The 72,089-nt window shown below is 42.1% G+C and overlaps 1 protein-coding gene across 1 annotated transcript; it reads left to right on the plus strand.

The window, feature by feature from the left end:
• Positions 1–19,741: 19,741 nt before the first annotated feature.
• On the plus strand, positions 19,742–35,813 carry E2F7 (E2F transcription factor 7). Its single transcript, XM_041411312.1, has 12 exons — positions 19,742–19,822; positions 22,331–22,606; positions 24,541–24,709; positions 27,091–27,372; positions 28,010–28,168; positions 29,214–29,351; positions 30,186–30,380; positions 31,029–31,113; positions 31,734–32,253; positions 33,134–33,404; positions 34,661–35,085; positions 35,637–35,813. Exons 1-12 carry the CDS (start codon positions 19,742–19,744, stop codon positions 35,811–35,813), a joined length of 2,778 nt encoding a protein of 925 aa, XP_041267246.1.
• The last annotated feature ends 36,276 nt before the right edge of the window (positions 35,814–72,089 follow it).

Genomic DNA, 72,089 nt, shown 5'->3' on the forward strand with positions numbered 1-72,089 from the left:
CTGTTTTCCAACACCTTCCTCCCAAGGACAGTGTCTTTCTGGGCTTAACACATGCCTATCTGGCTTCAGCTGTGTACAGTCTCTCCTGAGCTGCAGGTGACTGCTCCAGCATGTCAAGCAGGACCTTGAACCACCCTCAGCTCCTCCTGCCTCCACAGACTGTTTAAGGCACCCAGCTGGAACAGTCCTTGGGAATCCTTGTCTATATTGCAGTGCCCTGACAGAGTCCCTGCTTAAACTTAGGAAGGAGATATTAATATTCTGTCCTTTATTTTTCAGAGCTGTAACTTCTACTATGGTGCCTGCAGGGGCTACTTCTCAGCATAAAATAGCAGGAGGCTGCACAGTACCCTTGAAATTTCCTGGTAGTGGCAGAAGGATCCCTGCTGGGACCCAAACAGCTGCCAGGACTAGCAGGCTGCCAGCTCCACAGCTCTTCGAGATCCTGCAAGAGAAAAGCTTCCTATCCATGCAAGTCCAACATCTCATTTGCCAAACATCAACTAATCAGCCCAACCAGATCTGTAAAGAGGTATTTTGAGCTCACTCTCACCCTCCTCAGGTCCTTTCCATCAACAGGGTCCTTGCAGCAACAGCCAGGAGCTCCCAGGCAGTGAGTGTCCTCTTCCCTCTTCCCTCTGTCATCGGATGGTGCCCTCCCCATGCTGCCTGTGGCTCTGAGCCCATCTCTCTGAGCCCATCTCTCTTCAGGTTAAATGGCTCCTGCTATGCAGCATCCTCATGGTGAACCCCACCTGGTGTCTAGAAAGGGCAATACAGTAGTATGGCATATATATATATATATATATATATATATGAATAAGAATGAAAAGGTGGGCTGGTAGACATATATGCTAGCACTGTCCCTCCAGAGGATGAGATCCATATGTAAGCAAAAACAACAACAACAACAACATCAACAAAAATTCTGTACCTCATAATTTATGCATCCTAATGATTATTATAACCTCCTCTGATTTACTGTCTCACTTCAACCTGCTGCCTTTGTCTCACATCCACTGCTTCCCCTTGCATGTCCAATGGGTGGCTACTGTGCCATGTGTGCTCACAGGCACATCCAGGGACTTAAAGATGTTATGATTCCTACAAACAAAACCAAATATACGTTTGCTTGCTGGCTGGACAGTCAGGATCTTTCCTCATTTCCAGACACCCACCTTCCTCTACTACAACCCTTTTCATGCAGTTAGTAGCTTTTATAATACTATAGTACAGCAAAGATCTGTGTGTGGAAGAGCAAATGAAACCTACAATCTTTTGTTGGAACACAAATTTCTGTGTTTTTTAAGGAATGACAACTAACTGCAAATATGTTTAGTTTAGGTTGCCTTTTGCAAAATGTCTCAAAACAGTAAACTGGAAAAAAGATTATTTCTCTTTACAAAGATGAAGGCACTTTCAGGAGTGTGGGTTATATTTCTTAGAATGGCTATGACTAAATGGACATGAGGCAGTTTTTAAAAGCTCAGGAGAGAAGTTACATTCATTACTGCCTGCTCTTTCCTAAAGCGGTAATCTGATGGATTTCACCTTACCTCTAGCCAGAGTTTTGACAGCCAGAAACTCACACAATATTTACACATGGTATAAATCAGAAGCCAGCTAAATCATGTCGTTGGGAGCTAAGCTGAAACCTAAGTCTATTTGATGAGCTTGAAGAATGGCCCATACTTGTTCAGAGAAACCTGCTCATCTATTTCCTTAAAGGGTGCTCAGTTGCCTTGGCACTGATCCCTATCCCTGCTCCAGGGACTACTCTGGGCCACATTTCTCCCCCATGTACACCACTGAGTAGCAGATCAGAGATGGTGGGACTTCCTGAGCACAGGGACCTGCAGCTGCCCTGGCAACTGCAATGGCACTGCTGTTTCACTAGCTGTGTGATGTCTACAGTGATTCGGCTAGAAGCAGGCCAGCACTTTTGGGGGGATCTTCCTTGGGGATAGACCTCATTGCCTAAATCCAACTGCCACTATTCCACAAGAACAAAAAGAACAAGGCCTTGTGAACAGGCATGCTTTGCCTTTTTAAGTGCATAACAGCAATCACTATCTTCCCTCCACTAATCTTACTCTTTTCTTCATCTGTTTCTTTTTTATGGAACGCCTTGTTCTCTTCTCCCTCCTGCTTAATTTTTGTCTGCCTTTAGCCTTTTGCCTTGTTAATTGATTATTCCTTCTTTGTCTCTCTTTCCTTCCCTCCCTGCCTCCTCTTTGACAGAAGGTGACACACTGCTCATGCTGAGAGCATCTAGCAGATGACTGTGAAAACAAGCTCTGGCTTGTAGACTGCTGCAGGAAACGACAGATGCCCCTTCCAAAGTGACTGCCACACAAGTGCCAAAAAATTGAGAGATGAAAATCAAATTATTTTCAGGCAGAAAGGTATCATCCTACCAGGACCTGAACACCTAACAGAAACCTGTATGCAGTACATGTATGAGGCTTTCTGCTCAGGCTGTTGTTCTGGTCTGGCAGCTCTTCTGCAGCAGCTTTTGCAATACATTTCCCCTTGACAGATTGAAGATTTTGTTCCAAGACGTCCAAATTTGACCTGAAGCAGATTGCATAACTAGGACACTGCATAAATAAGTATTAATATCTTCCTATTTTCATAAATAGCTTTACCAAGATCAGCATCCTCCTCCCTGCTTTGGAGACAGAGAGACTGACAAATAGCACAGCGCAGTGATCAGCTCCATGTCACACAACAAAACAGTGACAGAGTCCATAGCTCATCTGTCCCCACACACAGCTCCTCAATAATTATTAGGATGATAGTTGGGGTTTAAATTCCCTTCTACAGAGACACCCTTCAAATACTATGTGATCTGATTAGACATCACTTAATAGCCTTAATAGTCACCCTTCCATAGACTCACGTGGCAGCTAATGGCACTCTCTTTCTGAAAGGGCCAAACCAAAAGATTTTACTGCAAACTGTTATTCTTGAGTCGTTTGAAAACTTCAGGACTTTAGAAATATGAAGGGTCAAAGTCAGGACCTGAAATCCATCTACTGGATATGAATTTCCATGCACCTTCCATTGGTAAGGATTGTTTTGACACATCTGACTAGAACGATGACCTGATCAGTTTGGTTTCAAATGGCTGCCTTTGGAGTCTGAAGAACTTAAGACTGTCTGGAATTTAAGCAAATTTTAATATTCAAAGCCACTAAATCTTCCAACACCTGAGAGATGCTTTTGGCTTTAAAGTTTACATGTATTTTTTATCTGGTACATGGTATAATATTATCTGCTTTGTCCAAAATGTATTTACGTTAATATTGAAAGGTTTTAATGCTGCATTTTATTTACAACTGAAAGTTGTAGAACAGATAGCTAACAGGAAAGCAAGACCTGTTCTGAGAGCGCTTCCTCTTTTAATAAGGTTTGCTGTGGTAGCTAGTTTATGCCTTGTAACTATAAAGGAGAACATGAATAAGAATAAATGAATCTTTCATATACTCCAGCCTCAGAAAGCACCATTTTGTTCATTTAGTTTGACCTCCTTTGCTTGTAAACAACAACAACAAAAAAAATAGCAACAAAACCCCCAGGCCATAAAATTTCAAGGTGTTGCTGAATCAAATCCATAAATTCGACATACTAGAGCCAAGATAAAAAATTCTGCCAAGTCTGCATTTTACAATAGCTAAGATGTGGAGAAGCATTTTTTTCTTGATAGAAATTTTCTATAAAAGGCTTGTAATACCAACACTGCTGCTTCTTCCTACACATTCAGTCGTGTCTTCAGCCCATCATGCAGGAAAAAGTGCTCTGTTACAGCTCTCACTGCCTCAGGACTCCTCTCTAACACAACAACATCTACAGATCCTTTCAGACAGCTTGTCTGAGCAGTACAAGAAGCTGCATGAAAAGGCCAAATCTCCTTCACATTTAAAGAGTTTTACATATACCAATATCAGCTGTATCAGACTAGTGAAGACACACTAGAGATGTAGTTTGCTATGGAGAAATGTTGGGTTTGTTGTGGTGGCTGTGTCTTTGGAGTGGTTGGGTGAGTCACGTCTTCCAGACTCAGCTGGTCCCTTGTCCCATGCCCCACAGAAGTCTGCAGCTCACTCAGAAGAGCCAATTGAAGAGAAAAGCCCCTCTAAGGCAGTTCTTGTAGAAACAAAATGCTACTGCTTTTTCTGTAGGAGATAGTTGGAATGCTATAGTTTTTTCCCTTCTGTTGCAAAGCCAATTTAGAAGAATTTTCCTGTCCTCACCCCTCTTTTCTGGACTCCAGGAATTATTTCCTTCAATCTTTCCAGTGTAACTCCTCAGCATATCATGCTCTAAATCATATCCGTAGAATGATCCAGACTAAAAATGGATCCAAATAAAAATCATACCACAATTAGGCATTAATTGAGATGGGAAGGAGAGAGAGGACTACGGAAAGATCATCAGCTCTTTGGCAGGTGAAAAACACCCCTATGGGACGTTAGGCCTATCCTTGGGCTGCCTGTGCCCTTCTCTAAGAGGCAATCCTGTCCCAGGAAGGTCCTGCTTCTCTCTTCTGATCTTCAGATACTTTGTCCTTCACCACAGTGCCAAGCACTTCTGGGGCTGTGCTGGGAACTAGGCCAGGCAATTCCTCGGGGTCAGAAGGAATCCTTTGGTATCCAGGCACAGGAACTCCTAAACCAGCATGTCTGTTAAAGAGAGTATGAGATTACAATAACCTGGATTTGAGTGTGTGTGTGTGTGTGTGTGTGTTTCAATTCATTAAGTCAAATCATTCCAGATATTTAAAGAGCAGTCAAGCACCTCAGCTGGCAGTGACCTCCAGAAAGGCAAGGGGCAGACAGACCAGAATGAGCAGCAAGAAGGATCACTATACCTCAAGCACAGTCACATTAAATATTTAATAAATAATCTAACTTCCTTTCCAGTTCCATTTCATTTTCCTGTCATGTCCTTGTCAATCTGTCAAGAAACAGCAAGAATATTTCAAGACTAACGTTCGGGCTGAGTCAAGTTGCTCATATCCCTTTACTTAATTATGCTACTGTCATCCAGTTGATCAAAATCAGGCCATAGATTCTGGACCCAAGGCTAGATGTATTGAATGACATATTTAACAGAGAAATCCAGTTGCTCACAGAAGGTGGTTTCCTGGAAAACACAGTAACACACTCTTTCCTGAGAACATCTCTTTGAATACTCTGTGTTCAAAACAGAGAAACACAGATAGGAGTTTCACAAGAAAAGGAAATGTCTTTACTTAAAAGTGTTGTGTCAATATTATCCTTCTCAATAATAATACATAGGTTGAAAATACAGGAATGACATGAAAAGTTCTCAAACACTTTTCTTGTGCTTTGTATCCAATCCCTTGTGTCTTTCAGAGTCTCACAGAACAAAAACCAAGAGGGTCTACTCTGAAATGACAGAATATCTCATTGACTCAATGAAAGGTAAATGTTTCAATCATTAAATATCTTGAATGGTGTGTCATGGCATGCTATGAGTACAAAATATTGGAATCCACAAGAGGGAGAGAAATTATCTAGCAGGAAATGTCTAGAACAATCATTGGGAGAACAAGACCCCATTCTGCAGTAGGGGACAAAAAACCCAACATCCTCTCTAAACTCAAATCTGATGACAGTATAAACCAAGTGCATGAGAAAGATGCAGATGTGAGTGTACACTGAAATCCTTACAGCTCTTGCTGACAGCACACTGAATTTATCCTCTGCCTACATGACACATGGTACAAATCATGGCTCTTTCAGTAGGAATAGGATATTCACAGTTTGGTTTAAAACAGCAGGTGAAGCATTTCTTTCTGTCCTTGCCCCCAGTTTAATAGGGTTTTTCACACTCCAGTTTGAGTTACCTTGTTCAGTGAACAGATGGTATGTCAGCGTACTTTCATTGAAATTACTTGGAAAACAGAAGGCTGCCCTATGCATTTTTTTTTTACCACATCCTCTACATACTGTTGTTTTCACCTCTGAACTATTAACATGCTTTTTTTTTCATTTTAGATGACAGTGTCCCACCTATAAAAATGGTTGGGAAGGACAAATGTATAGCGACAGGTGTACACTTAGAACTTTTATTCTGTCAAATTCATTCCAGCAACAGTAGATTTCCAGAATCAATACTCTGACAGCCAGTCCTTCTAAATATCAGCATCCTCATGAATCAAATCTACTCTATATCACACTGCACCTGCACAGACAACGTAAGAAAAGCAAAACCCTGAGACCTTCAGTTAGGCATATCTATCATTGATGTGCCTAGGTTCACTGTATACACAAATGCTGAATAATTTGTACTTAACATAATTCCCAGTTTTGTGGGGAATGCAGCAACTTTAACAAATACATTGACATGTTTGTGAGACTGATCATGTATTTATCACAAGATAAATGCCTCTTCACAAGAAAAGAGGCATTTCTCCATTCTCAGCTAGACAAGTTATCAAGTCTCAATCAGAGCAAGGACATTTCATTCCTGTTAATACTTCCTGCTTATCTCTGGCAACGATAACAAGATTCTGACCTTGAATCAATGTCACCAGTCACCAGCCAGTGGCAGCACACCCATTTGTTCTGTGATTTTGTACAAAAAACCACATTACTGTATGACCTGAATGCTTGAGAAAGCCTGCTGTTCTTGGACTAAATGCAAGCAAGAATCCTCACTGGAGATGGCAGTGGGATGCAACTTTATCTATCAAATCACTCAGCATTTCCCTCCAGTGTCCAGCATTTCCCTCCAGTGCCCTAGGTACATCAATTTTCTACACACCTTTCTGTGTGATTCCTCTAAAACATGTAGGAATGTCCAGATCCATCATAACTGGGAACATTCAGCATCTATGCATGAACACCACGTGGATCTCAATTTCACATTTAATTAGGGTATCGCCAAGCTCTATGTGGAGTTCCTAAAGCCAAGGTCTTCTTGCAGAAAGTACAAAATTCTTCTTGCAGAAAGTACAAATGTGCAGAGACTGGGTCAAGCCTAATCCAGCTGACTGCAGGATGATCTGAAATCCTGCCTCTCCTCTGGGCCTGAAACCAGTACTCCAAGCACCTTCCATGTCTGTATCCTGGTTAGAAATGCAAGACTAAAAACACCTCCTGGATTTTTGATACCAAACTGTCCTAGTGGCTGTTGATCACATTTTCATGGAAGTCAAGAAGTTCAGGTTTCAGGGTCAGATTTGTCTTGTTTTTATCCAAGACAACCCACTCTCCCAGGCAAGAGCGTGAGCTTCTAACTGTGGACTCCAGAGTCCATTCAGGTGAGTGCACCAAGTGGCTCTTTACTGGCTCTAGTAATTTTTTTTTTTTTTTTGTTAATGTAGCAACAAAAGAACGATCAAGCCTAATCCAAAACAAAGCTCATTGTAAACTTCAAACCTTGTAAATCTCAAAACCAGAATATACATGCTAACATTTTTTCATTATTTTCTTATATATTTGTTGAGTATGGACAGGTGGTTCTTTAACAGCCCTCCTCCTTCCTGAGCATCTTTAAGTTTCCCATTTGTACTGATCATTTGAAAAAGGAAAGAAAAAAAAAATAAAAGGACCAACTGAAACTCAGAGTAAAATCAGTTCCTGACTTTTCTGGAAATTATATTGCTTCCTTAATGAGTGAGAAGGTTTAAGCACTAGATTATTAACAATCTTTACCAAGCAATGAAAGTAAGCCCTGAGCTTTTATTTAGCCATCCTTGGTATTCAGACAAAATTAAAAATAGTATGAGTGGCTTCCATTCAATGTTTGGTGCTAATTGTCTAGGTCGGATACAGCATTCTTCCTTCGTAGTGTAGGCAGCACCAGTGAAATCAGTTCTTGGTATTTCATCTAAAGAGACAAACCACTACACTGAGCCCAATTATTGGCATTCCCAGCTATGTGTCAAGAGGACACTACATATGTTGAATAAGCAATTCCCTCAATGCTTGCACTGAAAAGGAGTAGTTTAAAGGCATGTGATAGACTACCCAGGTTTTGCACCTTTCCAGACATTTAAGAGGAAAGCAGTGCTGTTCTTTATTTTGAGCACTGTCTCATTTCAGACAATTGCAAACTATGTCAACAAACTGCAGTGCAGGCATATTCAGAGGTTTCACTCAATTACTAGGGGCAACAGAGCCTTGATAATTGTTTTCACTTTTCACCTGCTGAACCAGAGTAGCTGAAAGAGATCAATTTCATGCTGCAACTGAATTCGAAAAGAGCCAGAAGCCTCTGGTTGTACACACTCAAACACGCAGCTCAAACACAGCATCTCATTCATATGCTCTAGAAGGCTTTTGGGAATAAGAACAGCACTGTCACTTAAACGTGTGATTTACACCTGCAAGTCAACTAGCAGAGTTAACACACTTGGAGATCAATCCTATAGTAGTATATCATAGCAGACCTTTCATTTGCTCATTTTTACTGTTTTAACATCCAGCTTATTGTAAAGAAAACCTTTGCATTCAGTCCGACAACATATTTCAAAGCAAAGTACTTTCCATACTCTGTAATTCCACCGTGTAATTGCAGTGTGTAACTTGTCATTTCAGAGCACTGAGGTGGCCCACAGTGCAGCTGAGTTCAAAAGCAACTTTGTGCATGCGAAGTTCAGAGGTGGTGCTCAACGTGACTGCCTCGATGCAAGCACTTTCTCAGGAAGTTCCTTGAAGGACTGGACCTGGGAAGAATGATCAGGGAAAAGATCACTTTCTGTGTATTCTGATTTGATGTACTTCCCTCAAATGTTTGCTCCTGCTGGTTGTGAGTCACAGGGCTGCTCAGGGCACACTTCTGGCTTGGTCTGACACGCTCCTCCCTGTGTTTTCCCAGACTCACCAGCACTAACTGTAATTACGAGCAACATGGGTGTTGTACTGTTTTGCCCAAGGTAGCCTCCCTGAACCTGCTATTCTTCCTGTGACTGACAGATTGTATGTGCATGGGAGTCCTTAATAAAATGGATATTAAGTGTGTTTACACAGGCTAATTGCAGCCCATAGGCCTGGCCAGACCCAATCTAAGTGATTTCCTTCTCTGCCCTTCCTCTGATTTCTTACTATCATCTCCCCTACAGGGCATATGGCAGAGTTATCTTTGAGGGAAGGTAATGTTACCTCTGATTCAAAAAGAAATATTGTTTGTATTTTTCTAAAAGAATATAAATAACTGAGTTTGACAATCCTTCTAGTAAACCACTGCTCAAAACGCACTTCAAGGGCTCCAGCAGAATATCTTATTTCCCATTTGTTTTGTATGAACTATATCAGGCTTAAGCACATGATGGTTAAATTTAAAAAAAATAGAGAGCAGTCCACTTGGAAATTTTACCAGTCAATGAGAGAGGGAATTTTCCTGTGACTTTCTCCATAGTGTACTGAAGCAAGAAATGTAAAAAGGGAAACAAAAAGAGCAATTGCCTAGAGGGTAGATGGGCTTTCTGGGCTTGTAAACTATTTTCATATCTAATCCCTTGCACTGCAACTGATAAGCTGTTGTAGTAAGTCAGGTCCTAAAATGCACCAAATTCCTAGCAGCTCCCAGCTGATTTGTGGGGCTTATAAGGCAAGTCTTGAGCATCAAATAGCACTTGTTTTTTAGCAGAGACACATAGCTCCGTTTTCTATTGGCATTTTAAACCTCATTAGGCTGGGATTCTATTGTTGATTTTATGGCACTGGTTGACCTCTACCAAAATAGCCATATTCATACATAAAAGAAAGGGGAAAATATTACTCTGGGCTTACAAACATTGGAGAAATTAAAATGTATTTAGAGAAATCTCTAGGACACCTTTTGTAATATATCCCACAAAACAGATAAGATGGCAAAAACATATAAGATGGCAATGCTATCCTCTCCTCCAGCCCTGACAAGATCATTACAAATAGGTATTTTGATTTATTTCACCTCCAAGAGCTTCCTTTCATATTGGGGAAGAAATTTTGATAAATCACAGCTTTCATGTGCCAGCTGTAAGACTTCTATTTTCCTTAAAGTGCATTGTAAGTATAATACTAAATCCTTACAAATACCAAGAGATTTAGAGTCTGCTTCTGGAAGGTGCTAAATATCTTCATTCCTTTGCAGTTCAAATAAGCCCCTACCATCTATCAAATGTAATACTGGACCATTGCTTTTTTTAAGTCTCATTATTTTTAAAAACACAGTTGTACAAGACTTCAGATATATAGTCAGCTCTGCTCCGTTTCTTATTGGCAATTTATCTGCCTTCCAGACTGACCTCACCACAGCTGGAGACACATCATATTGGCTCTGTGCAGAAGCAGCTTAGTGCTAGTTTATTACCCCAGGGACAGCCCTACATGAGTGCATCTGTATTGCTCCACGCTGGAAACAATAGCCTGGAAACAATACTTCTGTGTGGACGTAGTCCAGCTAGTAAACACGGCTGCTCTGCCAGATTGCAATTAGTCCCCTGAAGAACCATGGAGCTCTCTTTGCTCAGAACTCTAAGAAATAAAATATTGAAAAACAGTAGAGATATCACTGCCTATAAAACAACAGACCTGGGGCAGCTCCAAGCAAACTGGTTAATGACCTTGGGGTAAAAGGGAAGGGTAGCAAAGAAAAAAGTAAAGTGATATAAGCAACAGCAGTTCTAAATACTACTTTGCCCATGATGGAAGTGGGGAGGGCTTGCTATCCTGAGGGCTTATTAGCATGAGTGCAGGGTCAGTGGGCACCAGCTCAGGTTCAACATACAGAACAATACACTTCTGAAACCAGAATTTCCAGGTAATGTGACATGCAGTCACCAGAGCATCTGTGCAATGTACACTTTGAGTACAAGGCTTCACCCCAAAGTTTGGCTGCTCTGAAGACTGCTGCACCAGGGTCTGTCACACAGGACAAAGGCTTGCACAAAGCTGTGTTTCAGGGCTCAGTCTCATCCTTATTATCTCCTGCTGTCTGGGTGAAAAGAGCTTCCCACTGGCATGTGGGTTTACATTTCAGTGTGCCATCTCTGCAAATGCTGAATGTGACCAGCACTGAGTTTCAGATTCCACTCTGAGAGTGAGGGACCTGTAAGCTGTCACTGACAGCCCCCAGTGCCTAAACGGTGTATAATCACTCCCAACCCACTGAGAAAATGCAAATATGTTTGTACCAAGTTTAGAGCTATTGACAGTAACTACTGATGGTGATGGGGTTAGTAGCCCAGTTTCAGCTCTGGCTGCAGCCTAATATCTTCCCAGGCAGCAGGAACTGCTCAGCTGAAAGCCCCATATCTCCTGCAGGAGAGCTGACTTCTGAGGTTTGGTGGCTGCAATGGATGTTTGGTGACCACAAGATGCTGTTGTGGTAACAACTTTCTACTTCAGATGCTGAAATCTGCCTAACGTGCTCCTTAGATTCAAGTCTGGATTTTATCAATGTCTAAGCTTCTTCAGTCTTACCCGCAGCAGAGACTTTCCCCTTTTGCTGTTGTTGTTGTTGCTAAGTGGTTTTCTTCATCTGTTTTGGTAGCCCTGCTTTACAGAAGCTGGCATCAGCCAGGCAGTTTTGTTTGAGCATGGCACAACTATGACACGAGAGACCAGTGGGAACTGCTCTCCTTTGCAGAGCAGGTTGATAGGCAGTGAGTCCAGTGACAGCTTTGCTGAATCTTGCTGAAGCAGCAAGCCTTTAAAACATACTGGGAAAGGACAGCTGTGGTGGTATCTTCTCAGCATGTGCAAACTTCAAACAAGGACAAAAAACTAAAGACTGATAAAATTCACAGGTGAGGAGGGCTGTCACATTGGAGATAAAGACTGCTTTATAAGAAGAATGATAAAGATCTCCCCTGAGCCTCCTTTCTCCAGGAAAAACAACCCCAGCTCCCTCAGCCACTCCCCACAGGACTTGTGCTCCAGACCCTTCCCCAGCTTCATCGCTGCTCTCTGGACACACTCCAGCACCTCAATGTCTTTCTTGGAGTGGTGGGCCCAGAACCAGACAGAGGACTTGAGGTGGGTCCTCACCCGTGCCAAGGGCAGGGCCTGGTCCTGTGTAGGAATGTGCCCCCTGTTGATAGAGTGACAAAACTGTCCTTTGTCCCCCTAAAAAGGAAAGAAGCCCAGACGTTTCTCTCAGCAATTAGGTGAAAAGCCACCTCACAGGACCCTGGAAACTTCACCAAGACTTAAGGGTAGCTAATTGGATAGAAGCCAAAAAGTCCTGCATGAACAATTAGGTAGAAAAAGAAGGGAACAAAGAAACTAATTGCTTTTGTGTGGTGTTTTACCAGGAGCAAAATCTCTTGCACCTAGCTCAGTTTTTTTCTGTTTGTTATTTTGCCTTTTATTAAACCTTTTTGTTTCCAGCACTGCAGCAGAAGCCATCGTGCTTATTTTTATGCCTCAAAGGTAGCTGAAATATCTTGGGTGTGTTACAGGCCTCTGAAAGCTTATTAGACCTCGAGAAAGATACTATAATAGTCCTGCTGACCACGCTATTGCTGATCCAGGCCAGGATGCCATTGGCCTTCTCAGCCACCTGGGCACATGCTGGCCCATGTTCAGCCACTGTCAATCAGCACTCCCATGGTCTTTTCCACCAGGAAAAGACCAGGCCACTTTCCAGCCACTCTTCCCCAAGCCTGTAGCACTGCATTGTGATCCAAAGGCAGGAGCTGGCATTTGGCCTTATTGAACTTCATACAATTTGCCTTGGCCCATGAATACTGCCTGTCCAGGTTCCTCTGCAGAGCCTTCCTGCCCTCCAGCAGATCAACACTCCCACTCAGCTAAGTGCTCTCTGCCAGCTTACTGAGAGTGCACTTGATCCCCTCATCCAGATCATCAATAAAAATATTAAACAGAAACGATCCCAACACTGAGCCCTGGGGAATGCCACCAGTGACTGGTTACCAGCTGGATGTCTCTCCATTCACCACCACTCCCTGAGCTTGGCCATCCAGCCAGTTTTTTACCCAGCAAACAGTGCTTGTCCAAGCCATAGGAAGTCCTACTCTCCAGGAGAATGCTGTAGGAAATGGTGTTAGATGCTTTACTAAAGTCCAGGTAGACAGCATAACAACCTTCCCCTCATCCAGTAAGAGGGTTAACTTGTCATAGAATGAGATCAGGTTGTTTAACCAGGACCTGCCTTTCATACTCTCATTCTGGCTGAGCCTGACCCCCTGACTGTCCTCTATGTGCTGTATGATGGCACTCAAGAGGATCTGCTTCATAAAGACAAAAAATAGCTTTTAGTGAGAAGTGAAGTCTGTTAAAATGAGCAAGAGGTGACCTGCTTATTTTTATTGCCATGGGAAAAAGCAATACTTGAAAGGCCTTGCAGTTTAAGGTAGGAAAGCATAACAGGAACTAATGGCTTGAAACTTAAGTCAGAAAAAAACCAATTAGAAATAAGGAAAAAAAATTAATAGGGACAATGGGATAATATTTAAACTAATAATAGTGGAAATGATGGATTCACAGTCTTTTGTTGTCTTCAGATCAATACCACATCCTTCTCTGGAACACAAGCTTTAGCCAAGCAGAAGTCCTTAGAATCAATACAAGGGTAATGAATACAATTTTAATGGCCTGCAACACACATGAGGTCAAACCAGATGATCTAATGGTCCCTCTGGCTTTATAATCTAGGAACAATCATATCAGATGAACGAGTACAGGGCAGAGAAATTAAATGAGTTAGGAGAGTTTATGGCAGCCTTTGCCAGGACTACTGTGCTAAGAAATGAACAAATATGAGACTTTCTTTTTTCTGTTATGCCTGTCCATCTGTTGATTTTCTTTCTCCATTGGAGGATATTTCATTAGTAGATTTTATCACAAACTGCAAACAGTCTTACAGAATTCCCTGGGTAGCGCATCACTAGGGTCATATTGAGACTTCTGTTACAACATTTGTGATAGTAATTTCCAGGTAAGAGCCTATTTTTCAAATTGTTGTTTTCCATGTTTGGTCTCAAGAGAAATTTTTAAATTATTAAGGAAAGCAGATGTCCTGTTTCTAGACAGGAAATCAGGAAGGAACACCTGAAGAAGATACCTGGCATTCTATTTCACTGCCAGTTCAATAGTTAAATGTTCAGGTGGCAGGTCCATGGAGGAATCTAGCACTGCTGAACCATTCTGCACAACGAAATAACAGCAAATAATCACTAGAGAGCAGTTCTGAATATTTACAACACAGAATGCATCCCCTTTTGTGTTAAACTACTGGCAGTTTTATGGAACAATAAATCTTTTCCTGTGAATTTTAAGCAGGAATAGTTTCTATTGGGGTTTTCTTGATATTCCACAAAAGAAACAAAGAACTCTAATTTCAATCGATGGAGATTGCAGCTGCATAGATGTGTGATCTCATGTCTGAATAGCATCCTATGCTGTGAGGTCCTGATTCATCTCAGGATGAGTCAAAACAAGCCATGCAGAGGTACTTAAACACTTTTCACCAAAGGTAACTTGACAAGACACAGTTTGCACACAGCTTCTCTCTGCTACAGCAACCAGATGACAGATGTCCATAGACCCTTTTCTCTTAGATCAAGAGCTTTCCAGGATGAAGACATTATACAGTGTGCAGGAAGACAGGGCTTCAACCATCAAGGTGGCTTTCCAGAGTCACCATGTATTATTTCAGTAATCATTTTAATAATTTTTAAATGGTTTTGCAGTTAAGTTTTGCTCTTTAATGCAAAGTTATCTACCTGAGCCCTAGCCAAGAACATTTGGGGTAGGGGATGTTAAGCAAACTGTATCCCACTTAGAGAAGAATAATGAAATTGGAACTTTACATAGGGCTGACCATTAATTTCAGTATGCAAACAGCAATTTAATTCTGAAGAAAATAATGGGAGTGCAATGCTACCAGTGCAATCCTTTGTGAAGGATTCAGGTTTTTTAACAGCAGCAGCTGGAAGTGATTTTCAGGTGAAAAGCTGATTCAAGGGCCATGTGATTTAGCAAGCTACCTGCTTCCTTATGTGACATTTGGCAGGTTACTTGAGATCAGACCCATAAAAGGACTGAGGCATTGCCATGCCAGGTCCTCAGCTCCTAGAAGGGATTTTCCAGACAAGCTGGAACAGCTGCCTACACTACCCACTAGGCAAAAAGTCAGCAGCCTTGTGTGAATCAGGAGGAGGGCTGCACCTGAATTAAGCAGTGGGAAATACCAAAGACCTGAGGCCCTTCAATGAACCTGTAGCCTCAGGTTAAACATCATTGGTGCCTTCCTTGATTTGAGTTCAGGGAAATCACCTACTGTTTTCATAGATAAGACAGAGCTAAGAGACAAAGCAATGATACGGATAGAACATTAAGCAACTACAGCAGGCAGAAAACGGGAAACTCATCCAATGCCCTCCTCTAGTGGAATGGTTTCCAATGTGCATATCTTCCCTGTCCACTCACCTATGGTCTATTTGTGACCCCTCTCTGCCCCTCCTGCCCCAGCTCTGTATTACAGTGCTGCAATCTTCAAAAGGAAGTGACCCTACAGCACGGAAGGAGAAGGGTTTTGCTGGGTCCAGGTCCCACTCCCAGCCCTGCTACTGATGCCACATGTCCATAGAAACACTCCTAATGCAATCTCCTCCAGCTGTTTTTGAATGTCCTGTGGTCATGGCTACTGTCCCTGCTGGTGCAGAGCATACCTAGAGCAAGGCAGCCTGAGGTCCTTGAAGGGTGGGAAGTTCCAGGCTGCGCCAGGGAAGAGATGATAGCTAAGTCAGCAGCATTTTGGGAAATCATCACCAACAGACACTGGGCACTCCCTCCTTCACTGGTGAGAATGCTGGTGTACACAGATTCCCTGACTTGGGTGACTCAGTCTGGCTTTTAATGGAAATAAAAGCTCGTAATTGGATCTGTCTCTTCCTCTCCTAGCTTTTGACCTGAAATTTCAAATATCAGCCAAAACAGATGGAGAAATATAATTTTCCATCACAACTGAGCTCATAGGAAAAGGCAGCCAAGAAAATGAGAAAGAATAGAGGAACTACTGGGTCTTTGGTCCATCATATTTCTTGTATTGCAAGAAGTCATACAGGTTTAAAGGTCTTAAAAACTATTTCCTATTCTGAGATGAAAAGTGCTGTTGAACACACTGATATTTGTTTTTATCCATCTCCTCTGTCAAAGGTATTGGCTTTCTAGCACAAAGAATTGGCACTTTCAACTCTACCTTGCATGAAATACTGTATTTACAAGTGTAGAAACAAATGGATGTAAATTAATAGAAATGCTTAATTATTAATAATATTAATTTTAAATAGATTATATATCTTTATATATATATATATATATATTTGTCCATGCATGATTCATTAAAAATCATAAATAATCAGATAATGGGTTTTGGTTCTGTAAAAAAAAGTTAAATAACAAAATCATTCAAGAGAAGGCACTTGTATTTAAATTTAGTTGTCAGTTTGTTAACTTACTCCTGCCAGTTGTAGTAGATTACCTGTGCATATCAAAATAGATACAAAAATAGATATTGAAATTGGAAAATGTTATGAAATATGATGGCTGCAACAATTAATCTTATCTGATAATCAGTCACCTTCTCTCAGCTGCTGTAGCCAAGCAAGGAAATGCAGTGTCATAGTCTTGTTCTGATTAACTCGTAACTTGTTTACCAGTTAAAATCCACATTTCACTATTAGAGATTTGGTTCTTTGTTTATATCACTGAACAAAGAAATTGCTTATTAAATGCACTACAACACTCTGTATTCATCTCATGGAAAGATTAGCATTGCTTAACAAATATGTTTCTATATAAAAATATATAGCAAACAGCAAAGCATATTTTTATGTTCTGTATAGTCATCACATTGTACAACAGTTTAATATGTTAATCCTGAACATACTTTTTTCCATGTTACATAAGAATCATTGTACAGAGGAATCCAAATCACTGTCAATATCAATACCTCCCATGAAATGCACTTCTCCAGTCTAAATAAAAACCATTTCCTCAGACTAAACCAGCACCGTGTCCCTTCACACTCACTGCAGCTCCCACAGCTGCCCACCTGGTGCTATGTGTCACTTCTCCCACCTCAGTCTATGGATGTGACTCACACCCCCCTTACTGCACTCAGTGCCAAAGCGGGCTCTAGCACCTCCTTTAAGCACAGGCACGACGCCTCTCTCCCTGCAGCTCTGCTTTTTTGCTTCTCGTCCACATGCTGAGCTCCACACCTTCTGGGGCTGAATGCAGCCCAGCAGAGTTCAGCCAGGGCCTTTGGAGCAGTCCCCAGCTCTGCTGCCAGGAACACAGTGCGTGTGAAACGACAGCAACATTAAATGAAGGTGTCAAACGTGATTCAAATTATTCTCCCTTGAGGACTAGGATCGACCTTTAATAGTAACTCATTTATATTCAGAGGCTTCCTTAACCTGTAAGAAGTCACAAGTCTTGAAGGTGAAATAAGGCCCCAGGTCCATCCCAGCAGCAAAACCATAGCATTACAAGTCAGTAACATCCCAAGTAGAAAGTGTCCCATTGCCTACACAGCCTGTAATGATTTAGACAGGTATTTAGACTTAGGCCTCCCGAATTTTGTGCTAACCTACAGATATTCCTATTAATGGCTTATCAATGACCAGATTACTAAGGCCAGAAACAATCACTGTAATGATCAAATGAACTTCTACATGCACATGCCATGATATTTCAGCAAGTGACCCAAATGTTAAGTTCCTAGCCACCATCAAGGTCTTAACAAGAAAATCTCTGTGCTAGAGTTGCAATTGCAGTTAGACCTATTAAACTTTCACAGCACATAATACCTTACAATAGATGTTGTTAATTGGCGGTGGATACACAAATGCCTGTGACAGATCTAAGATAAAGGTCTGAGAATGTATATTTCGGTGTCACTTTAGTTGAAGTAGATGACTAAAAGGGACAGATGGCAATTTCCTGTCACTGGGGCTGCAGCACACAAGCAGGTTCTCAGCTGCTACACTGTCTTCTCAACTTCTCTCCTTTGGTCTAGAAATCATGCCTGGGCTTGTCAGTCTGTGACACGAGATTCCGCCTACATTTTCCATGACTCTGCATTTCTTATGCTTCTCATGAGTCGGTTTTCAGAGTTCCTGTGAGTGAGAGCAGCAGTGATAGCTCACTCCTTATAAATATTTCTCTCTACATATCTGCAAATATGTACTGAGAGACACACTTTGCAGTCACGGAATTCATGTTCCTCTTAAAAATAGGAAGGTTTTAAAAGCATGAAGAGCTGTTTTGTACAGGGCCATTTAAGATTTTTTTTTTTTAATAAAAGGAGGTTGTCTGAGAGTTTATAGTTAATTCTCTTCAGCAAACTGTGGTGTACTGGAACTTGCTGAAAAGAAAAAAATCAGAGTATTTTAAAAATTAACAAATTATAATTAATGCAAGAGACAATATCTAGCTGTTTTCTACATTCATATTGAAAAGAAAATTATTCTATTCCACCAAAATTACTAAGTGAATATTTTTATAAATTATCAGAACTGTGCCTTGGATTTTTTCTTCTATGGCAACTCATTACCAGCTCATGAGCTATTTCAGAGGGAAGTCCTCCCACAACAAAACAAGAGAGGAATAATGCAGCAGCATGTCTGCTGTTGCAACTTTAATAAAAAATCCTACATAAAAAAAATCTTAAATACACTTCAAAACACAAATTTAATTACACTGCACAGAGCAAATTTCTCCAGCAAGGGTCTCAAGCAAAGAGCAATTACTTTCATAACTGAAGTATTCTGCATTGCAGAAAGTGATGATTTTGACAATTTTTCCTTTTTTTTTTTTTTTTTTTTTTTTTTTTTTTTTTTTGGCAACTTTGTCTCTCCCTAGTCTCAACAGGTACGACTATAATCTCAGCACTGCACCGCTTCACAGGCTGCCGGGGTTTGTTTGCTTTGTTAACTTTGGTCACGGCTCCCTTTTAGTTCTTCCTCTATCTGGGTGCGTAATGAGGTACCAAAGGAGGGAAACGCACGGAGCAGCCTCAGGGAAAAGCGAAGGCTCCACACCGCTCCCCATGGCGTCTGCTCGCTCTACCTTTCCGACTCGCTTCAGGGGATGCGGTGGAGGGCCACAGCGCTGCCCGAGCTGCCGCGGCTGCTGAGCCGCTGGACCCGCGCCCCGGGCGGCGCTGCCCTGGCGCGGACACCGCGGCGGCGTTTCCTACGAGCCGGCGGCCGGGCCACCGAGGGGGCACCCGCCTCTCGCTGACTCAGCCCTCGCTCCCCGCTGGCGGGTTTCGGGACGGGCAGCGGCTCCGGCGGCTCCCCGGGCGGAGGCAGGGCCGGCCCTTTCCCGCCTGGCGGGGCGGGCGGCGGGAAGGGCGCGGGGGGAGGGCGGCGGCGCCAAGAAAAGGAGCGAAACGGCTCCGCGCGGGCGGGAGTCCCCGTCCCGCGCGCCCGATGCCGCGCGCCGCCTGCCCGCGCGCTGATTGGCCGGCGGCGCGACCGGGGCTCCCCGGCGGCCGCGCCTGATTGGCCGGATTGTAAAGCGATGTCTGAGGGCGCCTGGCGGGAGCGGCAGAGCCGCGCGCCCCCCGCGCGCCCCGGCCCCGGCCGAGGTGAGGGCGCGGAGCCCGCCGAGCCTCCCGCTCCCTCCCCTCCCTCCTTCCTTGCCCGGGAACGCAGCCCCGAGCAGCCGCGCTCCCCGCGCGTCCCTCCGGGGACGGGAGCGGCTCCTCTTAAGAGCCGGGCTAAAAGCGCCTTCTCGCTTTGCAGATGGAGGTGAGCGTCCTGGCGCTGCGGGACCTGGCGAGCGCCAGGCCGGGGCGGCGGGGCCGCGCCGAGGCAGCCCAGAAGGTGAGCGGGAGCGCCGGCGGGGGGCCCGGTCCGGTTCGACGCCGCGCGTTCCCTGCAGGCGCTGTCCGGAGCCGCGGGCCGGTGTGGGGAGGAGAGGAAGAGGGAGGGGGGCGGCCAGAGCGCCACGGAGCCCCAGCGCCGCGGGTGCAGGGCCGCCGCCCGGGGCGCTTGCAGGGGAGTCGGGCTCTGCGTCGCGCTTGTGTGGCTCCCGTGGGCAGCCTTTGAGGAGCTGCCCATCGGACCTGCTCTGCCCTGTTACTGTTATCTTCCCTGTGAGCACCTGGGGCACTGGGATGTCCAGCGCTGCCCTTAAGGTAAAGAAATAAGCCCGTGTAGAAGCCTGAGTCGTGCCAGCCGTTACTGAAGTGATCGCATTCCGGCACTACCTCGCCGGGAAACACCACTCGGCTTCCACCTGAGTAGAACTCACTCTGTGATCTCAAGTATCCCAGTGGCTAGCATGTGGTAAGGTGGAGAAGGCTCTTGTAAAGTCTCATGATTCTAAAGGTAAGAACCACAAGGTTCTTGACTTGGCAGCGGAATAGTATAGTTCTGTTAATTAACAGTAGTTTGAGCACACTCGTGGATACGTCCACTATGCTTGCCTTCTGGCCTATATTCATAAAGTGGAGCTCTCCAGTCAAGAGGCTAAGTAGGGCCACTCAGCAAGGAGCAAGCTCATTGTTTCCTCCTGCCTCACCAGCCAGGAGACAGCCTGTGTATCCTTGGGCGTAACCTTGCTCAGTAGTGTCTCCTGAACTAGATGCAATTCATGACCTGTTGTCCATGCTCAATCTGAGTCCTCCAAAATTCACACAGTTCTTGTCAGATTACACTCCTATTACATCAGAGATTTGTTTCAATTCCTGCTCACATGCTAAGTTCATCAGGCTGGACTTTCCTGTTCTCTATTCATTCTTCAACCAACTGCCCTTGAGATTTTGTGCAATACAGGTAGGACTTCACAGTGTTGCAACTACTGAAAGAAAAAAAAAAAGAGGAGAGAGGGTAAAAGTGTTTCTTACCTTAGTAGGTAATAATGATAGTCGAAAATTAAGATCTGATAGTAGGAAATAATGATTTGAAAGGGCATAGTCATGTGCTTTTCATTGTACTTGCACAAACATGAACATCTGAGGTACTGAAACAGCAGGTTGCTTCAGCTGCCCTCACTGCAGTTCCACTGCCACCAGCCATAATGAACAGGAACTTTAGGGGAAGATAGACTTTCTGCATTACTTAAGGGTTGATTCATTGCCAAACGTGAAATTGCAAGAAAATATTGAGTGCCAACACTATATGAATATATATATATATATTCCAAGGCCTCTAAATTGACCCCTATTTATCACAGTGTAGTAAATTACAACTGGCTGACTGTTAGCTGTAAAAAAGAGATGTATTTATTACATCCTTTTGGGTAATTCATAGATGAATGTATGCAGAAGTGTTCATCAGTGCTCAGAGCACAATGCTTTTGATGTGCCAATTTTTTTTCCAGTCTGAATGCTACAAAACTGCACCTAGTAAAAGCCAGTTTCAGTTGTTACTAGAACTTTTTTCTGCTTTCCAGCTAGACTGTTCCTGCTAGGATGACCCTTGGAATCACCTATTTAAATATATTTCAGCTACAGAATAGTTAAATTACTCCCAGTAAAAGGCAAAACTTAAGAAAGTTCTTATGGTAATCCAGTATAAATTAATATTTTGTTTCGGGTTTTTATTTAATTTCTGAATTGGATTTCTTGCAGCACAAAATAAAATATATCAAGGATACCAATAATGCTTCCTTCAGTTGATCCCTTGAAGGGAGTTCATCTGTAGTGATAATTCTTGCAGTGAGAGAAAGGGATCCAGAGCTGAAATACAAAAAAAGTTTGATGGCAGCTAGGGACTGGAAAGAATTGAGCATCATTCAAGAAAAGATAAAAATCAGCTGATGAATCAGACTTTTCCTCCTAGCAGCTCTTAGCCGTAGTCAACAAACAGTTATGAAGATTTTCTTGGTTGCTTTGGGCAGCAGACTGTGCAGATGCAAAACTTGCCTTGCTTGCACATGAGGTTATGTCCCCTTTAGTTTGATATTTTGTGAGTTGAGCTGCATCCCCAGCATGGCTTTTAACATGGGACCTTTCAAACAGAACTCTACTTTCTCACTAAGTGTAATGTGGCCAGTGCATGATTTCAGTTTCCCTGCAATTTGGTGATTTATGTTTGTGGGCAATGCTTTCTTGTAAGAACAGTCAGAGTTTAAAAGCCTAACCTTTAGGCCACAGGTTAGATTGGTTGACCTCAGGGTCTGTATTTCAAGGCAGTATCTCAAATACACTTCCTCCAGTATAGCAACATGTAGAATATTTTGACATTCCATACAAAGGCAGAAGAACTGTGCTAAATATAGCTGAGTGCCAAGGCACAAGTCAGTAAAAATAACTTCATAAGAATCATGAAATTGATTGATGGAATGGTTTTTTTCCTCTTGTGTCTAAAAAACTTTGTTTTTAATAGGAAAACATATATGATCGACCCAGGATGGCCCCAAAGACTCCCATTAAGAACGAACCTATTGATTTATCGAAGCAAAAAGGCTGCACACCGGAAAGAAATCCAATTACACCTGTTAAGATCATTGACAGACCTCAACCTGATCCCTGGACCCCTACTGCTAACCTGAAGATTCTTGTTAGTGCTGCTAGTCCTGACATGAGGGACAGGGAAAAGAAGAAAGAGCTCTTCAGACCCATAGAAAACAGTGAGCAGAGTGACACACCCGATTCGTTACAGGTGAGACTCAGAACACGATCAACCTTGTATTCAGTTAGGATTCACACCTTCCTTAAGTTGCTCCTCAGATTTCTTCCAACTGGTTCTTTGCTTCCTATGGAATGGTGCAGAATTGTAAGACATTCCCAAGGACAGCTGCCTACACAGCAATGTCTGAGCAGTAGGACTTCAAAAGTAACTATCCTACTAGTAATTGACCTGAGATCCTCTCAAGAGCCTGAATATTATTTAAAAGGACAATGAAGGAAATAGAACTTAAATGTTTAATTTCCCCAAGTGAAGTACTTTTGGACCACATTAGAAAGAAAATTGCCAGATCTGTTTTAAACAAGCATCCTTTTCAAAAATAAATTTGACAATGAGAGAACATACTCTCCAAATCTTAGACCCCATCTGCAACTGTCCTGCAAAGTGGTCTGCAAAAGCTTTTTTTCCCACTTTTACCCCAGCCCCCAAACTAGTGGTCAGAAAGCAAGGTCAAGCATTAAAATTTCTACTTCACAAGACTTAGGCAATGCAGGGGTTGATTCCTGTCCTCACTTCATTAAGTCTGTCCCTGGAGAGAATGACATCACACTGTAGTAAGCATCATTGCAGTTTTCTTCCTTCATGCTCTTTTTTTTCCTCTCCTCGTTTATTTCTTGTAGGATATCCTTCCCTGTTTATTTCAGCTACAGGACAATAGTTCTGGGTCCTTCTACTGAGAAGTATCATTTCATAGGTACAGATCACTCTGGAAGTGTAGTTTTTACAGCAACTGCAGTAGCAACAGTAGTGTAAAAATTGTGCAGTTTTCATCGTCATAACTAAGCAAACAGTTCTCTAAAGATCATTCCTAACATAGTGTCCATTAGGTAAAAAATAGTTGATGTTTAAGGTTGGTTCATTACCACTCCAAGCCTGTTAAGATCACACAGCATTTTTGGGGTGGCTACTATAAAGAGTTCAATTATTTCCTAGTTAATAAAACTTTCATTTAATAATCTTCTACACTTAGAAGGGTTAACATGCAAAAGAAGGAAAAGTTTTAGAGTAAGAATACTGCTATTTCCATACCACATAAAACTCAGTTCTACCAGAGCACCAGCCTGCCACAAGGTAACTTACTTGCAGCTAGCTAAAGACAGTTTAAGACCCCATAAACTAGGAAACACGGGTTTCAACAGCTACCACCACTTTCAGCCTTTCTTTGCCAGAGGGCAAGACTTCTTTTCCTTTTTATAACACAGAAGATAACCCCAGAGTAACTAGTGCAAAATAATCCTCCATCATTCTTGTTTTGTGATAAACAAACATACCTCTTCCTACATTCTTGCCACCACGATTTTGCTGGTTTCTATTTCTTCCCACTGCAGGGTCAGAAAGACCACTTTCAGACCATCCTACAGAATTACTTAAGCTAACATCTTGACTAAGTTTAAGGTTGAAAGACTGAACTAGCACCTTTTATAGTCTCTGAGTAAAGTGGCCGCACCCCTTCCCCAGTCACCAGTTTCTTGAAGTGATAGAGTCACTATAAAAGACAGCAAACAGAGGTATTGCAGGAACTTCTTGATGGCTTCTGCATCTCCAGTTTTATTAGATCCAGAAGTGTTTGAGAGCATATTCTTCTTGTTTCCAAAGGAAATACTCTTTCCAAGTATAATCTTACCATCTGCTAGTCTTGAATGTTGATCTTACTGGTTTTTTTCCTTATGCATGACCACTATTTAATGATTGCACAGATAAGAATTTTTCTGTAGCTGTCTTGTGTGATGAAATAAGAAGAGCTTGCAATTGTGTTATCCAAGTGCTCTGTGCTTTCAATGAGTCCATGTTTTTATTAATTAGAAAATCTGATCTTAAATATTGATAACATCTGAAATAAGCCTCACTTGACTATGTCTTGCTTTTAAAAGCTCTGCACTAAAGGGTTAACATTTATTTTTTAACAGTATGTTATAGTAGATGACAGCACGATTGATGAATTTGAAAAGCAGAGGCCCAGCAGAAAACAGAAAAGCTTAGGACTCTTGTGCCAAAAGTTTCTAGCTCGCTATCCAAATTATCCATTGTCAACAGAGAAAACTACCATTTCTTTGGATGAAGTGGCTTCAATTCTTGGTATGTATACCTGTGAAACTGGGGTAACTGATCCCCTGGGGTAACCTAACAGGTGGGCCTTCCAAAGATCATATTCTAACAGACTACATTCAGGATCTACCTTTCCCAGGGTATGGATGCTGTTCTAATCATACTAATCAAGAGTTGGAGATGCCTAATATTCTTCAGTGTCTGTTGTTTGGTAGCCACTACCATTTTGAAATCTGCTTTCTGACTTTCTGCACTTTTTACTAGACAGATCTTGCTTCCAGCTGTTTACCAACTCTGTTGTTTTCTTAAATATTCAATTCATTGAACACTGAAGGAGATAGGATTTACAAACCCTCTGAAGGAGGGCTTGCAGACAACAAATTTTGTCAAAATGAACAAACTGGTATGTGTAGGAGATCAGTTGTGTTTACTCCCTGACTTGTGAACATGTTTGACATCGTATCTTCTGAGATCACGTGGTTCATCAAGGTTACCTTAGCTTTGAATATCACCTTGTGATGGGAAGGCACTGGGAGAACTACAAGAGTACCATGAGAAAAGGTCTTGTTTTGAGTAGCACATTTGCTGGTTCTGCTGTTAAGTTTGGTTTTAGTTGAAAGATTAATGAAATATCTGCAAGAAGTAATAAAACTTGGGAGAGAGGACTCAGACAGGACACATAAATAACAAAAATATCTGAGGCCTGGGAGAGGTTGTTTCTTAGCTAGGAAGGCCTTTGCAAAATTGGACTTAAACTGAATAAATCTTGTGTCTACATTTAAAACTCAGGTATTAACAGAAAGGATTTGGCAAATTTTTCTGGTTTGGGAAGAAAAGGAACAGAAGAATCATGTCATCTGTGACTCTGTTAAGAAAGGCCTCGAAATACCCATTTATTTGCCTTGGTAGAGTGAATTGGAAATAGGATAGAAACAGATTAGGTAAATAGATAAATTATTTTTTTAAATTAATTGTTCTTTTAGATTCTGCATTTACTCCTTTATGTGTTTGCATGAGATGCTCATACTCCAGCCTTGTACAGCTGAACAGGAATAGTGCTCTATTCTGTGTTGGGAGTGGCATTACCTTGCTTTCCTGAATAACAGAAACTTTCTTCTAAAACTTACTGTTGGAAATTTTACCTCCCAGAAAGGGGAAGGTTTTGCTTGTCCTTCTCCCTTTGGTTTTCCCTTCTTTGCTTGTGTCCATTTGCTTCAGTGACCACAAAATTGCCCCCTGCTGATGTTGCTGCTCTCAATGTAACAAATGATGTCTGTGATACAGCTTTTGCTACAAATGTATATTGCTTTGTTCACGGAAGACTTGTGGAAGGCCACAAAGGGGGCCGTACCGCTGGTGCCTGACAGACACCAGGATATGTGTAACATTCTTGTTTTTCTGAATTATGTTTTGCTCCAAATTCTTCCCACACTTGGAAATACTCATGAATTGTTTCACCCAATATGTGTTTGAGGCTGGCAAGTATTATGCCTATTCTTCAAATGGGTAACCAGGTACATTATGGCCTTGCCTCCCGCAGGGAAGTTTTCAAAACCTTTCACCCTAACTAGCACTTGTTCTGCTCAGCTGATGTTAACTGTTAGAAGACTTTTGGTGCAGATGCTGCTACCAGCTTATAGTACATTGTGTTACATATAACAGCCATGCTTCAAACAGCGCTGGACACAAGCACTTAGGACAGCATTGCCACCAACCTGTTCATATTCAGTCCCCAACCTTGCTCACATCAGTCAGGCTGAACTCAAGCTGGACATATTTCATAAATTTTCTATAGGACTAGACACAGCCAGCATGGATAATTTGTTTCTGTTGTGTTTGAGAACAGTAGATCTCATTCTATGGCACTCTGCACCTTGTGAAACTGTTGATGCCCCTTTACTTGGTACTTGCTTAGCAAGTAAAAGTAATTGTGTCACTGTAAATGCAAGTGGAGGACTACTCTTCCCCTGATTCCTGTACGAGGGGCTTTTATCTCTCATTGACCGACCCTTTTCTGCCCTGTTACACACAGGCTTGTGTACAGCTATGTGTCTGAGTGCTGAAGCTCTCTAAGGAAGGGCCAAAGTGCTCTGAAGACCCTGGGACAGTTGGGGTAGGTCTGAGTGAACGGGGCTGGCAGACTGCAATCAGTTCTAAACACAGTGTAAGTGATTTGAGCTGCAGCCATGGCTGGGCTGGAAGTTAAGAAAGTGGACAAAGAGCAACATACTGTGAAGCTGGCCACACATAAGGCAGATTTTCAGTGTGCAAATATAGATGTATCTAATAGAATGTGTCCATGTGAACAGTGAAAATGTCTGTTAGAGAACAACCTGTTCTCTGTTTGCTTCTGCTGAACTAAGATGAGCATCTATGTCTTTTTTATTTGCTCCCCCCCACTTCCCAAACAGGAGTTGAGCGGAGACGAATTTACGATATTGTGAACGTCCTGGAGTCATTGCAGTTGGTCAGTCGTGTGGCCAAGAACCAATACTGCTGGCACGGCCGGCACAACCTCAATCAAACTCTGAAAATGCTTCAGGAGGCAGGAGAGCTGCAGTATGGAGAGTTAATGACCTCCCAGAACAAGGAACAGGACTTAGAATACAAATTTGGAGAACGGAAAAAGGAAACTATTCCAGATTCTCAAGACAGACCATTACTGGACTTTTCAGAACCGGATTGCACCTCTGGTAGGATGATTACTAAAAGTGTGGTGATACACAGACACAAAATCTCTTTCTCCAGTTTACTATGTCACTTTTTCCCTTTCTTTGCCTCTAAATTAAATAATAAAAAGTTATCCTATGCAAAAAGGTGCTGAATTCACCACGGAAAGTACAGAATTCTTCCTTCTGTTCTGTCCCTAACATAGGTCTCAAGACAGATTTTTCTCTCTGTCTTACAGACTAGCAGGAAGTTCTGCTGAACAATCCAGTTCTTTCCCCACCTGTATCTGACAGTAAATGCTTTATCCTGTCAGAAAGAACCATCTTCATTTTGCATGCTGCCCACATAACACATGATGGTTTTAAGTTACAAAGTCCACTAGAGTCACAAAATTACAGTGACACAAAACTGTGTAGCATAACATAGAATCAGCTTTGGAATTTCACTTCCTAAAAGCTGTTTCTGCAAGTTTGAATTTTTATTGCCCTTTGAAGAGAGACTTGTGTCTTCATTAATCAATTATTTGCTGCCTTTCCATAAATTTCTGCTTTCTGGCATGGAAATACTTTACCTATTTTGTGTGTGAGAAACCTTCTTACTAGCTTTCTGGCTGTGATGGATGACATATGCTAAGAGGCTTGGGTATTATTTGTAACACAGCATCTGCAAACAGCAGAAAGGACAAGTCATTGCGGATTATGAGCCAAAAGTTTGTCATGCTGTTCCTTGTCTCCAAGACCAAGATAGTCACTCTGGACATCGCAGCAAAGATACTGATAGAAGAAACCCAGGATACAGTGGACTACAGCAAATTTAAAAGTAAGATGGCTAATGAGAGGCAAATCAGTCAGTGAGTAAAGAAAATGGGGCATGTTTGGACTGACAGTAAACAGACACCAGTAACAGCAAAAGCAATTTGTGCATCTTTTCCTGAAATATGTTCTGGGGTTTTTTATATTGCACATGCATATTTGTGAAAACAGAGCTTGGTGTGGGGAAGAGTCACTTTGACAATTATCTCCAAGTTCAGCTTCAGAATAAGAAGAAAATGCGTTGTTGTTGATTTTTTTTTTTTTTTTAATACTTAAACTCTGTTTCCTGTACTGCCTGAATGATGTTTCAGAACTGAAGCATGTTGTTTAATTTAAGGGAATTAATTTTCTCTCTGGAGAAATATGTTCCTTCTCCTTTTTACCCCAGAAATCTTTTACAGCTGGATGGCAGGGTTTGCTTTCCGTTAGTGAGGATTAGTACTTCAGTGCCTTGGATAACATGGGAGAACTTAGCATTAGTAAATAAATATTCTGAGATAAAGACTTTTAAGTCTTTCAAGTACTTTTAAAATAAAGTGCTTGCACTTCAGTATTGAAATTCTACACCAAGTATAAGAAAAAATGTGAGGAGTTTAGCTTGAAAATATGTGGGTGTCATAGTCAGCTCAAAGATGTTATTTACTACAGTCACAGAGATTTTTCTGAGTGTGTCACATTTTTAGAAATTATAAATAGGTGTCTTCTTGTGATCAGCTGTGCACTCTTGTGCCGCTTTTTGCCAGCTTCTCTTTACCCACATGGAGGTAGCTGCCTTTTCTGGGCAAGTTGCTATAATCATTTCCTAACCTATATCCATCAAAATGAAGCAGATGAGTTTAAACCTGAGCAGCTAAGCTATGAGGTAGCAGTGACAGTCAGATGGGAGCTGGCATGGCAGACTATATGGGAGGTGGCCTAAGTCCATCCCAATTTGATTTTGCCCACCTCATCTATGAAAGCTGTGGGGATAGTCTGGAAGGAAATTAGCATATGGATATGTTCTATATGCATTGTAAACCTGACTGTTATCTACTCCTGCCCTCTCTGGTTAGCAAAGGTACGAAGACTGTATGATATTGCCAACGTTCTCACCAGCCTAGGCTTGATCAAGAAAGTCCACGTCACGGAGGAGCGAGGACGCAAACCAGCTTTCAAGTGGATTGGGCCTGTGGAATTCCCTGAAAAAACTGGTAACTTGTGTAGCTTGCATTTATTTTCTTTTTGCTTTGGCAGTCCCTTCCCAAGCGGTAAAAGGTTGCTTTCTGTGTGTAAAGAATGGTTCAGCATACAATGCATACCCTGCGATTATTAATTGCTGCCAGCTCAACATTTGCCCTTGTTAGACTTTGCACCCAAGATCTGGGTCTGTGGAGGGATGTTGAAGGACACTGTGTCTTGTAGGTATGTTTATGCTGACTGAGATAACTGTATGCATAACTGTGTGAATTGTAGAGCAGTAGCAGATAGCACTGACATCTTCAAATCTGGGTCCACAGCTGTTCTGGGTTGCAAAATTTTGGTAATTCCTTCATAATTATACAGTGAATTATTTTCTTTGTGAGGGGCCGTAACAAGCTAGAGCAGGGCTGTTTCTTGCATATGGCCCCTTCTACAAAAGCTTTGTCTGCTAAGAACGAGGTGGTCGGATAGCACATCTCTGTAAGATGATGTTCCTTGGCTGGAAGCCAGAGCAAAGGGAACCTTTTGGCTTTGATATTTGCATCAGGACAGTGCCAGGAACAAATGAAATGAAGGATAACATAAATAGTACCTTAGTACACTTTCTTCTCCTGGCTAGCACACTGGAATGTAGCTGCTGCTGTAGCTGCTATGGAATGGATAGGAAGGAAGCCCTTACCTTGTCTACTGGTGCTTACTGAGTTCTAGGTTTGTTCCAGTTTGTGAGGTTTGAGATAATGTAGAGGTTGCCTCTTCCCTTAATGCCAAGTTTGGTAATATGGCAGAAGCCTAAACTATGAGCTGTGTTGCCTGAAGGATTGTTGTACAATATTATGTCCCTACAGATGAGCTGAGAGGTCATAGCCCAACATCGGATCCTCTGCCAGAGACACAAAGAGGAGCCTGTGCCCAGTACCAGAGCAGTGCTACTGCAAAGCAAAGGTTTACACGTCACGCTTCATTTAACAGTGCACAGCCTTGTGAGGCAACCAGAAGGAAGGTCTGTTCTGAGCCTAACAGCCCACGTCAAGAGAGGCAAGGTAACTACTAATGAAGCATGTTCTTTTCTGTCCCACTGGACCTGCCCAAGTGAGGGCATGCACCAATTTAAGGCACTTGATTGGGTGAATCAGTATAATTAAATATGTGAACTACTCTTGGGAGATACCTATATTTCTACTGTGCACATGACAATGAAACTTCTGGTTTAGAACCTGCAGTCAAATGCCTAAAGTTACATGAGGTGAATTTGGGCCATACTGCAATTGAATCTGCAGTTTATTTTCTGCAGTTAAATGCTTCTGTTCTGTACTAACTGCAACTATACTACAATTTCTTCTGTGAGAACTTGATTAAGAAAAATTCTTTAGCCACAAAATGCTTGCTTTATTTTATGGTTCCTAATATAGTGAAATTTACTGTAACAATGTAATGGACAGTTGTTAAAAAAGATAAAGTAATTACAGGGCTTTTCACAGTTCCCTCTTATAGGAAATGATGATGTTGAACATGTCTCCAGTGGGACTGAGAGTTCTGAGTGTCTTGCAGGTTCTGGCTCTTGGTGATTAGTGGATGTTATAAAAATGTGTCAGGACTGAAAAATTATAGCAATTATTTTATATGGCCAATATCAAAATATGCTTGGTAAACCTGTCTGTGATTAATTGAATTCCTCTTTGTTCTTTCAGCCTGTATCGTGAATTCAGATGAAAATTGTTTGGAAATGATAAATCTAGCAGCTATCTGCAGGCAGAAAATAGAAGAAGATACTGGGTAGGTTGGTCTTAGCTGTTGTCCAGTTGCAGCTTTGTGCTTGTCATGTTTAGTTTAAGGATAGATTCCATTGATGAGACTGAGATAAAAGAGTTGCCATAAAGTCTTGTTATTACAATTTTAATATTGCTGGATGTCAGCACAGCCTTTTTTTTCCCCATGGTCATTTTACAACCATCTGTACTTGTACTAGTATTGGTGTTTTGCTGCAGTAGTTCTTTCTGTCATATGTGTTTATATAGGTAATTCCTGCATCCTTTGACTTATTGTCTGGGTAGGTTGAGCAAATTATGATTCCATGGAAGGCATCTCTGTCTGTCATCTGTCTTCTCTATACCTATTCCAATTTGAATTAATTTGTGAATTATTGACTAGACAAGTGCAGCCAAAAGCATTATTGGTCTATCAGAAACCTGAGAACTCTGCTTCTGTGATACTAGCAGTGATAAAAAGTGACCCTTCTTGTAAACTGTATAAAAAATTGTTGTTTGGGTGTTGAATTTTTCCACATTTATGTCCAAATATGTATCTCTTTGCTTCTAGGGATAGAATAGGGGTTTAATTTTGGAATAAATGTTCTTCCTATTTTCATTACTATTTGGGTTTTTTTTGTTTTTCAGGAATAAAGCTTGTGACACTGAAACGATACTAAGTTCAGCAAAGAGCTCCAACATAAGCTTACCTTTCTCTCTTCTTCCAGTTCCTGGGGACTCTGATTTTTGTGTTAACCCTTTGCCTCAGGCAGTTTTCCCTGTGGTTCAGGCAGATGTGCCAAACTTCTCACTACCAAATGGTATCAGCAGCCAGGCTTCACACTCTTCCACTCCAGCAGCCTCCAAAACAGAAAATGGAAAAGCTACCCTGGTCCCCAACCAACCCTTCCTGTGCTTCCCATCTTCATCCCTTTTTATGTTGTGTGGTGGTCTTCAGGAAAATAACTTGAGGGAGCACCTGCCCACTGCGGGAGACCTGGGAAACAGGAGTGCAGAAGCTCAGGCTGCTGTACCTCCCTCTGGCTGCCAAAAGCGCAGCTCCCACAAGTGCTCATCGCCCTCTGCACCTGTAGATGATGAAGAGCCAGCTGCCAAAAAGCAGACGTTGGAGCACAATGATCTGCCCCTCTCACTTGTAGTACCCAAGGTAAAGTGAATTTCCTTATCACTTAGGCTTTCTCATAGTAAGGAAGGATTTCTGTCTAATTCAGTGTTTTCAGAAGGGAAATTTCAGTGCACTGCTCTTGAGAGATAAAAATGCTGTCTCCCACATGTTAATAAACTTGCAAGTGGGCTGTATCAGGAAGTATAAGCATTTACTGGGAGATGTTTTCACACCACCAGGGGAAAATGGACTTGGGTTGCTTTGCATAGTGATGTGATGCTCAGCTGTTCTTTGGAAATAGCATCCTGATCATTTTCTGCAGCAAAACAACTGATCAGAGGGGAAGAAATCAATGTAATTATTACTTCTCATCTTCCCCTGTTAGCTTGGGCTTTCCCAGACAGCAGCAGCGTTGCTTACTCTACTGAGCTATAGCAAATGTGATTTGTTCTTTCCCCCTACTCTCCAGCCTGAGTACCTCTCTTTGAGGCCCAGTGTTGCCCACAGCAGGCTGGTGAGAGAAAGATAATGATGATGAAGGTGATGTGCAGTTATCTCAGAATTCTCTTAAATACTGGAAGTAGGGGTCAAGCTCAACACCATGTCATATAAGCCATTTGAATATTGAATATAAACCACTTGAATCAAGTGTTTTTTCTTATCAATAAAAAAGTAATCCCAGAGGTCAGGTATTTCTTATGTAGTATATCCAAGTACTGAATGTGAAGTGCAGCAAACGGTACAGAGTTTAGGTATCACTAAGATGACTCTTCAAATCCCCAAACAAAACTTTTAACTTGGTGATTTTCTAATCAGGTTTGTGATGCACTTTTGCACAGATGCATGGGGAAAGTTCATGACAGGTATTGCACTGTTTTATTTCAGTTTGGATTCTTCATTTCCCCTTTTGTTTTTTGTTTAGAAGCCTTCTGAGTCACCCAAGGCAGAATCTTCCCCAGGAAGTGGCTGTTCAGCTGCTGTACATCTAGAAACAAATCATCTTGACTTTGCAAGTCCTGCTGCTCCAGAGGTGGCAAACAAGGAGTCTACTAAGCCTTTAGATTGTCAGGAGCAAGAAAAACAATCTCATAAAAAAGACCCTGATGAACCCCCTCCAGGAAATGAGCACATCTCTAAAGAAAATGCCAATCAACCTTTCCAACCACAGTACCTTTATGTTCAGCCTACTACTGGTAAGGACAGCCATGAGATCTAGAGGCATCCAAACCTCTGTATCTGTTCACTCAGCAAATACTGAGTCCTAACAAATAGGTGAATATTTGGCATAAAAAACCCTGACAGCAGTTCTCTGTAGTAGTTTAGTAACTCTGAAATCTCTTGACTCAATGTGAACTATTGCTCCTCTGAAAAGAGACATTTTTGTGAGGTTCCCAAACATTAATAGCACTGAACATTGTGGGGTTTGCATGCCTGAATTATGTACAAAAGACAGTTATGAATTCTGAATTATGTACAAAAAAGACAGTTATCCAGCATTCAAATCTCAAAGAAGCTGGAAGTCTAGATTTGGCAGAAAGCTGGCCAATACAGAACAGCAGCATCCCCTGAGTGTATGAATTTCATCACCTTCAAACTTTGTACTGTCTTGTAACATGCATCATCAGTATAACCCCTGAAGCCCAAGGCACTGGGAATGCAGCCAGCCCTGCTTGTATGACACTGAGGGGATCTAGAGGAATCCGCTGAAAATACTGCAGTGGGATTTCGTGTCCACCATGTTTAGTGCCTGTGTTTGTGTGCAGTGGATGACTGCTTTGTAGGAACAGGATGTGTGGCAGATTTCCATGACTACTGCTTTAGTCTTTGAGTCACTCGTGACACGGAGTGGGGTCTATGGCATTTCACTTAGGTTGAAGATGCTCAGTTTAAAAATGCTGATCCTGGTGTTTTGGAAGATCAGACAAGCTGGGAGCCAGAGCAGCTTCTGCTTCAACACAGTAGTTCAGCTGTTCTCAGCAAAATTAATGCCTCTGTGATATATCCTTGTGGGTGTCTCCCATTTGTTGGGTTTGGTTTGTCTGGGTTTTATTTTCCTCATTAAAAGTAATGTCTATGTTTTCATAGCAGAGGATAATTCCAGTTAGTGGAAAAAAAAGTTTATTTAGCCAGGATATTGCTTTTAATCAAAGTTAGGAGCAGGAAACAGTAAGGGATGTGGTTGGTACTTCATATTACCAAAGTAAATGGATGCAGGTACAGTGAATAGACAATTAGGGGGGAAAATGGAGGCAAATAAGGAAAGGCAGCTGGAAGAGTTAGGGGATTGTGACACTTTTCTTCCTTATTTTTTATTGGTTTTGTCATAGTTTACTTCCTAGGCAGACTCTTCTCTACTGTCACACACTTTTCCTATTGTAGATGAAGTTACAGTAGTTTAGTTCCCTTTTTCAAGATTATTAATGCTTTGTTTTTTCTCTCTTTGGTTTAGGATTAAGCAGTTTTAATTTCCTGTTCTCTGCAAACCAAGCCCCTGGTGCCATCAGCCTGGCTGCGAACCAGTTGCCTTCTCTGAGTGTACCCTGTGTCATGGTGCCATCAGCAGCCTTGGCTTCCTTCCCTCTCATCTGTTCTCCCTCGTTCACCAGTCCTCTTTCCTCAGTTCCTGATGGCTCCTTCTCAGCTGCTGCCTCCACGAATTTCAGCATGTCCAGTCTGGCATCAACCACCCCTGTGTTCATAAGCACCACGGCCGTTGTCACGCCCAAGGTCTCACCCGCCCCTTCGGTGGATCCACAGCAGCCGGCTCCCCCCGCTCTGCACCTGAGTCCTGTGCTTACAAGATCTTGCAGTGCTGTTAAGCTGGACTCCCCTGTGTGTATGGGACACCCGGTGACCCTTCTGAAGCTGCAGCAGGTAAGGGAGACAGGTGGGCTGGAGTGGTGATGAAGGAGCTGTGCCAGGTGCCTGATGGCAGCGTGTGATGCAGGCTGGTGTCAGTGCCGAGTTGGCATGCTGAGAGCTGGTCTTCCACTGAGTTTGTGCGTGTCATTTCAAGGGTGGCACAGGGTGTGGGACACTGTTGAAGTCATAGCCCAGCATAGCATGTTTAGTACTGAACAATGAAGTGGTTTTATAACTTACAGAAATTCTAAAATCCCCCAGCAATCTAAAGTTTTTTCCCCCATCTGATAGTGTCACTATGTGTTATGCAATGGCTACAGAAAAACATTAGGAGGACAGGAGGGTTGTGTCAGAATTCTGGAATCAGTTGGTTGCAACAGTTTTCAGGTAGTAGTATCCTGGATTATCCCCTCAGCCCTGTTCTGATCTCACTTCACTATGTAATGGAAAAAGGTACAGGGATTAATACCTCACAGCTGTCCTCTGTTTGCCTGCTTGTGTCTAGACTTTGAGAGAACTATGCTGAATCACTTTGGGGTATTTTTTTTTTTTTCCACAAATAGCCTTCGTCAGCTCCTCTCACTCCCAAGAGTATTCGTCCTGCACATAATGAGGCATTTTTCAAAACTCCTGGAAGTCTTGGAGACCCTGTGGCATGGAAGAAAAATGAAGGCAACCAGACCAGAAATGGCAGCTCTGTGCAGAGGAGACTGGAAATCTCTAGTACCAGCCCTGACTAATTCCACTCTTCGCAAGGGGTGGGCAGATTGTCCTCAGACCCTGTATCAATTACAAGACAACAAGCTCTTACCCGGCAAGAGGAGCATGTTAAAATGTCACCCCTTTTGGCATGCTTCCCCACTATCCATTCACCCACTGGTTCTGTTAGCCATCTTCTTCAAAATGACCTTTGGTACAGAAATCCTTTTATTGAATTGTTCCTCCAGTACTGATTTGAATCCAGATTCTGGGTTTCACACAGCCTTGTGGGCGTCAAATTGTAATTGTGATTTTAATTTGGAAAACTCTCTTGATTTCTGTGAGGAGATGCAAACAAATTATTTTGGAATCCCCAGGGGTTCTTTATTCATGTTTTTAAGTGAGAAGTCTAGCACTTATCTGGGGTAAGCATTTCATTTGCATGTACTCTACTTACCCTGAGTAAATCTGTGGTGAAAATGATAAACTCTTGCAGTTGTGACAGCAACTGCTTCCTTGGTTCCAAACTATCAAAGCCTGCCTCTGCAGTGCAGCCTCTTGCTTTTTATTTTGTATGTTGGAGTGGGATTAGTGCAAAAAAGGATTTTTGCCGTTTCAGAATAACAGATTTTCTCAGGGTAGGATTACTTGAATGTCAGTTGGTTGTGGTACAATTTGCCCAGCACTTGTGGTTAGAAAAACCTAATAATAGCACAGTATGATTGAATGTATACATGTGAAAAATATTAAGACCAAAATAACTGTGAATGTTAACATTTTTATATTTGTGTTAATGAACTGTATTAGTCCTTGGGTTGGTTGTTTTGTTTTTGTTTGTACTTTTACTTTGAACACAATTTGCAAGTTAGATGTAAAGAAAACAAAATCTGAATCCTTTACCAGATTTGACAAAGTGATTTGAGAGAGACAAACCACTGAGAGGACTGTGTTAAGATTTCATCTCTTGTTTAAATATCCAGTCTAGACTTTATGACTAAGGAACACTGATAAGTCATTAACCTCACTCATGATTAGATTCAGTCTAACCTGAGTCTACTAAGTGCCTACTTAGCTGTTTACTTAAGTGTACTTGAGGGGTATGTACTTAAGTGCCTAACTCTTCACTTGCAGGAATTTTGTGACTAGTTAATAGTGCTTTTGAGCATGTGGGGAAGACAAGGGAGATCTTATCTATCTAAACCAGAAAAAGAAGTTGAAAAGAGCAGGAGCCTTGAGTTTTGAAGTAATATAAAAAATTAATAAAGAATTATCAGTATACCCTAGGAGAACATAATGAGGAAGAAAAGTCTTAACAGCTCGCATTCAGAGTTCTCAAACAATAGATGGTGCTATTATCAATATAGGATAGAATTTTAAGAGCTGATGCTCTTATGTTTGGGTATGTTTTCACTAATGTAGCAAACTGCAATTAAATTTGTGCAGTCTCCTGTTCAAAAGACAGAAAGTGTTGCTGTTGACACCACATTAGCCTGGACTTTTAGCAAATGCAAGGCCAGCATGATCAGCTCTCTCTTTGGTACTGGTATTCATTTTCCAAGGGTAGATGCACTCTTGGATGTGCTTTTTTGTTGGTCAAGGGAAGTTAGGACTTTGAGGCTGGGGATTTGATGAGGGCATCTTATTTTTATAATGAAAATGAAATTTAAGAAAGAATTTTAGTGAAGCTGAGAGTTTGAGTAATGTGGCCTTCTCTTAGAATAGAACAATAACAGGTTTTTGAGAGGGCTTGGTTAGCCCTGGTTGAAACAATCTGGAGTAGAATTATCATAGGAAATTTCAGGAGTGCTAAAGAGACATCTTCAGACTGCTAATTTTTGGGTTTTTTTATTTTAATGACACTACAGTTATGAAAGTTTACAATTTTTTCTTCTGAATTATTTCTTCTTATACACCCACTTAGATTAATTTTGCTTTGAAAAGCAGTGTGTAACTAGCATATGCTGGTGTGCATGTGTTGCTGCTGGGGCAGGAACAGGCTGCTGGGGTTCTCTCTCCCTCTAGTACGATGCAGTCTTTTAGTGAAATGGCAGCTGGGAGCAGGGAGGAGGATTAGAGGTAATATTGGCTCTTTGCTCCAGCTGAAGCATCATCACCAAAATTGCCTTTCTTTGTCAGTGATGTTACTGTGCCATAACTAACTTAACTATACTTGAAAATGCAGGGAGTGAAAATGGATTTTCCATTTCCGATTTCTGCTTACAGTTTTGAGTTTCTGTAAATACAGCAGGTCTGGAAATGAGGATTGACTCCTTCTTCTCCATGACTCATGGCTGGGAAAGCAGGTTTTGAACCTAGGAGAAAAAGGATGTTGATATGCTGTCTTGATTTTGTCAATGCAAAATTCTCACTAAAATAGAGTGAGACCACTGAAGCAGTCGGGCAGCTGTGTTCTGCACCTGAGCTGCTGACCTGGACTGGTGAGGGGGAGCAGTTGGTTGTCAAGAGGAGGGAATGAGTTTACCTTTCCTATCTTTACCTTCACTGAAAGCTCAGAATTTAAATAAACTATGAACAACTCATCAGCAAAGTAGCTTTGGAAAAGCAGAATTTGTATTTGCACTGAGACAAAGTGCATACCCAGGAAGTTCTGCAGGGTTTGTGAAACCTTCCTGTCCCAAGTCAGTTGTTGAGGAGGCTGAGCATATAACTTATACTTGAATCTATCTGCCACGTTTACATTTCTGATTGTCTTCTGTAAATTGGTGCTATTTCTGTATTTAAAAAGCTGTATTTTTAATGTAAAGCTGCTTCCAGTTTGTTGTTTTTTGCACTGCTAGTTTAATATAGACATTAATTTTATTGCTGTTTATAACTGCTCTTCAGTGATTAGATGTTCTGCTTTTCCTGCTTTCTAGCTATCTGTTTACCTGTCAGCATATAGCTTTACTCCAATCACACTGTTGGGTTGACTATTTTTTTATACTATCTGTTAGCAAAATATTAAACTTTTACAGAATAAAAAATGAACTTAAAACTGAGGTTCTGATTTCAGTATGGAAGACTTTCAAGGACACCCTTGAAAAGAAGCATTCCTACACTACATGTCCAGGTGAGGAGCCTTTGTTGGATGTGAACACTGAAGAACTAGCAGAGAGGAAAACAGCTTGTCCCAGTGGCTCCATCACCCAGCTATTGTATGCAGCATGGGCACGATTCCCACCCAGCTGTTGCAGGCGCAAGGACCAGTGCAATGTAAATTGGCTCCTAAAGTCCTGGAGCAGGCCAGGGCAAGACTGGGTGACCCTGGCCCAAAGCCGTGCGAGGCGATCCTCAGCTGGGCACCAGCCCGTGTCCCTGCAGCCGTCCCTCAGTCCTGCTCCCCACAGGAGGGCAGCCGTGCCTGCCCGACTGCGGCCACTGGCACCCGAGGAGCTGGTACTTGCTTTGCGTCCTTAGAACCACCAGCTGCTTGGAGAGAGCAAGTGGAAAACACAGCTGCAGACCTGTGGCTTCCTCTTCCCTTTCTCCTGCCTTTCTCTAGCCACTCATGTAGGACACAGCTCGACCAAAACTGAGTTTGCTCCCATTAAAATCAATGGCAGGTTCACTATTGATTTCAGCAAGCCCAGTGTTGCCACCTTACCCTTCCCGGGATTAAAGAGGTGTGAGTTAATGCCCCATGTCACCAACAACAGTTTTAAAATGACTGTGAGTTGCAAAGGGTTGAGATGCTCAAAAATCATTTCTGAAAGGACAACTCAGCAGCTCACTCAGTGTTTTTTGGACTTTTTCTGACCTGCTTCTCCAACAATAATACCTTTCCCTTTCAATTAATACAGAAAAATTAGAAGTTTAATAAGATTAAATACATTATGAGAATCACTAACAAGCCCTAACCCTGCTCTAGCTGCACTGATGGGACCATGGCCATTGTTCCCTTGAGGAGGAGCAGGGCTGTATCCTCCAACAGTTCTTGTCCTCACTGGTGCACTTGGAACTCCCTTTTTTTTGAAGTAAAAAGTAGTTAGGGGAGTACACCAAACTCCATCTCGTTAATTTCTTGCTATAAAAAAGGAAAATTAACCAGCAGTACCATTGTGGAGGAATGTCTTACTACTTCCCAGCCTGGGCTGGGCAGCCCAGAGCCAGCTGGGAGAGACCCCCTGGTGCTGGAAGGTGTTGAGCACTGCCAGCAAACCCAGCCAGAGGCAAGCAAAAGGCAATCCTCCAACAGGCAGTGAAGGGAAAGCCTGCTTCCACCATGGCCAGGGAAGCAAGTCTTCACCAGCTGTCTTGGTCAACAAGGAGGGTTTTCTTAGAGGTGCTTGGGTCATGGCAATGCTTTCTCCTTCCGGCCCAGAGTTCCTGAGCAAGGCTCCATGACCTGCTTAAAAATTTAAAATTTAATAGCTTGGGATGTAAAGGAGTGAAAAGAAGGGCTACACACACAACCGAGGCAAATTCAAGCTGTGCTGACTGTGATCATCTGAGAAGATCCATGTGTGCAGCAAGCATTAGTGTCCACATTCTTTCCAGATTCATTTATTGCACCAGAAATGCGATGAGAATTCAGGATATTTTTTCAAGCACTTTCTCCAAGGATTCCTAGAGCTATAAAATGAATTCTAATCATGTCAGTCAACACCGGCTTAAGTTCTGAGAGCACAAAGCCTTCCCCCATTCCCCTTGCAGGCCATGGTAACTTTGTTTGTGGGTGGCAAAAGGCTGCATTGCTTGTTCACAAAATCCTGGGACCTCCAAGTCTGCTATCACCAGACCTCCTAGGAGACAAAGCCTTCTGCCTCAGCTGGAGCACCTCCATTTTACTGCATTTACCAAATAAATAAATTCTCATTATGGCCCCAAATGCCAGATGCCAGACTTTTATGCCTTTCCCCTGCCTCTGGCTGGGTATTTCTCGCTCTGGATGTGACAACAGTGCAATTTCACAAATGATATAGCAAATCTGGGTGGGAGGGGAGCATGAAACTTGGTTTTTTCCAACAGCTGCTTTCTCGTTTCAAAACTGACAACTATGAACCAGCAGTTTACACTCTGATCCCCCAGCATGGTGTGATTGCAAAGGCAATGTAGTGAGATCAAACAAACCAAAATACTGCATCTTGGTTGTTATGAATAAAAAGTTACCTATTTTTGTTTAAGGTTACCGAGCTAAAACCGGTTGGACCAGTTGCTGTTAAATTAGCTTAATTGTTAAGAGTTCTTCTTTAATTGCCAATGGTTGGGGATTTAGCCATTGTCCTCCCAATGCTTGCCCCGGAGCTACACCTAGACCCGCAGCCCAGGAGAATAGGAGTGGCCTGAGACCACGTATGCAGATGAGGAATGCACTGCTCCAAAATTTTCCCGTTTTCTAGGAAACCCCCTAAAAACAACGAACCAATATAGAATCAAGGGACCCTAGGTGATGTCTAAGGATGGGCGTGAAGTCCAGTGCCTGCTTGGATCCTTTTTGCTTCACATCCTGACCTGAAAGGATGTTCACTAAGGAGGGGACCCGAAGTGTTGGACCGAAAAGCAGGAATCTGCGAATCTCCCGTGAGGACGCAGTCCCCAGCTCTGCCTGCAGACCAGCGGACAGAGCTGCATCACCCTCCTCCTCTGTGCCACTCTTGGGGACAGCGGCGGCGTGGGCGCGACCCGTTGATTTCTCCCCACCTGAGCTGAATCTCTTTAATAAAGGCATTAAAAAGGAGAAAGATCTCCTGCCCTATTTATGTCATTGGTAAGTGCCTGTAACAGCAGCTGAAATGGGCCAAGTAGGACCAAGTTTAATCTTTTGGGAAGAAAAGGGAAACTAAGCCTAGAAAATAAGAAATAAAGATCCCACAATAAACTGTCCAGAAGGAAACCTTTCCCTTATTTGGGCAGCCAATTCTTCAACGCTAAAGAAAACACTTTGCCTCTCCGCAGTCTCTGCATCTCACTGATAACCAACCAGCATGTAGTTTAATCATCCTTTCAAAATCTTGATTAACTGGTAACAATTTCTTCTTGTGCCTGAAAGGCACCAGGAATTAAATGAACATAAGGTAGAAGATGTTAGGGAGGTGTTGACTGCAACTCTGCTCTGATGCTTGCCCCAAGTAATGACAAAATCCCCCATTTGGCAGCTCACCTACATTAGGGTTTTCATCCTTGTTGTACTGAAACTAGGATGTTTGGAAGATCATGGTTAAAAATGTCTCTACAGACACTCTAGGCCTAAGTGGCAAAGACTCAAACACTCGTGTTCTTCTCTGCCTTTATGGTAACACAATGGCAGTGATTTCACTGGACCACTCTTGGTCTACCTAGGCCTGAAGGGGAGGAGGGTCAGTCTACTGGTTTTGGAGTTCTTAATTCTACCCATTATCTACGCACATCACTGAGCAAAGCAGCCTTTGACTCCTCTAAATCCAGAGAAAGGAACCAGGAGTATTACCTGGCCCCACAAGAGTTGAGGATCTAATTTGTGGATGTGGAGGAAAATGGAAAGAATGAAGGGAGCAGCCCTGTTGAGCAGGTTAATATACTCACTGGTTTGAAAATAATCTTTAAAATAATTTGGGGATTTTCTGCTCAGCCTTGCTTGGATCTTCCCATTATTTGGACATGTCAGATCCTGCTAGCTTGGGACAGCAACAAAACCTGCCCTTTTGCTCCTGCAGTACAAGCCTGATGGTCTTGGTGTGACCTTCCCTTGCTGTCTGATCATTGATTTTTAAAATAAGATTCCACTCCATCATGTGTGCAGAAATCACATAGTTTGAAGTCCTTATGCATATAAGATATTTACAAAATTTTTTGACATTTTCAAATGCATTAGAAAACGAGTATTTTAAGAGGTAGAGAAAGCAAAAGCACTTTCCAGCATACACAATTAAAGAGGAAAAGATGTTTCAGGGAATATATTTTGGTATAATCAGATAACTATGCAATGCCCTGCCAGAGTAGCCAGGGCTGAGCTCCAGGAGCCTCTGTAGGGGATAAAAGGATTCACTTAGGCGCCAGCCTCCCTCCTGCCCTGTTAAGAGTCTCTCTGGGCATTCTTCAAGTTAAGGCAAGCTGCAAAGTCCTGCACAATCCTAGCAAATTGTTATCTCTGGGAAAAAAACAGCAGACTGGAAGAAAGTACCAGACCACCAGCTTTTTCCTAGCAAAGTCTTTGCTGTTTGTTATTTTTAAAATATGTCTGTAAACCTCCCCTTGGCTTTCTCAAGACATGAGCTTAATTAAAGAGAGCCAAATGAATCTCAAAAGTTCATAAACCTTTTAAGTCTGTTGAAGCTCAGAAAATCTTGGTCTGGATTATGATTTTGCACAGAAAAATGTTATTTTTGTAATTCTATGCAAAATTGGGTCATACTTATTTGCTCTGTTTCATTTTCAAGGAGGGATTCTGCTTGACCAATATTAAAAGAAAAATGAGATGCAAAGACAAGTAGCAAAAATCCCTGAAATATCTCCCCATGCAGGGCTATGAGGCACCAACAAGGTCTGAGGCATGACCAGCCTGTATCCTTCTCCTTCAGGTGAGTCCTAAACACTTGTGGCAGGGCACAGCATTGGCTAGCTGCTCCCCAGGGAAGGACGGCTGGGAGCCAAGGGTGGTAGCAATGCTGGTGGAGACAGCAGCTTCAGCAGCCAGGAGCTGCAATGCCCATGAGGTTTGGGCCCAGAGACAGCAGCCATGGCCAGATGCAGGTCAGCAATCACCCAGCTCAGCCACCAGGCTGCTCTGAGGCCGAGCCAGAGGCTGAGCCCGGGCACAGCTGCTACCCAGCTGCCATCCAGCCTGGGTGAGACCAGCCAGAAAGCTGAAAAGCAGCTGCTTTTCAAAGGAAAATAGGGGCAGTGTCTCACCCTTAGCTCTCTTCACCACAGCCCTTTTCAGCAAAGGAGCCCACCTCAGACTCGGCCAGCCAAGCTCCTAAACTTAGCCAATAACACGTCTGGACCAGGGATGACTCCAAGACAATGTCTTTAACATGTATTTCGATTTCAGGTGAATAATCAAAAAGCTAAAATTAACTTAATTCTGCAGAGCCACCTCCACACAGATGCAAAAGCTTGATCATATTTTCCAAAGGAAATTGGCTACTGTTGTGTGAGAGTAGATTCCAAGATAGGGAGGAAGGTTAAAATGACTCTGTTTAATCCAATAGTGTGCTAATGAGACAAAGTGATTAATTACACCTCCGTAATGATAAAGAGATTGTGTAAAGGCTTGAATCAGCTTTTACATATCGCCTTGTAAACTGACACCACGTTCACATATACCTACTGGCATGTCTGGGCTCTAATTACTAGTGTTTCTCTGTTAAACCAGTGTAATGAAGAGGGAGAGAGACTGTTCTTGTCTTGGGCTCCTCCTTGGCCAAAGGGAGCCTGGCTGAGAAGATTAATCATAACCAGATGGGAGTAAAAAGAGCTTCCCCCTTCAGCAGTACTTCAAACAGAGGACATTTGGATCAATGACTAGCAGCATGAAGCGACAGATTAAATATCTTTCCAACCAGAGGATCTGTGGTCACTCTCTCTGTCGTGCTCACCAGGGCCAGTTGAACACAGCCATTTGTGGGATGAAGGCAGCAGCTCACCAAACAGTAACCCACCCTGGGGGCACAAGGGGAATTTTGCGCTACTACATCTGGCTAAAGCTCTCCTCTAGCAAACAGAGTCAGAGCATTTGCTACAACTGATGCATTTTTGTTCTTAGAAGCTTATAGGAAAGTCATATCATAAGAAGTTTGCATATCCCTCCAGCAGCCCAGCACTGCAGCATCTAATTACCACACTTGAAGTACAAATACCTGCCTAGCCACAACTGATAATACTCAAGCTCTTTCCTAAAGGGAATTAATTTTTCTATATCCTTCTTATCCTTTCAAGTTGTTTCCTGTCCGCTCACCAGCCATACAATTTGTTTACAGCAGCTTGAAATTGTATGTGAGAGGGGCAAAAAAACCATTGAAAACACTTTGGAGGACAAGATGCTGAACTGAAACCAATTCTATGGAAGAGGAGAATAAGAAAATAAATTCAAAAACCTTTGTGGTAACAGCAGCCAGGCAGTGGCCCACAGCTGAACCAGAATAGAAGCTAGGCAATTTCCATTTCAACCTAGGAAAATGTGAAACAACTGTGAGATGGCCACAGGTTCAGAAACAATTCTGCAGTGAACAGTGTCAGCAAATCTAAGTCACTGAGTACTGCACTGGGATATTTTCTCATGCCAGTTTTCTCATCCCCTCACACTATCCACCTGGTCTTCTGTGGGATTGCATTAGCTGGCACAGCTCTGGTGTTCATCCAGCATTCACAACAGCTGGAGACAGTGCTGCCTCTGCCTGTGTGCATTAACCAAGGGCAAAACCCTTTGAGTCAAACACTCCACATTTCCAAAAGATAGCTCCTCATATGAACGTCTTCTCCCACGGATTCCTGTTATATCACTGCACTTTGACATATTCTGATGGGTCCTATCACTTTCCATGCTGCAAACCAGATGCACATCCAAATTAAGTTCTGTAAAATAGGGAAGATGTTACAAATTGAGGTAAATCCATAGATGTGCTGCCTGGAAAGGGGCACAATTGTTCAGGCACGACTCCCCTCACCCATCCATCTTGCTTCAGGGGATAATTTACTCTAGTACTGCCCACTTTTATAGCAGTGGAGGAGTCAGGGATGTGCATTCACATCCTTTGAGAATGTAAGGGAATGTAACTGTATCACTTCTACAGGGACAGTCCTGCCTTTCTTGTCCCAAGTTTTCATTTAGAAATCTGCAATTCTAATATACAGGAAATACAGAGAAGCTCCTGGAACTGGGGAGAGGGAATTTACCTCACTGCAGCAGTTTTTGAGAAAAACAATAGAGAATTTATCTAGTCCTGATAACAGAGGACTGTTCCACACCATACTGTCTCCAGAACATTTATATGCCATGTCATTACTTTTTAAGGAATCAAATGAATCTGTGTCAGTCTGTTCTTAGGAACTTTTATGCTATATTTTAATTGAGCCCTTGTTGCATTATGGTTGAACTTCCATAAAAGTGTAAAAAATCCTTTTTCTCTTTTCTTTTCTTTCTTTTCTTTTCTTTTCTTTTCTTTTCTTTTCTTTTCTTTTCTTTTCTTTTCTTTTCTTTTCTTTTCTTTTCTTTTCTTTCTCTTCTTTGTTTCTTATTTTATCAAGTCATTGATTCTACTGGAATTGAAGACTAAAACTTTTGCTCGTTCAGGTAAGTAATGAATTCTGTCAGCAGAAAACCACAGATAAATTTGAATCCATAAATCACATTTGTGGTTTTTGTTAGAGGAGTCAAACACTTCTCCTTTCTCTCAAGATAGTAAAAGTTATGCCATGACTAAAACATCCATATATATTTATATATTAAACACTGAAGGTATTATTTAAACTCTCAGTTTAGTGGATTCAGCATTCAGCCTTACCACAATCACCTTCTATTTTTACCAGTGTGTAACTCAACCGTGCAGTTTTGTTTTGTTGTTTGGGAGTAGATTTTTTCAATTCCTGTTGCATGGTGACCCAGTTGCAGGGGATTTTAGGGATGAGTAAGTCACTACTATGGCACATCGGTCACGCCGTAACATAGATTAAAAAAACCCTGCTTGGGACCTGGATTAAATATCACTGGAAACACATCAGAATTCATATTATGACATACTACAAGGAGAGCGTTTTTTGCACAAACAACAAAACTATCAAAGGAGGTTGCTTTGATGTCTGCTTCCTAAGTCCTTCCATTTTGTGAGGCTTGTGGGACTGATTTCTCTGAGTACAGGACAATGGATGTAGCTGGAGATGTGGACAAAATTAATGCCTAAGAAAAATATCTTGGCAGCATGTTAGTTAGGCCAAGGTGTCTCATTACAAGGCATTTTTTAATGCCTGCAGTAAGGTCACATCACATAAGATTGTTATCTCACTGCATTTATCTCAATTAAATTCTGTCCTATCAACACTTTGTCCCTGGAGCAAAGTGTGCCAAAATGTTCATAGCTTCTGATTTTATGCCATTGAAATGCACATCTGGAATGGAAGCTGCATGCACTCAAAATATTTCATATTTCAATTAATATGAAACCAAGCAACGTTTCTACTTAGCAACAGCTGGCTGTGAGCGCTTCACGGCCATGCCCAAACCTGGCCATCTGCTGTGGCCAGGAAAATCACATACCAAGCATGATGTATTTGAAGAGCTGAGAAAAGTGCTCTATGGATATTCTAGTTAACATAGGTGGAGTCTACTGCCCTATAAAACTACAGTTTGGCTATGTAGGGCTTGATATTTTTTCAGAAAGGTAAGAATGGGGCTATAGAAGTGCAATGGTCTTCAAGGGCTCCTAAAAGCCTGGTTAGCAGTGCTCCTTATCATCTACTCAACACCATTTTCTCACAGCTCTTAGTGCACTTGCAGCTGGCTCCTCTTCCAGTCAGCTTCTCCAGACAGAGAATTACAAAGGTTTATTTTGGCCCTAAGAAACTTACAATTTCCAGAAAGTCCTAGACACAGATGCATCTCAATTATGGGGATCTCAGAGGACAAGCAAGTGGAAGCATCCTTCACTACACAAGTGTGGATGTGTTCAAGTTCTGCCAAGCTTTGTCCACATAACAGCTTGCTGATTTCTAAGCAAATACCAGCTGTAATGTTGATTAGGAAGATTTCTGAACTCCACTTTAACCATCCCAAGTCCCCAGCACCAGCAAAACTACAGCCACTCAGTTTTGCACCACTAAAGCTCTCACAAAGTGACCTCAAATTGATGACAGCCTTCAATAATGAAATCTATAAAGCTGCACTCAAGACCTGAATATGCTCATAACCCAAATATACTTTAACCAAAATTGTTGTTTGGGGGTTTCTTGAGGTTTTTTTTGTTTTTCTGGTTTTTTTTTTTGTTTGGTTTTTTTTTTTTTTTTTTTTTTTTTGCATGTATATGTGACATACAGTCCTGCATAGGGGAGCCTTAGAAGTACCCTGAGCAAGTCAGTGCTTTAGTCTGGGGTTCTGACAAGCACTAGCAATGTCTCCAGCTGGAATGAATGCACAGGCTGCTCCTAGAAATGCAGCATTGCTGACAATAACTCAACTGCAAGAATAAAACAGGCCTCTGGGTCCAGCCAACTTGCCAGTGCCTGCCCTCATTTTCCTTCTTTGTAGCCAGGTACACACATTTCCTCAGGGCATGTGCAAAGTATAACCTGTGCACTGGGCATTTATTCTGTTGGATGAGAATTTCAAACAACAGTTAGTGCGTAACTGCTGCCTCTTTATGTAAAGATAATAGCTACTAACCTGACAGTGTTTGGTCTCAGATGATGTCAGACACTGGCTGTGCCAAGGATCAAATGATGCTACTGCCTCCAGGGACCATCTCTATCATGTAGAGCTCCCTACTCTTTTCCCCAGCTTTACAAAGTGATCATATTGCACTCGTATTCCAAAAATCAGTGAGTGATTTCAGCTTTCCTTAGCAAGAAATTAAATCTATGCATGATATAAACAGAGTGGGTTTTTTCCAGTTTCTAAACAGTTTAAATAACACAGATGATACTGTCTTGGCATCTCTTTTTGTTTTCCTTATGTTTATTGCTCTTCTACCCAGGTAGGAGTTTTCCCAAGCAGCCATAAATTCTCTGAGACTGGAAATATCTCAGCAGCAGAGAAGCACAGACAATAATTTCTATTTCTGCTCATGGTTTCCATCTTGGAGAGAAAGATGCCATTCCTCACATTTTCTGAAATTTTAAAAAATTTTTCTGAAAAACATTTTTTAAGAGACTTCAGCTTCTGAAAATTTTCAGAAAGGCTTTTCCTTGATAGACCTTGGCATTTTTTCCACAAAGTTATCAGCCTTCACATGAGAGAGCAAACGGTTTCCATGTGGGTAACATCATGCTTCAAAACATGCTTCAAAACTGGAGCATCATTCCCTGTCTGTCCCATGGCTAACTGATATCTCCTGAACATGTAAGGCTCTGCTGGAAGCTAGACTGTCCATTCAATTATCTGCGCATGAAGAGCTGTTGGTTTGAGTGAGGAAGAGAAAACATTCTAGAGAGGACATTAGGAAAAGATGAACCTTCTCCACCTCTGGGAAAACCAGTCAATTTATTAAAAGGAATGAACAAAACACACTGAAGAGTGAATGAATATCATCAATGCATGTTAGAAGGCATAAATGCACACTCATAAGAGAGATGGTGGTGGTTTAGGCAGCTTTGCTCTTTTCTTTTAGTCACTTCTCAGTAGCCCATAAATCCATCATGTAATACCAGATTTTTGTAAATTTATTTTAGCTAACTCCAAGTTGGTTGGACAAACTGTTCTTTTCTGGGCAATACTTTACATCCTTTATGAAGAGAAGAACACAACTCTCTGCCTCCTCTAGTCAGCTGCATTTATTGCTTGCATAATAAGCATGCTGGGATTCTGTACTGAACCCATATGCACATCCGAAAACATAACTCCTGCTCTGAAAATTTAACTGCAGTTAAAGTATGCTCAGAGCATCACCAACAACATCCCTACAGTTAAGGAGACTGCACTAAAATACCCATGCTCTATTCCCATCACCAGACCAACTGCAAGTAAATTATCACAGAAAGCACTTACAGGGCCATGAGTGATTTAATAAAGCCATCAGTCAGGATAATATAAGGAACATGCACATAACTCCACTTTCTTTGAATCTGATTGGCACTTTACACATCCTTTGCTTTTAGAGGTTGGTTTGGATAGCACACACAACCCTCTTTCAAAAACAACACACATTCCACCAGTCTGGACTTCGTGAACATAAAAAAGGAATGTTCTCTAGAGTTTTGAGGAGTTCCCAGCTCATAAAGGAAACACGCATTGGGGTGAACTTCAGAAAGACCGAAATTATTGTTAAAGGCATCAGTGTGTTGATACAAAAATCAATTTATTTTAATCTGGCTTTCAATAATAATTGCACTGCCACAATAGTGTTGTTTAGACAGCTTTAGATTCAGAAATGTACATTTCTGCAGCAGGAGACTCTTTCATTTTGGCAAAGTAGTCTATTTGAGTTAACTGGATTTAAAACAATTATTTGGTGAAACTGACAATATGGTTTGAAAACTATTTTGTTTCAAAGCTAAAGTTGCTCTCTCATTTTCTCTCACTTGAGGTCCTTTATTTGACCTAAGCATACATGAATGTTTTCCCTCTTAATCAGAGGCTAACCATGGAACTCTGCCAGGCTGAGCCCCACAAGGAGCATATGCAGTTCATGCCACTGCACTGCAGACACCACATGAGTGGGGTGAGCTCTTCAGGCTGGGTACTGGGGCATATCTGAGCAGAGACACCACTCCCTTCTGACCTACTGGACCTGGAGAAAAGGAATAGTTGAAGAAGGCTTGTGGAACAAAATCACTGTAAAATATCCCTGCTGCAAAGTTAAGAGGAAGAGAACCCAGTGCCTCTAATGCATAGGCTGGGACAGGGTCCCACAGCACCCAGGCTTTTCTGCCAGGCAACCCATGAATCCTGATGGGCCATGATGCTTTCCTGGACACCCTCACTCCCCAGATCCCAGCTCCTACCCCCGAACCAATCACCCCAGCACTTTGAGGCAGGTGTTCATGGGGTAATATCTGTCCCACACCAGCCACAGGGCCTGGAATTGAACTAGCACAGCTTAAAGCCCCATGAGTCTCCCTGATGCACAGCACTTGGAGAAGGGTTGTGTCCCTGGAGCTGCTGAATGTGTGAAGCAGCCCTCTGCCCTTGAGAGCTTCCCCATACTTGGATGAAGGGCATTGTCCAGCTGACAGCTCCCCTGAGAAGGCGAGACATGCCTTGTGCTCTTCCAGCATGGAAGGATGGCCAGCATCCCCTCCCCAAGGCACTTCTTAAACCATTAAACATATATTTGCATTCATATGAAAGCTAATGTAATTTAGAGACCTGGAATGTAACTTATTGTTGTATTCATAAGCCCTAGGAAAAAGCAGCATCACAGAAACTCAGCTGAGTGTGGGCCCCATAGTTTCTGATATGCTCCTCAAAGGCAAATGGCCTTTGCTGTATTGTGATGTCCAACAGAAGAAGAATGGGAATACAACTTCTCACTTCATCTTTAAAAAATTCAGTCTAATTAGGTCTGGCAGGAAATGTATTTACTTTCAATCATCTAAAGAACACAGTGACAAGGCAAACTTACCTGGATGATTTGTGTATAGTCCTCTATCTTCACTTGCCTCAGTTTCTTTTAAATCTTAACCTTCAGGCTGAGTGATCTGGTTAATCCATAGTCTGAGCCTAAGCACAACATTATCATAATGTTTCTCAGCCTCCCAAGAACACCTCAGCCCAGGTTTAGCCAATTTATTCCTTCCCTGGAAAACACATGTGAGTTCAGTTGTTCCAGAACATGAAACATTTCTTTCTGCAAATTTTTAGCCTGTGTTACATTAGCAGTTGAACTTCTCCTCAGCAACAAAACCATAATAAATGTTCAGTTTCCATTGCACAAAGGGAAAATCAGAGTACAGTCTGCTTTGCTTCCTTTGCCTGTGAACTAATGAACACAGACCATAAATGGCTGTCTGCAAGACATAGTTATCTGTCCCTGCAAAAGGAACATACACTGCAGGAGAAAATGAGATTGCAAGAAAGAGAGAAGGTGGAGGATTAATAATGGCAGGAAAGAAAACTCATTTAGGAGCCTAACATGGTCATTACGTAACTAAGCTTTGTTCAAGACCGTTCAGACGATAAAGCAGTATAAACTCAGAATCGGCTAATGACTTGCTTGAAATGTGTTACAGCCTAAAGGGTTTTTTAGCATAAGCCTTGACCAAACCTTGATCAAGCTGACTGATATTAACTGATGATTTTTAAATGTGGTCTGTACACACAAAGAGTGCTTTCCTTTCCCCAGAAATGAAAATGGCTCTTACCTTGCTCAGAAGGTTTGTCTTTAGAGGGCATACCAAAATTTTTCTAAGCCTTGCTCTTTTGGGTGCACATTTCCTTCAATCCAACAGTGCCAACAGGGGAGACCAGCCTGTTTCACTCCTCCAGCAACAGAAGTGAATCTTCAGCTAGTTCTGCTTCTAAATTTGCTTTTCCAGAAACAAGTCACCTTTTAAGAGTCAACTAGCCAGAATGGCCAGCTCAGACCTGAACCATAATCCACATTATCCCCCAGCTACTTCAGCAATTTAATATTCTTCTCTGTCCCAGTGGGGGGATGGATGTCAGGCTGTCCATCTTCTGCTAGATGGCAGCAAAGCCATGAAACCTGTGGCTTCTCTGTTTTGTCGTCAGTGAAGTATGCTCACGGTTTTCATGGTCTTCTTTCCTTCCTATTAACCCTTCCTGGTAAAGGAAGTAGCCCCATCCTCTTTTTCATGGTCCATTTCGTGTCCTTCCAGGCACACAGCTGTTTTTCCGCATAGCTCCACGTATGTCTCCCTTCGTGGTGGAAATTAATCCATTAGGCCCTAATATAAAAGAACAGAAGAACAGAGGGAAATGGAGGCATGATTATAACTGTATGCTTATCAACATGGAAACAATGTTGAACTACTAGTTTTTAGCCCCTCCATATTTCCATGGCAGTGCTGTTCTTTTTAGCAAAAAAACCCAAGTAGATGTTAACATCCAATTTGGGACAAAATCTAATTTAACTTTAATTAGTGGAAATCTAATATTCAACAACTTATACTATTTTTAGTTGGATTTTATGAAAATGCATGTTTTTTCAATAGTTCTGATCAAGATTTCTATTGCTTCACTGTGCTAGAGAGATCTCCTGTTGCATATTAAACTACAGCATAAGAAGTATATCAGTTTAGTAAATTCATCTGAAAGTTCAGAAAAGACACAATAATGCCAATGTGTCCCAGGAATTTGGCATTAAATAAATTTATGAATTTCAAACTTGTTTCATTTTAATGGCATCCCCAGCTTCAGATATGATTCTGCTGTTTGGCTGGGAATTGAAGTGCTATGGATTAGATGAATAAAATAATGATTGAAACCAAATCACCCTCTACTTGCTTGGAGTGCCAAATCAAGCCAGTGCATGCAAAAGGTTTTTATCTCTAGTGCACAATTTTTGCAAAATTATTATAATTTGTTCCTTAATTGCTATAAAAGATTGGGCACTCATAGACAGTGGATAGCCAGTGACCATGTAGATTTATAATGACATTCAGCAGAAGATAGCAGCTGTGTGCAAACACCAATGTGAAAGGTGCATTCACTTACGGACAATCACTGCAGCCCCCCACTGGCAGTGCAATGCAGAGGGTATAATGCCCTCTTGATCTCAAAACTTCAGCATTGTTAAAGTAATAACAGTATTTATTTGTCTTCAAAGCACTTTGTAAGCATTAACAAATGAATCTTCACTACATATCTGTGAGGAAGACATTTTGCAGATGAGCTTATGCACAAAGAGATGCAATGATTTATCCAATGTCACTACACAGTCAACGTTAATGGAGATTAGTAAACAGTGTTCATTGGACCACGTTCACATTGGGAACAGGGTCTTAAATATTTCATTGAAATTACATTGCACACCCTTGTCATCCAGAGCAGAACACTACTGTAGCTGTGACATATGTTCCATGGAGAAACAAAATTATTTTCTGTAGGGTCATCTCCTCTACCTTTTGTCAAATATGCTGCTCTGTCTCCTTGGTTTATTCCCACAATACTGAATATAAAGAGAAATTATAGTACAGTGCAATTACCTACACACTCTTCTACAACTTGAATAGTTTTTGATTAGTACTTTATATATAAAATAAGAGGATTGCTTGAGAAAAATTTCTTTTACAGATCTGTCTAGTTTTTCAGTTGCCATAGTTAACTGTCCTAATGCAGTTCTAGCTGAAGGAGTTGGTAAAAACATTATAATTATATGCCTGCTCCTGGAATTCACAGTTGGAACCAGCTCCTTGTTTACAGAATGAGAAATTACTGGGCCAAATTCACAGGGCCTGGCACCAAGGACAAATGCAATGCTGACAGCCAAAGAGATAAGTGCTCTTAGCTTGCTGCAAACCACTCCTCACCACTCTGCCCTGCTCCTCAGGAGTGTCTCCTCAACCCCCTTCTTAGTCCAAACAATTCCATTCTGAGGCGTTGGTTACCTCAGCTCACAGGGACTGAATGGAGGAAGGGAGTTTCATGTGTAGCCCTACCAGCACATCTGAGCAAACAGGAGATTTTGGCAGCCCAGAAGAAACAAAAAGGAGCAGGTAACACCCTCTTCCACTGCTGCATGTTTGCAGTGCATGCTTCCTTGCACACTGGGACAACACATCAATGTCACTTATACCTTTGGTCACCAGACACAAGCGATGCTTCAGTCCCACTCCTACTTCCATTCTATCATAGCATGACTTCCTTTGCTCCTGTAATCCCTCCACAAAAAGACCAGATAATGAGGAGAAAGCCAGAAGCATTAGACAATGTGGCAGGCCAGAGCACCTCAGTCATAGTTGTCATTCACAGCACGAAAACATTTAATCCTAAAGGTAGGTACAGCCCACTGGAACATTTAACTACACCTTCAGCTCCTTGGTGACCAGAGCTTGGGAAGCAGTCGAAGGATGATATGTGTGAATTTAACCTGCACTTCTTTTGTGACCTGCATACTTACAGCATTGCTCAGCTTTTAACTTCCCTTGTTCAGGATCCCCACCTCAGTTTTGTCATTGAAACGTATCACTGATATAGGTATCAGTGCCTGACCACTGACAGAGGCACCTTTGTAGTCTTAATTCACTCAGATCTGAAGAACAAGTAGGATGACTGTCCTATTTTATTCATCATTTCACTTTTTGAATTTTTTCCTTTCCTGTCTACAGTGGAAACTGGTTTTGTGTCACTGTTTGTTTTTGTCTTGCTTTTGCTGTATGCTAGACTGTATCCTGCTTTCCTCCAATTGTAATTAAGGTAGACAAAGCCTTAAAGGGAAAAATGAGTTTGAACACTGACAAAATGCTACAGGGATAACTCTGAAACAAAGGTGATGTCTATCTGCCTACCTGAAACATCTGTAAACCATAAGGTAGTTAGAGTAAGCCTTCCTTCTTTTTCCTTCTCAAACTGTTCCAACCTGTTAACATTTTGGTGTTTTTTCAACTACATCAGAAATAAAACAGGATATTTATGCCAAAAATGCATGATTTTTTGTTTCAGACAAGAATAATTTTATGTCTTTTCATAGTAAAGCAATATTACCTCACTTCTCACCAGAACAGACATCCTTTCTTTCCTGGAATTTCTGCATGTTCTGCCTCAGGTGAATGGTGAGTAAAGGGTCAAAGCTGGATAGTTTATTCATCCAAATAATCCTGTTAAGAACAGCAGGGAGCCCAAAGGCTGGTAAGAAAAATGTTAGGAATATAGTCAGTAATTCGTGGAAATAAACACTGTATGAAATATAAACTGTGGAAGAGGGGGAAGAATCCCTTTTTCCTTCAGGTTGGGAATTCTTGGCCAGATGACCCACGGCAGATGGATATCACAGCTCACGGCATTTGCATCCAAAGAGGACTCCAGATGCACCAAGGACGAGCATTCAACAGCACCTACGCCCAAAGAAGCCAGGTGCTGATGGCCCAGACCAGATGCTCATCTGAGGGGGGGGCCAGGATCATCATCACCCTGAATCCAAATGCCAGATTCCGGGAACCAGGGAAGTGCATCGTTCTATTCCCAGACGAAGGCTTTGTGCAGCCCAAGCCAGAGAAAGAAACCAACATGAATACGAAGAACTCTGAAAGAAACAAAGACTTTCTGCCGCGGGCGAAATAAACTGTATAAGAACTGCTACCTCGAAGCAGTTGGTGTGGACGGGGAGGTCAAGGCACCAGTGAGGGGGTGCTTTCCTCTCGTTCACCCGTATCATCGACCGGGGGTGATACGCTGTCCGTTTTTGGTGGTGGCTATCGGACTGTTATTACAGTCGCGAAATAAATTTTATTTTTCATATTTTTATTAAAATTGGCTGACTCGCAATTTTCATTTATAACAAAAAATAACCCACTTGTTGAAATGTTTGGACCAAGTAAGAGAAAATGAGTCCCATCTGCTTTTTATATATTCTTAAGGCAGAATGAATAACCAATTCAGGAAAATAAATTTCTGGTGTGTTTTAAAATCATCATTTAAAACTAAGAGGCAATTTTCAGACAGTAGGGGGAAAAAAAGTTTTTTGGAAATAAATACTTTACCAGATTCTTGGGTTTTAACATTAGGGCATGGAGATTCAGTCGGACAGAAACCATTACTGAGCGGTAGGTTTGCTACACTTGGAAAAATGGACTTTTCTTCCATGCAGCTTTTAAGCACCTGTTGTTATAGATACCACCAAGATAGTAGACTGTGTCTCCTAAATGTATTTAATTACATTTAATAGCACTTCATCTCAGACATTACAAGCTGGGAATGAAGAGAGCTACCAGCCCTGGAGAGGAGAGAGAAATGGGGAGAAGTTCCTTCAGTCCCTGTTCTAACTGATTTTTTTTCCAGTTTCTGACCAATTCCATAAAATAGAATATTATTTCTTATATATGCATTTCAAGAAAAAATAATGGGAAAATGCCAGGAGAAGAAAACAATTGCCAAGACACCTATTTGAACAACTACAGCATTACAGATCCTGTTACAGTTTATAGCAACTGGGATTAGAAATACCACAGAGCACCCTCCTGCCATTCTTTTACAGACCAATGTGGGCCCTTCTGAAGCTGTGCCTGCCAGATTAGGCCTGTAGCACTGATTTCCAAGGAGACATACGTGAAGTGTTGACAGGCAGGATTCAAAGCACCTATCACTTTGAATAGGCCTTTGGCACCGTGAACACTTTGGATCAACGTCATCGTCTAGTGGATAAGTAGGGCAGGAGAACCTATTTGTTTTTAAATATTGAATTAGCACAGCTTGAAGCCCCATGAGTCTCCAAAACATTCTCCAGAATCAGCTTGGGCAGCCAGCATTCCAAGAGTAGCTTTGTGTTTCATCTCTGTGGCCTCTTTCTCTCAGCTGTTCATTTGCCCAGGCTGTGCCAAGTCACCTTGGGCACTGGAGCAGCCAGGAGTGCACCGAGGCCCTGGACCCCTGGCCCCTGCCATTTGTGTCACATCACGTGTGGCAGTGCTACACAATGTGTGGGCATTGGACAGAGTGGGAGTGCCAAGATGCTGCCTTCCAGGTGCTGCCGGGTGCTCTGGAAGGGTCCTGCACCTGATCAGTTTGGGCACGCTCTTCAGTCTGACCAGACACAGGCCTGGGCTCCAGGCAGGCTGGTGGGCATCATTCAGACAGTGCCAGAGCAGCTTTGGCCCCCTCCAAGTAAATTTCCTTGACATCTCAAGCACAGCAAGCAAAAAGTAAAACAAATGGAAAACCCCAGTCCTGAAATATCCCTGAAGGCCAGAACATTAGCACACTACTAATTTTATATAAACCCTTCAAGTGGCTTGCAATATATTCCCACAAACAGGCATAGAGCAAAAGCTCCTCACCATGCTTGCTCACCTCCACAGGTGTTTCCTTCCTGCCCACGGGCACACGGGTGTCCTTGAGAAGTAAAACATGTTCTGTGCTTCTTTGGGAAAGCAAGGCAGCAAGCTATTTATGAAAAAGTGCACTTCAAAGTCCTATGGAAAGATGTGGCTACACATCAGTGGCCATTGTTGCTGTCCCCTGTGATTCAGCCATGCTGTGGCCTCTGGAGGCCATGCAGCTGCTCCAGGTTCCTGCTGCAGCTGGCAGTGCCACACGGCAGCCACAGCTGCCCAGCCCGGCTGGCTCTCCCCACAGCTGCAGCACGGGCTCTGCAGAAGGGCTCTTCTGACTACTGCAGCAGCTACATGTCTCTGCACTACTTATTTCTGCCTAGATGAACTAAGAATTTCTATTCCTTTATATAATAGACACGGTCCATATGATTTCCAGTGAGGTGGAGCCCACTCTGTCTGCAGGCAGGCTTACACAGCCATCTGAGTCATTCCAATACCTTGATTAATCCAATACCTTGAGTCTCCAAGGAAAAATTTGGGTCTCTCAGGAATGTGTGGAAAGTTTCAGGAGTGGAACACTGGAAAATGAGATAAATACAATCTATTGAATGGCAAAATATGTGTTAATTCAATTAAGCGTTTGGGATTTTCCTTCCACTTTTTCAAAATTTCCCTTTTTGTTTACACAAATGGATCACATGTCCAATAGATGCACAATGAAAGGAAGAAGGATTTCCTACACTTAAGAGATACTTTTATACAGACATGGAGCGTACACTTTGAAACAAGGAAAGAAGGAAATTAGCACTACTAACACTCAGCATGTGCTTGCAACTTCAAACAAGTGGGTATCTGCATGAAACAAAAGCTAAATGTGTATTTGGACATCTGAACAGGAAAGCCAGCATCTTGTATGGGTACCAACACCATTATTTCTTAGAATCAACTCTTGAGGCCTGGGATGTGTTTTCTAGGCTGACAGCAGGAAAGAGGATTTCCAGGATGCAGACAACCTCCTTTAGCACTCCAGGAGTCATGGCACAGTCCTGCCCTGGTCTAGGATAGGTGAACAGTAGAAAAAGATGGACACTTTCTGATAGAACCTGAAGAAAGCTAGAACGTATCAACTGCCACCTGGAATTAGCTTGATTTACTGGACTCTTTAGTACAGGTTTTTTAAAAATCTTCCCTGATGTCATTGCAAAAGCTTGTCTCTGTGGTGCTCCTTTCTGTTTCTGTCCACACACTGGCAATAAATATTTTTCTTAAAGTATGACACAACTAGCGTGTCCAGAAAAAATCCTGGTGAGTGTGATAAATGGAAGGGGAGACACCACTGCATTCCTTGGAATGGCAGAAGAAAGACAGTGCTATCTTTCAGAACTGTTTGGAGATGGTGATGAGAAACAACATGATTGCATCAGCTCAGGTCCAAGAGAAGTCCACATAAGCTGCTGGTAAAGAAACCATTAGCAGGAGGCAATCCAATCCTAAGGAAAGCTAAATGTCATTCTCCTCAACACACTTAGTGTGCAAAATGCTGTACAGAAGGATGCTACCCCAACCATTTCATAGCCTTCTGAAAGAGCCCAGCTGACAGGGGGCACAGGTCAGGGAACTGCCTGTCAGCTCACGTTTGTGTTGAGGAATACATCTGGTGCAGGCAGCTTGCTGCTGGGGGAAACGCAGATTGAGGTGCAGATGGAGCTCTGGTGGAAGCCCAAGACAAAAGGCCATGAACTGCCAACCCTTTGGATAACAAATGCACAAAGACCAGAGGCATCAGCCAGGTGGATGGACACTGAGGGAGAGAGCAGGAGAGGAGGTCTCAGGAGAAGAGCAAGACTTGTGAACAAGTAGACTGTGAGGGTGTAAAAGTCATGGGGTTCCTTGGTTGGGAGATCTCTCTTCAGAGACACCAGCTTGAGCTGTTTCTGTTTTACTGCACTGTGAACAAATGGTTTTATGGAATGAGATATCTGAGATGCTACTGGGGAAAACCTGGGGTTAAACCAGACAGGAAACCTGGTCTGAATGTAAATGGAGTTTGCAGGGAGTCAAGCAGGGCACCCGTGGGCTCCCTGGAGCTGGCCCCTGTGAAGGGCCTTCAGTCTCAACAATGAAAATCTATTAGGAGTGTGATCGGCAGAGAGGGTTGCGAATGGTCAGGCCGGGAAGTTTCCCTAACACTTGCATGTCCAGTGGGATTGGATCATCCAGAGACTGAAAGAAGACAAAAGAAAGAGGTGGAGAGGCAAGAAGATAAGTGCTACTCTCTAGATCTCTGTGGCAGGTCTTTCTCCACCTATTTATGTCTCAGAGTCTTAAACAGCTAGCAACAGAGTCAGACTCATTGTATGTACAAAAGCTCATGGAAACAGCTCAAGTCTGTTCTCTCAATACATGCAGACCAGTGCAACAAACCATACTGCTCTCACAGCCTGTCTGATTCCTCCAAGAAGGAAAGAGAGGGAAGAAAATGGAGGGGCCACAGTTGCAGCATGTTAACAGTGCTAGGTTGCTGTGCAGGCTCAGCTGTGGAACTATTTTTCAAGTTCTGATTTTACTCTTAGCTAATTTCTTGCCTATCTGGCCACAGCAGAGTCACTGAGGTTACTGACTCCTTCTTTTCCTCTGTAGCATCCTCTAGATGGGATAGAGTAATTCAGCAGTGTGTCAGCCCTGGGCTGGCTCATAGCATCATCAACAGAATTAATCACAAGCTGTAATCTTTCAATAGAAAAATATCTAGATTCTGAGTTTCCTACCAAAATGAAAGTTTTGGAGTGCCTCCCTGAGTCACCCAAGGCTTCCTGAGCATCCAGTGAGAGACAGTCTAAAAGAGTAATTCAGGTTGTAAGAGGAATAAATAGCATTCCAGGTCCCTTGACTACAGGAATAAGAGAACTCAAAGCATTTAGACTCTTAATTTAGATGCCTCGTTAACTGCCTGTGATGTGATGGGATGAATTTGGGCCAAAGGTGTTCATGGCACTGCAACAACAGGACTCTGAGAAGGTTTCTGTTCTGTTTTTATTTGGATAAAGTCCAGCTCATCATTTTCCCATGAGCTTTGATCTCATCTCAGTGGCTCTGCTCAAGTCACTAATCCCCAAAAGCACAAAGCATTCCATTTTCAATTTAGAAAGAGAGTGGGTGTATAAATGAGTATACCAAAATGAATTTTGGGTAACCAGAGCAATATGGAGAAAATAATTTCCAAACCCTGTTCTCAGCAAGGGATGTGCTCCATTATCCTCTCCCATGACTCAGAGGAGAACACCAGACTTTATGCTGCTGCTGTAAAGGCTGAGTGTTTAACAAGACATACTGTTCCCCCGTCTGAGGACACCTGGAATACACTAAATGCATTTTAAGAAACCATTGCTTTTATTAACTGTAATTATACAGGCCAGTAATGAAACTAGAAGAGACTATACCCAGTCCCTCCCAGCTATCAAGACTCATAACAACCAACATAAATTAGCTAAGCTATAAAGCAAATAGTTTTAAGACAACCAGAAGTACCCAGGGTAGGAGTGTAACTGGCCCAACTCCCAACTGTCACACAAAACACATTCATATTCTTCTGTCTACCTTATGATTTCATGGTAAGTGTTTTTTCCTGGGGAGGAAGATGACTCTGTGTGGAAAATTGAAGTATTGTCTTAAGTTCCACACTAGATGTATACCTACAGAGTGGAGTCCTTCATACATATTTGCTGGGAAAAAAAAAAGAAAAAAAAAAAAAAAACAAAAAAAACAAAAAAAAAAAAAAAAAAAAAAAAACCAACAAAAAAAAAAAAAAAAAAAAAAAAACCAAAAAACATTTAAAGACTAGGCTGCTGTTGATATTGAAGCTATACCATCATGGATGTGTGGGTTAGAATATACCTTTAAATTTCATCTACCCCAATCTCATGCTCAAAGCAGGATTGTTGCCATCCCAAGACTCTTCCTGATGGAAAGCAACATTAAGTTTCTTCTTATTTGCAAGTGAGATGGTGGTTGATTTATCTGCAATGAGAATACCCTGTCAGCATCCATCCCCCATAAACATCCAGGACTTTTTGAGCAGGACTACCACCAGTCAGTCACTTCCCAGCCTGTGCTGATACATGGAGTTATTCTGCAACAGGTGCAAAACTCTGCATTTCTCCTTGTCAAACTATATGAGCTGTTTAGGTTGGCCTGGTCCTTATGTTTAGCAAAGGTGTTTTAGATTGAAGCTCTGCCACTTATCTTGTCAAATGTTAATTTTAATTAAATATCTTGTATAAATTCACTGATGGTTCATTCTGTGAAATCATTCAGGCTGCTGATGAAAAAGTTAAGTAACATCTTCAGTATTCCTCTCATAAGTGACAACCAATCAGAGCCACCCTTTGAGTCCAGAGGTTCAGCTGCTCTTCAGTCCCCCAAGCATTTTGTTTCTCTAGTCCATATTTCTTCAGCTTCCAAATGAGAATGCTGTGGGTGATGGATGGCACCAAGATCATTAATAAAGGCACGGTGTATTGCCTACATGGCTCTCTCCTTCTCCACACAGTCACACTGTTGTAGAAGGCAATCTATGATGAGTATTTCTGAGTACATTCTTGCCCATCTCATGTCTGTAAATGGATTCTAAGAAGACATATCCCATAATATTTTCAGGAACAAAAGTGAAGTTGGCTGGACAAAATATTTGCTGCTTCTTTTCTTTTCTTTTCTTTTCTTTTCTTTTCTTTTCTTTTCTTTTCTTTTCTTTTCTTTTGAGATTCTCAAAGAAAGGTCTGGCAGGACTTAACCCTCTGCTCTATCATCCTACTCCTTCCCGAAAGCATATGCATCAGACAGAAAAAATGACAAGAGTATAATAGAAGCAAGGGTGTGAGGGCTTTGGCTCTGCTCCTTTCTACTCAAATAGTTACATTTTCATTGAGAATAAAATCTTTTTTTCCTGCTTGTATCCTGCACCTCAGACTGGGAAAATCAGAATCCCATTACCCTTGCAAGTAGGGTCTCCTACAGCCTTAACAGCTTTTTTGATCTTCTTCCTGTCTCTTAAATCACTCCCAGCACCTTCAACAGTGCTGTGTTTGTTGGCCTCTTTCCTTATCCTATACACACACAGAGTTTCTTAACTCCTTTCAAATGGGTTTTTGAGGTTTTCTTTAGCACTTTGAATATCAAGTTATCCATTAATACTCTTTGCTGAGGCAAAGCACTCAATGGTTATACTTAGCCTTGTTTCTCCAGCCTCCCTCCCTAACCAGGATGTTTATTTTCCATAAGAGTCTTACAAGTTTAATCTCCTCACTGGAATTTGCATTTGTCTAGCAAACACAAATTCCCTCCCACTGGCACCCACTAGCCTCTAACAAGGTAAGCTGCTCTTACAGGATGTCAGGCTCCCCAGCAACAAACAAAATCTCTGCTACCCAAGATCCCTTCGGCTTTTGCAATATGCTGGCTCTGGAAATATATTGATGGGGGTGCTTTTTGAAGGGCCTTGCGGGTGCTCAGTTTGAAGAAACAGTCAGCACCAGCTATCTCAGCCTCCTTCAGCCAGCTGGCCGTGACTCTTGCCAAGTGGAACGGCTGTTTACCAAGATTTACCCTTCTTAGCAGAATTTTTGTAAGGACTTACCAATAATGGGGATTAGTCCTGATTTGAGCTCTCAGTAGACCAGATGTCAGTACAGGCACATCCGTGCAATCCCCAGCTCACAGGAAGAACCAGCTCCTTCTGCACCCAAAGCTTGTCCTGTTTGAAAGTGCAACCTGCTCCACCAGTGGGAACCGCTGGGGCTGTGCTCAGGACAGCAGCAGCAGCCACCATCCCGTGGCTGGTGTGTTATGTCCAGTTCAGAGACAATAACGCCTCCTCCAAGGCCTCAGCTCTGCATCTTGCACAGGAGGTTCTAGTTCAATTCCTCAAGTGTATGCCAAGCTCTGGAAAGGGAGTCTGTGGCTCTTATACTTTGTATACACTGTGCTGGCAAGAGCACTTATGTTAGCAAGGCTGCATCCACACTACGGCTGCTGCTGGCACTGACTTTCTGTATTAAAACACATGCCTCTACCTCAGCCAACATTCCTGCTGCAGCCAACATTTCTAGGGTAAGCCTAGCTGGAGCTCCCAGCCAGCTGTAATTGTATGCAACCGGCAGCATCTGTCTGCTCTTCGGTGAAAGCTTTGTCCTGGAGCACGACACTCTAGCAATGGCTCAGCAGTAATGCTTAACCAGGCATGGGAATGCTTCTGAGGTTTTCCATCTTTCAGCCTATAGAAAGGATCTCGGAGTAATGGTAAATTTACACTCATTACATCACTGCAAGTATTCCTGCCTCACTGGAAAACTTTCCTGGACCTCAGAGAGAATGGAAAGTTTGGAGGAGAGCTGTTTTCAAAGCAAAAACATTCCAAAATACCCACCCCCAGCCAAACAATAGAGGTTTGGTACCATCTGTCACAGTCTAACCAGGTTCTAGCTGCATCTGAGCATGCTTACGAGAAAGAGCCATGATGAGAGACAGCTACTGTCACATACAGGAAAATGAAAGGAAAATTAAACACAGCTAAAAGCTCTGCTTCCCACCTCCCACTGATTCCCTCATGATAAATTCTTCCAGAAAATTAATTAAGGTTCTTTGTGTTTTGAATTCTATATTTGGCTGGAATTCTTTTCACTTGACATATTGTCTAAGTGCCACGGGGAAGAAAAGCCTTATAAATTGTTGCATACTATGTTGCAGAAGCTGTTTCTTCCCAAGGCAGTGAAATTGCACGCACTCAAGCTTAATCAGGCTATCTCCTAGGGCTTGCCCTAACAGAAAACCTTCCTGAGGCTAAGCAAATGTTCTAAATAGATTAAATATGTGCTGCAGTGATGGTTATAGACAGTGTGTGTGAACAAGTCCAGCTCCCTGAAGCTCAAGGACACCCCTCTGAGGGGTGCCCACTTCAGAGGACAAGGACAATCAGATCAATCAAACAGCAACCCCCAGCACAGTCAGGAAGGGGTAAAAAAGATTGGGAACTACACATCTTAGAAGGTCTCCAGCTGCTGCACTCATGCTGGGCTCAAGGCAGGTCTCCTCCAAGTGAAGATGGTAATTTTTTGCTGTCCAGGCTTTCCCAGTGCCAGAGAGCTCAGCCTAAGCTGTGGTTTGTGGCTGCTTTATGTCATTGCCAAAGGTCCGCCACCAAGCTCACAGGTGCCAGGACAAACTGTTGCACAAGTCCACAGGAAGGAAAAATTTGTGGTGAAGAGGAAGCACAGGTGCTGAGTGGCAGTGATATCCAGGGAAAATGGAAGGGAGCTAATCCATTCATCACTCAGGATATAAGACAATAAATTCCCTAAGGGAATTTTGCTTTCCACCCCCAGGATTTTCTCAGCTTTTTCTTTTTATATAGTCTCTTAGTCTCTGCCCAGTAATAGTGGGCATAACATCATTCACCTAATTCTGCCTAGGATTTAGCTTTCTTCCAGAAAAACTAGGCTTGGGGACCACTGTACATAGAGCAGGGATGGCAGTATTGTCTTCTGAACAGGCAAACAGACCTAAAACCACAACAAGCTACTGCAGTAGTGACCAGCTTTTCATCTGGCTGCCTTCCAGAGAGGGATTTACAGTCCTTGACTATGCCAGCATTGGAGGTTAAGAGGCAGAAACCTGACCTAGCCAAAAGGAAATGCTTAAAGGAAGGGCGTAATATAACCTAACCCTGTCAACCTCATCCTGGGCTTGGATGTTTTCCTCCAAACTCTTGGAGCTGGACTTCCAGCCCAAGGCCCTCCTGGTCTGCTGTCTGGCCAGGAGTGTGTACCTCTCTGTCAGACACAGTGCTTGCTCTGCACCAGGGATGTTACCTCCTCTTTCCAAACCATTACCAACTAACTCATGCATTCAGCTCTGACCTCCTTTGCATTTCTTCTGCACCTACTGCTCACACTTGATACTTTGCTCTCCCCTCCTTGGCAGCACTCTGGTGATGCAGTTTTGGGAGAAGCTGCTCTATGCTTGGGGCAGTACCTCAGATGACCCATGTCAGGGTAGGGACATTCCTGAAGCTGGTGAACAGATGAATAAAAAGTAAGAAGGAACTAGTAGTTGAAAGAAACCCTTATGCACAGATCCACCATTCAGCAGTGCCTATCACCTCACCACAGGTCATGGAAGGGGCTGGGTATGGGGGCTGGCAGAAACAAAGAAATCTAAAGCTTGGGAGGTGTCTGACTTAAGCTGAGTTAGGGGAATGGGGAGGAAAGGTGTTTTCCTCTTTGTTTAATCATCTTCATTTCCTCAAAATCCAAACTGGTAATTAAAACATTATGTTATTGTGTTGAAAATTAAACTCATTTCCAAAGTCAAGGTATTTTGCCAGTGTTGCTTTGAAAACTGCACTTGGACTTGAGATAGATTTGAAAAACAGTTACAAGCCCCTCATGTGACTCAATTCCTCCCCAAAGCCTTTTACCCCTTTTACCTACTTCTCTTCTCCTTTCAGTTTCTGAGTCTATAATATTCCTCTTGAAATGTATAGTTCTTTGATACTGCTTGCTGCCTCAATCTTAACAGTTTGAGGCACATAGTTGGGAGTCAGCTCAGCCTACATACACACATGCTCAGTGACTGCACTACCAGTTCTTTTCCTATTCTTTATTTTTTTAAGGAAAAAGCTGTCCAGCTGTCGGACAGATCAAACCCCATCACTTCCAATGGACACCTTTGCAAGTTAAAGCTTGTTCCCTTCTACATGCTCATTCCTCCCACACCCTCACCTGTAGCAGAGCACTGGAGGTGCAGCCACCTCCCCAGCTGGGGAGGTTTTCCAGCATGTACAAAGAACAGGATCACCATGTGCAGCAATGCTTCATTTCATGCAGAAAATGGAGAAATGGTTGTGCAAACCACTTATACATATGGAAACTATCATACCCAAACCTTGGCTAGCTTCACTGGAATTCCAAAAGTCTTGTCACCTCTCCAAGGACTATTTTCCTATACTATTTCAGTCTTTACTTGCTCCCACCCATTTTGACACCAAAGCTGTTCAAAACAATCTATCACTTTTTTCCTTTTTCCTTCAGATGACGGGAGATTTTCCCTGCCTACAAGAATAGCTGCTCTTTGTTAACTACACATCTAAATAAAAGGAATCTGGGGTAGAAACATGGTCTGGAAAGCTTAAGCTCAGAGGCCCAAATTTTCAGTGGATAATTATCATCTGAAACCACAGCTGTTAAACAGGAATGAATATACATCCCAATTAAGAATGAGGAGATGAAGCACTCTGTTCCAGGAGGAGCACAGATACCTATCCCAACAACAGCTCTGGCCGTTCTTAGTTGGTAGATCTTAAGGACTTTTATTGCCTTTCATTTCTATTGTTGAACCACTCCTTCCTCTTCAGCATACTTAGCATACCTGAAGCAGAAAGTAATTTTTTTCTCTATATAGACAGAGCACTCTATGATGGGGATCCTGAGATGCGAGCCCTCAAAAGTATTTTGGCTCCTAATTTCAAGGAGATTCAACAACTCAAATGCATGTGAAGGTTTGGGATTAATTAACCTCCAAAGGCTGTGTACCCACTGTATGGCCTCAAATCACAATGGGTTTCCTGAGCTCTGGGCTTGTATTTTGAAACCTAGAGGTGTTTTGCTCTGTTACAACTGTTCCAGAGCTCAGAAGTCTTTCTTGCTCAATAAGGGAGTGGGACCAGTGCACATATGACATGGACAGACAGGCACAAGGAACTCCTCTACTGCAGGTTTCTGTCTTTGACACTGACTATGACCCTGAATCAACTGCTCATGCAACATCTCTTTGCCTGGGAAACAGGGGCAATCACATAAACACACACCCTGCCTTTACCCTGCTGGTGGAGTGCTGTTGTTCTTGCCTGACTGTAACCTCACATCACAAATAATATTTGGCATTCCTTCTGAACCCTTCTTCTTTTTCCTCCTGAGTCCCAAGAGCAGAGGAAAGGCTGCACTTCATGGAGAGCTATTTTATGAGACTCTCCAGCACACACAGTTAGACCCAATGGCAGCAGATTTTCAGAGAATCAGCTCAGGTGTTTTGGAGCTGAACCCTTTTTAGATATTGAAACTCCACAGATTTATTCCTTAAGTCGGTTCCTGAGAACCATACCTTCAACCTCCAAAGCGCAAAAATGTCTCTTTTGTTCAAGGATTTAACTACTGCTTAAATTCATTAGCAAAGGTAATTTTGGCCTAATTAGTCTTCTAATTTCTATGTTATCCCTTGTAGGAATATGCCCTCAGAAATTAGTAAAATTACTTATAATATATGCTAATCACCATAATCTGATTTGTCTGTAATTATACATGTAATGGGGAACCTAATTGGAAGATAAAGGGTATTTGGAAGGGCCAAAACATGTAAATCAGGAAGAGAATATAATACTATCATTAAGCAACAAAAAAAAAAAAGGTTTTCAGTTTGTGAAAGATTATTTGCTTCCTATAGAAGAAATATCAGATAGCTTTGCTGCTTTTAGAGGTCCTTATTGAAGCAAAATTTATTCATAAATCTCATGACAACTGAGGTTTTTGCCTTTCAAAATCTGCCTGGCCTCAAAAGGACCACCTAATACAAGGACAAAAACATGGAAAATGTATATGCAGAATAGAGGGCAAAGTATAAATAAGCTCGCCATTTATATCAGAGGCTTCTAAATGAAATTTTCTTAGTTTGAGAATTTCCTGCTTGCAGAAAATATCACTGAAGTTTCATCTGTGTTTAAAAAACCGATTGAGCTGGTAGGTCTTTTATCAACTTCACAATGTATTTTTCCCCCTTTCTATGGATTTAATGGGCAATAACAGTAAAAACAGCAATTTCCTGGGCATTCATTATTTTTGTTCCTGAAAAGTACATTTGGTATGAGGTAGTGTCAAATTCTGACCATGCTTTATATGTTGCAGTGTAATGTGACTTTACAAAGCACAGTAAAAGAGGGAGAAAAGAAATTATAGCTGTTCCATAAAGTTATCAGAAGGGTGTAATTTAAAAATATCTTGTTACACAAAAGGACATAAATCAGCAAAAATGAAACTACTAGAGCTATCTATGTCCTTTTCCATAAATGTCTGAAAGGATAAGCATTTTGTCACCTTAGTGCTTTCTGACAATAGGAGAATTGAGATGCAGAGTTGTAATTTGTCTTGATGAAAACCAGTTTTTTGTTGAATAGTGGGTGTTATTGTGGTGTAATTTTTGGCTGGTTTTTCCCTGTTGTTAGACTAAAGTTGACAAATTACATTTTGACTATTCCAGTTCAATAAATACATCAGTAACCATTGTCTTTTGTAGCAGAACCTACTTAGAGGCTGAGATGTGAATGGGGGAAGCTGATGCACATGCTCTGACCCTCTCAGCCCTTTACCAGGGCTTGTCTCACAGTCCCACCCGTGCATCTTCACTTTGTGCCTGCCCCAACATTGCAGCTATAATGGATTTTCTATTAAAAAAAGCAGCAAACATTTGCAATGGTTTCCAAGCCTTCAATCCTTATCTTTGCTGATCCCAGGGGTAAGATACACACCTTTGATCAAGTATGTGGAAAGCATCCACACCAGATTTTCAGATATTTTAGGAAGCTTGAGTTGTCATTTAATTGAATGTTCAAGTGCAGTTAAATCCAGCTTGACCTTTTGGGAAAAAGCTTCCAGAAACCAGAGAGACAACCTGGCTCTTCAGCTCTATCCCAAAAACCAGCTTCTGTAACTTAATGCAGGGGAAAACTGCTGTCCCCGGGAAAAACACAATCTCCTCTCTTGGTACAGCCTGCTGCTGTACAGCCTGATCACATTCTCATTCACAAAAAAATTAGACCAACACTTCCCAGCAAAGTGTCAGTGCTTTGCTGGGGTACAAGCCATTTTCTTTCATACAAAAGTTCTCAAGGAGGCTTCATTAAATGACAAGCTGCATGTTATTTTTCAGGAAAAAAAAATGCATCAACATCTACCATTTTCTTACATTTTAAATCAGAGTACATTTAAATTCTAAGAGACTTATACAAAATTTCTCTTTGGTACCTTCAGACCAACAAATAGATGAAAAGAGTCGTGGCCACACCAAAGTCATGAATTGGAGAGGACACCTTAAAGTAGGACACAGACAATAAACCTTACCTACATGTTTAGGAAATACAATGTATCATACAGAGAATCTCATCTGCACAGACCCTTATTATTTAAACACAAAACTATAATAGCTGGTATTTTTATTTTGAAATAAAAAGTCTTGTGCTAAAGGTCTTTCTAGATCTTTAGAGTCAGTTGTACTTCTTCCTATGGTTTATGTCAGCAAAGAATTTGAACTAATGACTATCATGCATATCTCCCAGTTCAGCAATATCAGGACCTTTCCTAATTTAGGCAACTTAAAAATATCAACAACTACATTTTTTAATGACTTGTGCATCCCAACCTTTCAGCCACTGGCAGCTGGGATCACAGCACAGCTAGGATTGTCTTCTAATCTTCTTAAGAGAACTAACCACACAGCAGGATGTGCCTTAAAGCTTGTTTTTAATTTTTTAATAAGCTTTATTAAATAGGGAGTTGGGGAATCAGAACACATTCATACATTTTTTACTTCCTCTATCAACAGGACAAAACCAGGCCAGCTACACAGAAGAAATAAAACATGAATCAGTTGAAATATTAATTTAAATAATATTCTGCACAGACATAGATATTTCATGATGACAAAATAGTCAAATGTTCTATTTGTCTGAGAACTTGCAATATTCACTGAATAATTTGAACAATTAACTTTCCCATGAGGTGTTACAAATTCTTCCAACCATCCATCGGTCTCTTTGGCTGGTAACTTAAGCCATTTGGTATTGATTGGTGCTATTGGAAGTTTAAAAGCAGCAAATCTAAGCAGACCCAACCTGTACCTTGTATAAAGCTCACAACAATGAAACAGCATTACTAGAGTTGGGAAGCCTTCAGCACAGCCTCACAAATAGCTGGCAATTTTCTGAATATTAACAGCCATCAAAAAATATCAGCAGCACCAGTCAAGCACGAAGAGGTTTGGGGTTTCTCTCAACAAGCACATCCCATTATTTAGCATGCCCTTGCACACAGTGCCACCAGCCATCCCTGTGGGGTTCGCAGTGCCATCAAATGCCATCACTGCTCCTGACCTTGTTCCTTTCAAGGAAATATTGACTGCACCTTTATGTGGGAAGAGGTCTGTGCAGATGAAATCTGTCTGCAAAAGAAGCCACAGGCTAGAAGGTAACTTTGGTACTTTTAAAAGAAGACTTAAATAGGAAAGATAATCACCATCCCCATGAGCTTCATTTGACCTTCATCTAGTGTTTTTCCATGGGTGTAAAACTGAGCGAGCCCAAATGTGGCCACACCCCATAAATTATGAAAGCATGCCCAGAAAAAAATGCAGTGCAGAGGAGAATGATATGAACAAATCTGGATGACATTTAACATACAAGTTAATAGTTATATTGTTCTTGGGTTTTACTGAAAATTACCAGGCAGCCTCTGGAAAATATGTGCTATTGGGAATCTGTTCAGAGTTTTTATCAAAGCTTCTTTGCAATTAGTGGCAAGTTATTGTTCATTCCTCTGGAATTCCTTGAAAAAAGATCACCCTGATTTCAGCTTTTTACTTTTCATAGCCTTGCAATCTGTAGCTCTATAGGAAACGTGTTTTCATAATGGATGTAATAGCAAGTATTTGTGCAGCAAGCAGCAGTGATAAAGTGTTAGTGCAATTCAATAGCATTTCACTGTCAAGGGACTTGCCAACCTTAGTCTTTGCAGCTGCCAGTGAGGCGGGTGTGTGGTCAGGTTATCTCAGTAACCACAGTGACAGGAGTGGCTAATCTCTCCATCCCAAGGCTGCTGGGTCACACCCATCCAGCAGCTCACTCTGGCCTCACAGAGGTAGGCTCAGCTAGATTTAGGTGCTGTTCAAACATGCTGCTCTTTTCTTGTTCAACTACTTCACAGCTCTGTGAGTTAATTATTAACATTTCTGGCCAGAGTGAAGGCACATATATGGGAGTTTCTTGCCTAAAGCCAGGGTGCTGGAGCTAATTTGCCAATTTAGGAAGCCCATTGTCCTTGTTCTCCCAGCGCTTGCAAAGGTTCCACTGCTAACCTGACAGTTTCTGGGCTGCTTCTCCATCGCCTCAGAAAAGGGAAATATCTGACTTTCTAGGTCCGGTTTGTCCCACGTGGTTACCCTAAGTTCTATGTGAGTCTGGCACAGCCTGGCCAAGCTACAGAGGGTGAAGGTCCTTGCTGGTGATGTGGTGCAGCCCAACTGCAGCTCTGCTCAACCTTTACTCCTTTCTTCCCACCACCATTGCTATCCAGGGTAGGAGGAAAAGGAGTGAAGGAAGGAAAGCAGAGACGCCTGGCCAAGCTTTCTCCCTAAGGGAAAGTTTCCATCCCAGTGTCATCCATGGGTTGTGCCACTCTATTCTTTCTAAAGGTGTCGCATTCACATTTTCTGAAAAATCCCTTCACCCAGGATTTTTATCCTGGGAAGCTGAGAAGCCTCAGATAAAAAGGAAAATAATAATTATTTCATTTGCTTCTCCTGTGTTGTGCTCACATGTGGAATGTGTTTGGAGATTGTTTCATTGGTTTCTGGTGTGAGTTGCTTTGACTCAATGGCCAATCAGGGCCAAGCTGTGTCAGGACTCTAGAGAGAGTCACGAGTTTTCATTATTATCTTTTTAGCATTCAGTAAGTATCCTTTCTGTATTCTTTAGTATGGTATAGTTT

Source organism: Onychostruthus taczanowskii, unplaced genomic scaffold (genome assembly GCF_017590055.1).
Source record: "Onychostruthus taczanowskii isolate IOZ18803 unplaced genomic scaffold, ASM1759005v1 scaffold35, whole genome shotgun sequence".
NCBI classification, from domain to species: domain Eukaryota; kingdom Metazoa; phylum Chordata; class Aves; order Passeriformes; family Passeridae; genus Onychostruthus; species Onychostruthus taczanowskii.

What these genes read in the sequence shown, in the direction of transcription:
- E2F7 (XM_041411312.1), top strand. Translation starts at nt 19,742, where the DNA reads ATGGAGGTGAGCGTCCTGGCGCTGCGGGACCTGGCGAGCGCCAGGCCG. An exon ending in GGAATTCCCTGAAAAAACTG is followed by an intron (nt 29,352 to 30,185) that starts GTAACTTGTGTA and finishes ATGTCCCTACAG; the next exon opens with ATGAGCTGAGAGGTCATAGC. An exon ending in CCCTTCTGAAGCTGCAGCAG is followed by an intron (nt 35,086 to 35,636) that starts GTAAGGGAGACA and finishes TTCCACAAATAG; the next exon opens with CCTTCGTCAGCTCCTCTCAC.